The sequence below is a fragment of the Molossus molossus genome, unplaced genomic scaffold (genome assembly GCF_014108415.1).
Source record: "Molossus molossus isolate mMolMol1 unplaced genomic scaffold, mMolMol1.p scaffold_m16_p_1, whole genome shotgun sequence".
Classification (NCBI taxonomy): domain Eukaryota; kingdom Metazoa; phylum Chordata; class Mammalia; order Chiroptera; family Molossidae; genus Molossus; species Molossus molossus.
Window position 1 is genome coordinate 139,895,767 of NW_023425344.1, and position 72,089 is coordinate 139,967,855.

Below are 72,089 nucleotides of genomic sequence, written 5' to 3' on the forward strand. Positions count from 1 at the left end.
TCTTCTGTTCTTCATCTTCACTCATTCTCTTGGTGAAATAATTTAGTTTCTCCCTATATGCTAATAACGCCTAAATTCCTTTTCTAGCCTGAACATTTCTCTGCAGTCCATCCTCTGATGATCATCTGCTTATTCTAAATACCTACTTGATGAATAATTGCATCTCAGACAAACAGACCTGAATCCAGACTCTGCTGTTTCCCTTACAAACCTTTTCTACCCGAGACTTCATCTTAGCAGTGGAACATCCTGGCAGTTTTCAGGCCAAAACCCTTGAGATCATCCATTGCTTTTAAAATCTCTTATGCCTCTCAACAATCTCTGTTTTTATTTTCAGAGACTATCCAACACTTTTTTCTTCATTGCAGACACTTTGATCCAAGTCAACGGATCCAACTTTTTGCTTTATTTACTGTGACAGCCTCTTGTCTCTCCTCTTACTCTTGCCCCTCCCCCGGCCCCATTCTCTTCTTTTTCTCTACTTCTTTAGCTTGTCCCACTCTCCCTCTTCTCTTCCTCCCCTTCTCATGTTTTTCTTTTCTCTCTATCTCTACCTGCAGGTAGATTAATTGGCAAAATTTAGGTCATGTATTTCAGCCTTCTACTCAAAACCCTCCAAAGGCTTTTCATCTTAAAAAGCCAAAGCCTTAAAGTGATCTACATGCAGCTGTGTGATTTCCACCCTTCCTTGACCACATTTTTCTCATCTCTTCTAATGCTTCTGACTTTACTATTTCTCAAAAGACAGGATACACCCTATGTAGGAATCTTTTCACTTGCTTTCCTCTTGCGCAGTATTTTTTTTTTCTTTATTTATCCACATGGTTCAAATATTTCTCAATGAATGTTTCCACTTTATTTAAAATCACAATTCTATCCCAGGCATTCTATAGTTCCTCCTCTGATTTATTTTTCTCATTATTCTACAATGTATTTTAACATGTTACATATTATGCATGTCTATATTGTCATTTATTCATTTCTTATTAACTTATTTATATTTTTGTTTATGTGTCTCACAAATAAGACTATAAGAAAGAATTTTAGTTTTATTTTCAAGATATAGAATAGCACCTAGTTCATAGTAGACAATAAATGCATCACCTAAGGCAACAGAAACAAAGGAGAAAATGAACACATGGGACTACATCAAACTCAAAAGCTTCTGCACAGCAACAGATACAATCATCAAAATGGAAAGGTAACCAACTGTATGAGAGAGCATAATTGTCAATGATATAACAGATAAGGGGTTAATTTCCAAAATATACAAAGTACTCATATAACTCAACAAAAGGAAGACAAAGAACTCTATTAAAAAATGAGCAGCCCTGGCTGGTTTGGTTCAGCGGTTAGAGCGTCGGCCTGAGGTCCTGAGAGACCCAGGTTCGGTTCCCGCTAGGGGAGCATACCTCGGTTGCAGTTTGTCCCCGGCCCTGGTCGGTTGTGTGGGTGGCAGCCACTCGATGTGTTCCTTTCACATCAATGTTTCTCTCTCTCTCTCTCTGTTCCTCTCTCTTCCTCCCACTCTACCTGAACAAAAAATGGAAAAATGTCCTCGGGTGAGGATAAAAAAAAAAAAAAAAATGAACAGAGGACCTAAATAAACACCTCTCCAAAAAGGACATACAAATGGCCAAGAGACATATAAAGAAATGCTCAACATCACTAATCATCAGAGAGATGCAAATTAAAACAACAATGAGCTATCACCTGACACCTGTCAGAATGGCCGCCATCAAATCATCAAACGTGTTGGCGAGGGTGTGGAGAAAAGGAGACTCCAGTACACTGCTGGAGGGAATGCAGACTGGTATAGCCACTATGGAACACACTATGATGTTACCTCAAAAAATTAAAAATTGAATTGCTATTTGATCCAGTGATCTCACTTCTACGAATATACCCTCAGAAGCCTGAAACACTAATCAGAAAGAATATATGTACCTCCATGTTCATAGCAGCACTATTTACAATAGCTAAGATCTGGAAACAGCCCAAGTGTCCATCAGTAGACGAAGGGATAAAAAAGCAATGATATATACACAATGGAGTACTATGCAGCTGTAAGAAAGAAAGATCTCTTATCCTTTGAGATGACATAAAGGGACCTGGAAAGTATTATCATAAGCAAAACAAACCAAACAAAGAAAGACAAATATCACATGATCTCAGTTATTTGTGGAACATAATGATCATAACAGTCTGAGGAATTGGGTAGACCCAGAGACATGAAAATAGGATACAGACTGACAACCCTCAGAGGAGGGGGTGGTGAGGGGAGGGAAGAGATAAACTACAGATCTTATATGCATATACACATAACCGATGGACATGGACAACAAAGCTGGGCATGAGGTTGGGGGTGTGGGGGAGAGGGTATCAATGGGGAAAAAAAAGGAGAAACATCTGTCACAAAAATAAATTACTAAAAAGACATATTAAAAAAGTGAATATTTTTGATTAATAAAGTACTTTTTTTGATTAATAAAGTACTTTCTAATAAAGTGGTGTAGAACATATATGATAAATTTTTCATGTTTTAAAATCTAGAAATGTCTCTGTTTTACCCCAAATTGTAACAGTATTTTCTGTGTAGATAATTAAAAGTTGAGATTTAATCTCAGCATTTTGAAGATTATATTTTACTTGTTTCTGAAATTGTTTTATGTTTGAAGGTTTCTGTGAGCCTAGTTGTTGTTTAATTGTAAGAAATTTGTCTTTTTTCTATTAGTACTTTTAAGATCATCTCTATTTTATGTGCTATTATACAGTACCATGTAAATGTGTTAAAGAATGCATTTTATTTTAATTTTTTATTAATTTGTTTTTGTTATAGATGTTTTTCCTTTTCCCCCATTGACACGCTCCTCCCCCCCCAACCTGCCCCATCCCCTGCTTTGTTGTCTATGTCCATTTGTCATGCATACATGCATGTAAGTTCTGTGGTTTATCTCCCCCTCCCCAACCCACCTACTCTGAGGCTTGTCAGTCTGTGCCCCACCTCTATGCCTCTGGGTCAATTTTATTTATCATTTTGTTTAGTTCATTTTTTCCACAAATAAGTGAGATCATGTGATATTTGTCTTTCTCTGCTTGGCTTGTTTAGCTTAGCATAATACTCTACAGGCCCTTCCATGCCATCTCAAAGGATAAGAGCTCTTTCTTTCTTACAGCTGCATAGTATTCCATAGTGTACATGTACCATGGCTTTTTTATCTGTTCATCTACTAATGGGCACTTCAGTTGTTTCCAGGTCTTAGTGACTGCAAATAGTGCTACTATGAACATAGCGGTACATATATTCTTTCTAATTGGTGTTTCAGGCTTCTTAGGGTATATTCCTAGAATGGAATTTCAAATGGAAGTTCAATTTTTAAGTTTTTGAGGTAACAACATAGTGTTTTCCACAGTGGCTGCATCAGTCTGCATTCCCACCAGCAGTGTACTAGAGTCCCCTTTTCTCCACACCCTCACCAACACTTGTTGTTTTATGATTTGTTGATGGTGGCCATTCTGACAGGTGTGAGGTGATACCTCATAGTTGTTTTAATTTGCATCTCTCTGATGATTAATGATGTTGAGCATTTCTTCATATGTCTCTTGGCCATTTGTATCTCCTTTTTGGAGAGGTGTCTATTTAGGTCCTCTGCCCATTTTTAAATTGGTTTATTTGTCTACCTGTTGTTGAGTTGTATGAGCACTCTATATATTTTAGAAATTAACCCCTTATCTGATGCATCATTGAAGATTATGGTCTTCTATACAGTAAGATCCCTTTCCATTTTGATTGTTTTTTTTTTTTTTTTTTTTTTTTCTGTGCAGAAGTTTTTAGTTTGATGTAGTCCCATGTGTTCATTTTTTTCCTTTGTTTCCCTTGCCTTAGGTGTTGTATTATTGAAAATTCTGCTGTGTTTGATGTTTGAAACTTTGTTGCCTGCATTTTCTTCTAAAATTTTTATGGATTCACAAGTTATATTTAAGTCTTTTATCCAATTTGAGTTTATTCTTGTGTATGGTGTAAGTTGGCATTCTAGCTTAATTTTTTTGCCAGTAGCTGTCCAAATTTTCCAACACCATTTATTGAAGAGAATGCCTTGACTCCACTGTATGCCTTTGCCACATTTGTCAAATATTAATTGAGCATATTGTCTTGGGTCAATTTCTGGGTTCTCTATTCTGTTCTATTGATCTATCTGTCTGTTCTTGTGCCAATGCCAGGCTGTTTTGATTATAGTAGATTTGTAGTATAACCTAAAATCTGGTAATGTGATCCCTCCAACTTTGTTCCTCTTTTTCAAAATTGCTGTGGCTATTTGGTGTCTTTTTTGGTTTTATACAAATATATGTAGTGTTTGTTCTTATTCTGAGAAATATGTCATAGGTGTTTTGATGGGGATTGCATTGAATCTATAGATTGCTATGGGCAGTATGGACATTTTAATGAAGTTAATTCTTCCAATCTGTGAACAAGTTATATGCTTCAGCTTTTTTATATCTTCTACTATTTCTTTTTTCAATGACCTGTGGATTTCTATGAAGAGGTCCTTTACTTCTTTGTTAATTTTATTCCTATGTATCTTAATTTTTTTGCTGTGATTGTAAATGGTATAGTTTTTTTAGTTTCTCTTTCTGTGATTTCATCATTGGTGTATAAGAATGTTGTTGATTGCATGAAGTTAATTTTGTATCCTGCTACTTTGCCAAATATATTTTTTAAGTCTAGTAGATATTTGATGGAGTCTTTAGTTTCCTATGTATAATATCATGTCATCTGCAAATAATGACAGTTTCACTTCCTCCTTTCCAATTTGGATCCCCTGTATTTTTTTTTTTTTTTTTTCATGTCTAATTGCTGTGACTAAGACTTCCAGTACTATGTTAAATAAGAGAGGTGAAACTGGGCATCTCTGTCTTGTTTTTGTTCTTAAGGGGAATGCTTTTAGTTTTTGCCCATTAAGTATGATGTTGGCTGTAGGTTTTTCATATATGGCCTTTATTATGTTGAGATATAACCCCTCTCTTCTCACCTTGCTGAGCATTTATATCAGAAATGGATACTGGATCTTTTCAAATGCTTTTTCAGCATCTATTGATATGATCATATGGTTTAAATCTGTTCTTCTATTTATTTGGTATATCACATTTATTGATTTGCAAATATTGTACCATCCTTGGATGCCTGGGATGAAACCCACTTAGTCATAATGAATAATTCTTTTGATGTATTGCTGGTTCCAATTTGCTAATATTTTGTTAAGGATTTTGGCATCTGTGTTCATCAAGGATATTGGCCTGTACTTTTCTTTCTTTGTAGTGTCTTTATCTGGTTTTGGAATTAGGATTATGCTGGCCTCATAAAATGAGTTTGGAAGTGTTCTGTCTTCTTGGATTTTTTTGGAATAGTTAGAGGAGAATGGGTATTAGATCTTCTTTGAATGTTTGGTAAAACTCTCCTGTGAAGCCACCTGAGCCTTGGCTTTTGTCTGCTGAGAGTTTCTTAATTACATTTTCAAATTCCTTTGTTGTTATTGGTATGTTCAAGTTTTCTATCTCTTCCTGGTTCAGTTTATGGAGGCTGTGTGTTTCTAGAAATTTGTCCATTTCTCCAAGATTGTCCGATATGTTGGCATATAATTGTCCATAATATGTTTCGATAATCCTTTGTATTTCTGTGTTGTCAGTTGGTACGTCTCCTTTTTCATTTCTGATTTTGTTTATTTGGTTTCTCCTTGTTTGTTGGTGAGTCTAGCTAACGATCCATCGATCTTGTTTATCTTTTCAAAGTACCAGCTTTTAGTTTCATTTATCTTTTGAATTTTTTTTTTTTTTTTTTAGTCTCTATGTCATTTATTTTTGCTCTGACCTTTACTATTTCCTTCCTCCTACTAGCTCTGGGTTTTTATTTTTGTTTAATTTCTAGTTCTTTAAGTTGTAGGACTAGAAAGTCAATTAGGAATTTTTTTTTCTTCTTCTTCTTGAGGTCCTGTAGTACTAGGAACTTCCCTCTCAGGACTGCTTTTGCTATGTCCCAAAGATTTTGTGTTGTTGTGTGTTCATTTTCATTCTTTTCCAGGAAGTTTTTAATTTCTTCCTTGATCTTGTTAGCAACCCATTCCTTGTTTAATAACATGATAATTAGCCTCCAAGTGTGTGAATGTTTTTGTGTGTTATTATTGTAATTGAGGTCTAGTTTAATGCCACTGTGATCTCAGAAGATGCTTGATATAATTTCAATTTTCTTAAATTCATAGAGACTTGCTTTGTGTCCTAACATGTTGTCTATAATGACCCATGTGCACTGGAGAAGAATGTATATTCTGCAGCTTTGGTGTAAAATATTCTGTAAATATCAGTGAAGTCCAACTGATCTAGTTTGTCTTGTAATGACTCTATGTCCTTGTTAATTTTTGTCTAGAAGATCTATCCAGTGGTGTCAGTGGCATGTTAAAGTCACCCACTGTGATCGTGTTGCTATTGATCACTCCCTTGAAGTCCTCCAGAAGTTGTTTAATATATTTTGGTGCTCCCATATTGGCTGCGTATATGTTTAACAGGGTTATATGTTCTTGTTGGATTGATCCTTTTATTATAATGTAGTGACCTTCTCTGTCTCTTATTATGGTCCTCGTTTTGAAGTCTATCTTGTCAGATGTGAGTATTGCTACACCAGCTTTTATTCCATTTCCATTTGCTTGAAAAAATTTCTCCATCCCTTCACTTTCTTCCTGTGTGAGTCTTTTGTAGTGAGGTGGGTCTCTTGTAGACAGCATATATATGGGTATATGGGTTGTGTTTTCTTTTTCTTTTTGGTACATGCCCCTAGCAGGAACTGAACAAAGGACTCTCAGGTCTGCAGGCCAATGCTCCAACTGCTGTGCCAAACTGGCCAGGGCTGAGTTGTGTTTTCTTATCCAATCAGCTACCCTGTCTTTTGATGGGACCATTTAAGCCATTTACATTTATGGTAATTATTGATAGATAGTTATTAGTTGCTGTTTTAATTTTATGCCTGTGTCTCTCTCTCTGTCTCTCTCTCTGTCTCTCTCTCTCTCTCTCTCTCTCTCTCTCTCTCTCTCTCTCTGTGTGTGTGTGTGTGTGTGTGTTTCTTCTTCTTTTTACAACAGTCCCTTCAGCATTTCTTGCAGTACTGGTTTTGTGGTGGTAAATTCCTTTAACTTTTTTTATGTGTGAAACTCATTATTTCTCCTTCAATTTTGAATGCTAGCCTTGCTGGATAGAATATTCTTGGATTCAAACCCTTCCCTTGCATTACTTTGTACATTTTATGCCACCCCCTTCTGGCCTGCAACATTTCTATTGAGACATCAGCTGACAGTCTAATGGGAGCTCCCTTGTAGGTAACTTTCTGTCTCTCTCTTGCTTCCTTTAAGATTCTTTCTTTGTCTTTAATGTTTGCCATTTTTATTATAATGTGTCTAGCTGTGGGTCTTCTGGGGTTCATCTTGCTTGGGACTCTCTGTTTCCTGGACTTGTGTGACTTTTTCCTTCACCAGTTGAGGGAAGTTTTCTGTCATTTATTTTTTCAAACAGGTTCTCTATTCATTTCTCTGATTCTTCTCCTCCTGGTATCTCTACAATGTGAATGTTGTTACATTTTGTATTGTCCCACTGCTACCTTAAACTTTCCTCCTGCTTTTTAATTTCTGTTTTCCATTTGCTGGTCTATTTGTGTTTTTCTCTACCTTGTCTTCTTAGTCGCTGATTTGGCCTTCAGCTTCTTCTAATCTACTATTGAACCCTTCTAAGGTATTTGTTATAACTGCTATGTCATTCTTTATTTCCTCTTGATCTTTATGTGTAGCTTCTACATCTTTATGAATATGTTCTACCTCTTTTTTTAAGCGGAAGTAGTTTCCAGTGAGCTCTTTATAATTCTTATCAAGTTCCTTATAGTTCTCACCAAATTGTTTGAGCACCCTTAAAATCATTGCTTTAATTTTTTTATCTGACAAGTTGCTGTTTCCATTTCCTGTAGTTCCTTTTCTGGTGATTCCTCTTTTTTTTTCCTTTGGATGTTGTTTCTTTGTCTCCCCATTTTATCTGCCTGATAGCTCTAGATCTGGTGAGGGATGTTTGGATGTGTAGACAGCTCACTGCATATCAAATAAGGCTACTTTGCTTCCCAGACTGTTTTGTTGCATGTTGCCTCTTGCTTGTTGTGGATCCTGAAGGATTGACTACTACGGGCTGGTTTTGGTGTGTCCTGGTATTGATGTGTCCTGGTATTGATGTGTCCTGGCAGGTGCTGCTGCTGGATCATGTGGGCCCCTCTGGAGCTGTGTTTCCAGCTGGTCACTGATGCCACCTGTAGCTGTAGAGCTTAAGCCCTGTTGGAGCCGTGCTTCTTGCCCATACCATGGGCAGCTGTGCTGCAAAGGTCTCACTGGAGCCCTGGCTCCCTGCCAATCTTGTGGGCAGCAGGCCCCGTTGGAGGCCCTGCTTCCAGCTGATCCCGTGGGGAGCTGGATCACACAGACTCTTCTGGATACTTGATTCCATGCCTATCTTGTGTGTAGCTGGGTCGTATAGGCCTCTCTGGTGCCCCAGTACCTCACAGGTCCCATGGGTAGCTGGATTGCACAGTTCCTATGGAGACCTGGTTCCATGTCTGTCTTGTGCGCAGCTGGATCGTACTGAGCTCTCTAGAGCCCTGGCTTCCCACCACTGTTGTGGGCCACGGGGTTGCACAGGCCTCTTTGGAGCCAGGTTCCACCACTGGTGGCTGGGGAGTGCTGCTGACCTTTGGAGCTCAGCTCCTGCTCAGCCTTTGCTGTAGTTTTGGGGGATGATTCTCTGATGCTGGTCTGTGCTTCTGTTGCCTGGGGATGGATGTCTGCTCCCCAGCCTCTGTTGCTGGGGGTATATCTCAATTCTGATAGAGCTGCTACTGTGGGGATGGTCTTGGGCTTCCAGCTGTGTGCATCTTCCACAACCAGCACCTTGGCAGCTCTACTGCTGTACACTGGTCTGTGCTGACACAGGGTATCCACTGATCTGATGGTGCCAGGTGCACTGGTGGGATCAGGTTGCTGGGCCCCAGCCACTCCCACTGCCTCCTCCCAGGGAAGATCCGGGTCTTCCAAAATAGTGGGAGCTATCTGAGGTGCAGGAAGAAGCTCTCTGAAGAGTTGCTTACTGTGGTAGCCGGCTGCACCCCAACCACAGCACAGGAACCTTTTGCTCAGTGTTTGCACTTCAAGTGTTTGGTCCTCCACCTCATGTCCATTCACACTCTCTCACACACTAGCTCACTCTTTCAGTACTCACCCTCCTTCTGGTCCTGCCCACCACCATCTTCCTCTTTTATTTTTTAATACACTCTGCTTCTAGTTTCCTCTTACTTTTATCTTTTTTATGACCTGAAAAATGCACAGCTATGATTACTTTAAATTTTATATCTTTTCATTCTCTATTTTCTAGTCTTTCTAGGTAATTTAATTATATATACATTAGAATTTTTCAATCAATATCCCATATGCATTAAAATGACCTTAATATTTTACATCTCTATATCTACATTTATTGTGTTCTGTGATAGTCTACAAAGTTTATAAATTCTCTTTTCAGTGGCATCTAATCTGTTTTTTCATTTTCAATTTTACTTTTATTATTAAATGTTTTATTGATCACTTTCTAAAAAATACAGTTGATCATATTTGTCTTTTGTTGATTAATTATTGCTCTGATTCCAAATTTTATTTCATTGAACACTTAATTTGTGTGTGTGTGTGTGTGTGTGTGTGTGTGTGTATTACCCTCACCTGAGGACATGTTTTGCATTTATCTTCAGATAGAGCAGAAGGGAGAGAGGGGATAAGAGAGAGAGAGAAACATCAATGTGAGAGAGACACATTGTCTGGTTGTCATCCACATGACTCCAACCAGGGCAGGGGACAAACTGCAACAGAGGTACATGCCCTTAGTGGGAACTGAACCCAGGACTCTCTGGTCTGTGTGTTGACGCTCTAACTGCTGAGCCAAACCGACCAGGGCTATATTTTTTATTTATTTTGATACTTTTTATATTTAAAATTCTTGTGAGTTTATAATTGCTTTTGATTCTTGTCTTCTGACTCTCGTTTTAGGTTATTTGTTTCACTACCATTTCCAAAGATCTTTGTTTATGATTTCATATTTAGTTTATCTTGATGTGTGGAAAACCTATTGGAAAATAAACCCAACCAATTTCAGGGCCTTCTACCCAGTGAAATTCCTTGGGGTTCATGGGTATGGGGCATCTGCCCCTCTGACAGACAAAAGGGTACACAATGCCTAGTGGATCTTTGCAGATTGGAAGCAACATATTTATCACTTGGCTGTGTTATTCTGGCCCATTTATTGGATGACCAGAAAAGCTGCTAGTTTTCAGGGGGGATTTGCAATAGGTCCAGCCTGCGCTGAAAGCTGTTTGGCACTTGGCTCATATGATCCAGAAGATCCAATGGTGCGTGAAGTGTCAGTGGCAGATAGGAAGGATGGCTAATGCCTTTGGCAGTTTCCTACAGGTTAATTGCAGTACAGAACCTGAGTATTTACAACATAGCCCTGCTGCCCCCTGGATAACTACGCCTCTTCTGAGCAATAGCTCTTAGCCTGCTACTGGGTCTTAGTAGAGAATACACACTTAACCATGGGTCCTGTTACCAGGAGACTTAAGCTGCACATCATAAACTGAATGTTATCTCACCCATAAAGTTGGGCATTCACTGCCCATGCCACCATCATATTGAAGTGGACCTGATGGCACCAGTAAGTTACATGAAAAAGGGTTCCAAATGCCCATGGTCCCCTTCTTTTAAACTGCCTGCTCTCTCAGCCTGTACCCATGCCTTGTGGAGATTTACCTATGATCATTTAATAGGGAAAGAGAAGACCTCGGTTGGCTTACAGGTAGTTCTGCATATTTAGTTATCACCTGAAAATGAATAGCTCCAGCATTATAGCCCCTTTCTTAGACATGCCTGAAAGACAGCAGAGAAGGAAAACCTTCCCATTGGGCAGTTCAACTGGGTTTAATTAGTTAGTAAACATAGTTGTTTTCCTAGCTTGGAAAGAGAAATAGCCAGACATGTAATTATATATTGACTCATGGGCTGTGTTCAAGTTTTACTGGATGTCAGTGACTTGGAAAGAACATAATTGGAACATGTGGATAGACCTCTTTGAATGGGCAAAAAAACAAGAAACAAAACAAAACAAAACAAAAAACACCATCACATGAATATATTTATGTCCCATGTGAACCCTCATCAAAGAGAGCTCAGCAGAAGAGGATTTTAATGATCAAGTACGTAGAATGACCCGTTCTGTGGATATCAAGCATCATTTCTTTTTAGTCACCCCAGTCATTGCCCAATGGGCTTATGAACAAAATGGTGATGGTGACATGGATGGATGTTATGCATGAGTTAGCAGCATAGACTTCCACTCACCAAGGCTGATTTGGCTATGGCTATTGCTGATTGCAAACTCTGCCATCAACAGACACCAATACTGTGTCCACTATATGGCACCATCCCTTAGGGTGTTCAGTTAGCTCTCTGGTCACAGGTTGATGACATCAACACTTGCATCATCAAAAGGGCAGCACTTTGTCCTTACTGGAGTATAGAAATATTCTGAATGTAAATTTTCCTTCCTTACATGCAATGCTCTAATAAAACTATTATCCATGCACTTACAAAATGCCTTATTCACTTTCATGGCATTCCACACAGCATTGCTTCTGATTAAAAAAACAAACAAACAAACAAACAAACAAAAAACTTATTTCACAGCAAAAGAAGTGAAGAAATAATCCCATTCTCATAGAATTCACTTGTCATGCCATGTTCTCCATCATCTGCAGTTGGCTTGATAGAATGGTAAAATGGCTTTTCAAGACTTGTTTTTCACCCTACCTAGGAGACAATAGTTTACATGGCATTAATGAATAATATACACATAATTGGGAATGTTTTAAAGAAGCATGAAAAATATGGAGTTTTTTTGTTTGTTTGTTTGTTTGTTTTTTCTCATTTAGCCAGGATTTACAGGATTAAGACTCAAGGAGTGCCAATAGGGAGAGGCACTACACAATATTACTTGTAGTGACCCACTAGCAACATTTTTGCTTCCTCTTTCCATAGACTTATTCTAACTGGCCTAGCAGTCTTAGTACTAATGGGATGAATGCTTCCAAAAGAAGACACAGCAATGACTTTCTTGAACTGGAAGTTGACTGCTACATAATCACTTTGAAATCCTTGGGACTATGAATCAATAAACTAAGAAGAGATTTAATGTGTTGCCTTAGATAATTGTTCCTGACCACTAAGGGGAATTTGGGCTATTACTCCTCAATGGAAGTAAGGAAGAGTATGTTAAGGTTACAGGATATCCTTTAGGGAGTCTCTTGACATTTCCCTGCCCTGTGATTAAACTGAATGGAAAACTTCAATAAACCAATCCAGGTAAAACCAATAATGACCCAGACTTTGAAGGAATAAAGGTTTAGCTCACCCCACCAGTTAAAAAAAAAATCCCATTTGGCTAAGGGGCTTACTGAAGAAAAAGGAAATATAGAATGTGTAGTGGAAATGATGGTTATAAATACCAGCTACGACCATATGACAAGTTACAGAAATGAACGCTGTCATTGTCATGAGTATTTTCTCCTTATTTTGTTATGAATGTGTGTGTGTGTGTGTGTGTGTTTTCTTTCCTTTCTTATTCCCTTATCAGGTGACATAAGATGTATTGACCTTATATCATAATATTCAGTACTGTTGAATTTATATCACAATTTTCGTTATGGCATATCAAGGGGAAGAATAGACATTATTCAAGCACTTTATTCTTCTGGGGAAGGGGTTAGTGTGTTTTTGGCAGTATGCAAGACAGTATCATGTTAGTATCATGCTAGAGATGAGTTTTAATGGTTAATTTTATGTGTCAACTTGACTTAGCCAATGGGTGTCCAGACATTCTGTCAAACATTATTCTGAGTTTGTCTGTGAGGGTGTTTCTAGATGAGACTAACATTTGAATTGGTAGACAGTAAAAATTGATTGCCCTCCCTAATGTGTGTAAGTTTTATATAGTCAACTGAGTAACTGAAAAAAAACAAAAAAAAGCTAATTCTCCCACAAGAGGAAACTTCTCTATTCTAACTACCTTAAACTGGGCTTTGTACTCAAACTGAAAAATTAGCTCTTCTTGCCTTCATACTCAAACATTGATATCAGCTCTTACTGGGTATGAAGTGGAGTGAGAGCCTGTTGGCACTCAGACTGGAACTACACAGTTGGCTCTCCTGGTTCTCGGCCTTTCAGAATCAAATTGACATTATACCATAGGGACTTTGAGTTGCCAGCTTGATGACTGAAGATCTTAGTGCTTTTTGGTCTCTATGATTGTGTAAGTCAATTTCTTATAATAAATCTTTGTGTCTTAGTCTCTCTCTGTGAACATCCTGTTGATTCTGTTTCTCCAGGGAACACTGACTAATATATTAGGATACCAATTACATATATTTGGGTCATGTAAAATTCTTCTATTGGCTGATATACACAGAAACAAAAAATATTTATTTTATGTATTTTATATTTATATTTATAATATATATACATAAACACATCATGTATATACATATCGTCTATTCTTCATATTATATTACATCATTTTTATTGGTCTATCCACAAATTCCCTGATTCTTTCTTTAGTCATTACTAATTTTTTTCATCTCATCTAGTGAATCTTAGTTCACAGTATAGATTTTTGAGATTTAAAAAATTTTTCTAATGATTTGATTTTAGTCTCTATTTCTTTATTCAGAGTTATTAACTTTTATTAATTATGACCATATTTTCCTTTGTATCTTTAATCTTAGTTATAATAGTTCCCTTAATACCTTTGTTTACAAATGTCAACATCTAGATCTCACTGTGTTTGTTTTTGTTGACTGTCCATTCTTCTTTTGTGTTGATTGTTTTTCTGTTTCTTTGGGTAATGACTAATTTTAGATTTTGTCTTAGAGACCACAACTAACATTTTGTAGAAACCTCTGATTTTATAATCTTCTGAAAGCTATTTAAAAAAAATTATTTTCAAAGAAATTCAACTTAACTAAACTATGAAACTCAATTTTCTCCTTTTAGCCATACCTAGGCTGTTTGGAGTTTTCCCCATGTGCAAGTACTACATTTGGGCACAGATTGTCAAGAGAATTTAGAAATCTCCTCTCACTTTTGTATCTGGAATTTTATTTCTTTTTTTTTAAATTAATTAATTAATTTATTTTTGTTACAGATGTTTCTCCTTTTTCCCTCCAACTGATTCCCCCCTCCCACTCCCTCCCCAACCTGTCCCCAGCTTTGTTGTCCATGTCCATTGTTCATGTATACATGCATATAAGTTCTGTGGTTTATCTCTCCCCCACCACCCCCTCTTATGGGGATTCAGTCTGTACTTCACATTCACATCTCTGGGATGACCACATTCCTCAGACTGTTATGTTCATTATATTCCACAAATAAGTGAGATCATATGATACTTGTCTCCTCTGCTTGGCTTGTTTTGCTTAGGATAATACTTTCCAGGTCCCTCCATGTCGTCTCAAAGGATAAGAGATCTTTCTCTTTTTCAGCTGGATAGTACTCCATTGTGTATATGTACCACCACTTTTTTATCCATTTGTCTACTAATGGACATTTGGGCTGTTTCCACATTTCGGCTATTGTAAATAGTGCTGCTTTGAACGTGGGGGCACATATTTTCTATAAGATTAGTGTTTCAGCCTTCATAGAGTATATTCCTAAAAGTGAGATCACTGGGTCAAATGGAAATTCGATTTTTAATTTTTTGAGGTAACACCATATTGTTTTCCATAGTGGCTGCACCAGTCTGCATTTCCACCAATAGTGTACTAGAGTCCCCTTTTCTCCACACCCTCACCAACACTTGTTTGATGATTTGTTGATGGTGGCCATTCTAACAGGTGTGAGGTCATACCTCATTGTTGTTTTAATTTGCATCTCTCTGATGATTGTGATGTTGAACATTTCTTCATATGTCTCTTAGCCATTTGTATATCCTGTTTGGAGAGGTATCTATTTAGTTCCTCTGCCCATTTTTCAATTGGGTTCTTTGTCTTCCTTTTGTTGAGTTGTATGAGAACTCTACATCTATTGGAAATTAACCCCTTATTTGACATATCATTGGCAATTATGCTCTCCCATAGAGTGGGTTGCCTTTCCATTTTGATGATTGTATATTTTGCTGTGCAGAGGATTTTGAGTTTCAGGTAGTCCTACGTGTTCATTTTTTCCTTTGTTTCTGTGGCCTTAGGTGATGTATCAGTGAAAATACTGCTGTGTATGATGTCTGAAATTTTATTGCCTACATTTTCTTCTAGGATATTAATGGATTCATGAGTCTAATTTAAGTCTTTATCCATTTTGAGTTTATTCTTGTGTATGGTGTAAGTTGGTGTCCTAGCTTAATTTTTTTTGCAGGTAGTTGTCCAGTTTTCGCAACACCATTTATTAAAGAAGTTATCTTTACTCCACTGTATGCTCTTGCCACCTTTGTCAAATATTAATTGAGCATATTGCCTTGGGTCTATTTCTGGATTCTCTGTTCTGTTCCACTGGTTTACGTGCCTGTTCTTGTGCCAGTACCATGCTGTTTTGATTACAGTGGCTTTGTAGTATAACCTGGAATCTGGTAATGTGATCCCTCCAACTTTGTTCTTCTTTTTCAAGATTGCTGTGGCTAATTGAGGTCTTTTTTGGTTCCATATGAACTTTTAAACTATTTGTTCTAGTTCTGTGAAGTATGTCGTTGGTATTTTCATGGGAACTGCATTGAATTTATAGATTGCTTTGGGTAATATGGACATTTTGATGATGTTAATTCTTTCAATCCATGAACAAGGTATGTGCTTCCAATTTTTTTATATCTTCCTCTATTTCTTTTTTCAATAACCTATAGTTTTCTGCAAACAGGTCCTTTATTTCTTTGGTTAAGTTTATTCCTAGGTATCCTAATTTTTTTTGCAACAATGGTAAATGGGATTGTTTTCTTAGTTTCTTTTTCTGTGAGTTCATCATTTGTGTATAAGAATGCCAACAATTTTTTGACATTAATTTTCTATCTTGCTACTTTGCCAAATTCATTTATTAAGTCTAGTAAATTTTGATGGAGTCTTCGGGGTTTTCTATGTATAGTATCATGTCATCTGCGAATAATGACAGTTTGTCTTCCTCCTTTTCAATTGGGATCCCTTTTATTTTTTCTTCCTGTCTGATTGCTGTGGCTAAGACTTCCAGTACTATGTTAAATAAGAGTGGCGAAAGTGGGCATCCTTGCCTTGTTCCTGTTCTTAAGGGAATGCTTTTAATTTTTTCTTATTGAGTATGATGTGAGCTTTAGGTTATTTGTATGTGGCCATTATTGTCGAGATATGATGTCTCTATTCCCAGATTGCTGAGCATTTTTATCAGAAATTGGTCCTGAATTTTGTCGAATGCTTTTTCAGCGTCTATTGATATGATCATGTGGTTTTTATCTTTCATTTTGTTTAGGTAAGGTATCACATTTATTGATTTGCAAATATTGTACCAGCCTTGCATCCCTGAGATGAATCCAACTTGGTCATGGTGAATAATTTTCTTAATGTATTGCTGGATTCAATTTGCTAGTATTTGGTTCAAGATTTTGGCATCTATGTACATCAGAGATATTGGTCTGTAGTTTTCTTTCTTTGTAGTGTCTTTTTCTGGTTTTGGAATTAAAATTATGCTGGCCTCATAAAATGAGTTTGGAAGTCTTCCTTCTTCTTGAATGTTTGAAATAATTAGAGGAGAATGGGTATTAGTTCTTTATTGAATGTTGGGTAAAATTCTCCTGTGAATTCATCCAGACCTGCGCTAGTGTTTCCTGGGAGTCTTGATTACATCTTCAATTTCTTTTGTTGTTATTGGTCTGTTCAAGTTTTCTATATATTACCAGTTAAGTTTTGGTAGACTATGTGTTTCTAGAAATTTGTCCATTTTGCTTACATTGTCTAACTTATTGCCGTATAATTTTTCATAATATCTGTTAACAATCCTTCGTATTTCTGTGGTGTCTGTTATTATTTCTCCTCTTTCTTTTTTTTTTCCTTGAGATAGAGCAGGAGGGAGAGAGGAAGGGAGAGAGAAAGAAAGAGAAACATTGACGTGAAAGGGACACACCAAGTGGCTGCCTCCTACTCGACCCTAACAGGGCCAGTACAACCTGCAACCACGGTACATGCCCCTGGCGGGAACCAAACCCAGGTCTCTCTGGACCGCAGGCCGACACTCTAACCACTGAGCCAATCTGGCCAGGGCTATTTCTCCTCTTTCATTTCTGATCACTGATCTGAGAAGATGCTTGATATGATTTCAATCTTCTTGAACTTGTAGAGACTTAATTTGTACCCCAACATGTAGTCTGTCTTTGAGAATGACCCATGAGCACTTGAGAAGAATGTGAATTCTTCAGTTTTGAGGTGTATTTCTCTGTAGATATCTATTAAATTCATTTGATCTAGCACTTCATTTAAAGTCTGTGTTTCCTTGTTAATTTTTTGTCTAGAGGATCTATTGAGTGATGTCAGTGGGGTGTTGAAGTTCCCTGCTACTATTGTATTATGGTTGATTTCTCCTTTGAAGTCATCGAAAAGATTTTTAATATATTTTGGTACTCCTATACAGGGTGCATATATGGTTATATCTTCCAAGGTTACCAAGGTTATATCTTCCTGTTGGATAGATCCTTTCAATATTAGGTAGTGTCCTTCTTTGTCTCTAGTTAGGTTCTTCATTTTAAAATCTACTTTATCAGATATGAGCATTGCTATACCAGGTTTTTTGTTTGTTCGTTTGTTTGCTTTCTGCTTGTTTAAAAGATATTTTTTCATCCCTTCACTTTCAACCTATATGAGTCTTTTGTTTTGAGGTGGGTCTCTTGTAAACAACATATATGTGAGTCATGCTTTCTTTTCCAGCCAGCTACTCTGTGTCTTTTTATCGGAACATTCAAAACATTTACATTTAAGGTGGTGATTGATATGTACTTATTTATTGCCATTTATGTTTAGTGTGGTTCTATTTTTTTTTTATCCTATTTCTTCTACTAATTACAGCAGTCCTTTTTAGCACATGTTGCAGTGCTGGTTTGGTGTTAATATATTCCTTTAGCCTTTTTTGTCTCAGAAGCTCTTTATTTGACATTCTATTTTGAATTATAGCCTTGCTGGATAAAGTAGTCTTGGATTCAGATTCTTGTTTTTTCATGACCTTGATTACTTCATGCCTCTCCCTTCTGGCCTGTAGTGTTTCTGTTGAGAAGTCAGCTGAGAGCCTTATGGGCTTTCCTTTGTAGGTAACCAGATGCTTATCTCTTGCTGCCTTTAGAATTCTCTGTCTTTAATTTTTGGCATTTTAATTACTATGTGTCTTGGTTTGAGCCTGTTTTGAGTTCTTCTTACTTGGGGCTCTCTGTGCTTCTTGAACTTGAATGCCTTCTTTCTTTACCAAGTTACGAAAGTTTTCTGTCACTATTTCTTCAAATATATTCTCTAAGCCTTGCCCATTTTCTTCCTCTTTGGGGACTCATTTGATGCAAATGTTATTACGTTTCCAGTTGTCCCAGCGTTCTCTTAAGTTGTCTTCCTGTTTTTTAATTGTTTTTCCTTTTGGTTTTCTGATTGGTTGATTTTTTTCTACCCTGTCTTCTAATTCACTGATCTGGTCCTCAGCTTCCTCTACTCTGCTGGTTAGTCCTTCCAATGTGGACTAACTTTGGAAGGACAATTAAAAAATTTCTGCTATGTCATTCTTTGTTTCCACTTCGTTGGTTTTCAATGTTCTTATATCTTTACTCATGGTGCTGATGTCCTTACTCATGCTGTTGAGCTTCCTCAAGATCATGGCTCTAAACTCTACCCTTGATAATTTGCTTAGCTGCATTTCATTGATCTAATCTTCGATAGAATTCTCTTGTTCTTTCATTCGCGCTTTGTTTCTGTGTTTCACCAATTTGGCTATTTCATTAGGTTTTGGAGCCTGCCAAATTTTCCCTGTGGGTGTTGGTGTTCCGCTGTTTGTGGCTCCCTCTACTGGGTTTGATGAGCCTGGGTGGGCCCACGTTAAACACCACTGTCAAGTCTTGCTTTCCTAGGTAGATTTGTATGCCCAAGAAAGCTTCAGTTATCCTCTAGTTTTTTCCTGGTGGCTAGTAGTCTCAGTTACTCAGTACCTTGGAATGTAGCCCTGTTGTTCTGCATAAGAGGATTTAGAGGGTGGGTAGATGGTGGTTATTAATGAGCCTCAATTTGCATTTCTTTGCCTCACCTGGGACAGGCTGAATCTCTGAGGGGGCGAGTGCTACTTTACCCCACAGCTCCAGGAAGGAACACACTGGTCACTGTCCTTTGTGGCCACAACTCAAGAAAAACTCTGAGTGTGCTCCAAATCCCAGGTGTCCCCACAGAGTTCCAGCCCAGTCTGCCCTCCCTCTGCCTTAGCCTTCAGGTGAGTGGCTGTAGCTATTTTAGTGCTCTGTCCTGGCTCTTTGGGCTGTGGTGTGGGCTTGTTCTTTATTCCCCGAGGGCACTGCTCACAGCTAAGACTGCTGTTGCCCATGGGCTCCCAGCCCGTCACCCTCTCATGATTCCACAGATTCTACCAGTGTCCCTGGTTATATGGTCCTATCCTGCTGCTATTCTGTTGCGTTTTTCTGAGGATTTCTCTTTAATTTAGTTGCAATTCCCATTTGGTCCTGTGTGATCCTCTGCATAGCTTTTATTCACTTGCCTCTGTTTTTTACTTTCTCTATTCCTATCTTGTGCACAGCTGGGTCACACAGTCCTTCCTGTTGCCCCAGCACCCTGTAGGTCCTGTGGTTAACTGGATCGCACAGTCCCTTTGGGGACCAGGTTCTATGCCTATGCTATGGGCTGCTGGTTCGCACAGGCCTCTCTGGTGTTTCAGCACCCCGCACGTCCCGTGGGTAACTGGATGGCACAGTCCCTTCTGGGTGGTGCAGGCCTCTCGGGTGCTTCAGCACCTTGCAGTTCCTGGGGGTAACTAGATTGCATAGTCTCTGCTGGGTTGCACAGGCCTCTCTAGTGCTTCAGCACCCCACAGTTCCCATGGGTAACTGGACTGCACAGATCCTGCTGGATCGCCTAGACCCCTCAGGTGCCCCTGTGCCCTGCACGTGCAGCCAGCGGGCAGCTGGATAGCACCAGTCTCTCTGGGGCTCTGGCTTCCCACTGCTCTTATGAGTTACTGGACCGCACAGGCCTCTGTGGAGCCCCAGGTTCAGCAGCTGTAGGCTGGGGAGTGCTGCTTCCCAGTGGGGCTCAACTCCTGCTCAGTTTTTGTTGTACTTTTTGTGGATGGGTCTCAGAGCTGCTGGTCTGTGCTTCTGTTGCCTGGGAATGGATGTCTGCTTCCCAGCTTCTGTTACTGGGGGTATATCTCGACCCTGATTGGGCTGCTATTATGGGGGATGGTACTGGGCTCTGGGCTGTCTGTGGCTTTTGCGACCAGCACCTTAGGAGCTCTACCACTGTGCACTGGTCTGTGTTGACACAGAGTGTCCACTGGTCCGATGGTGTCAGGTGCACTGGTGGTCTCAGGTTGCTGGGCCCTAGCCGCTCCCACTACCTCCTCCCAGGCAAGACCTGGGATCTTCCTAAATGGTGGGGCTTCCCCGTGGAGCAGGGAGAAAGGTCCTGAAGGGCTGCTTACTGTGGTAGCTGACTTCTCTGTCCACAGCACAGGAACCTTCTACTCTGTGTCTCTGCCCTGGTTGGGTTTGATCATCTACCTTCGTGTCCACCCACACTCTCTCACACACTCACCCTCCCTCTAGTCCTGCCTGCCGCCATCTTCCTGGAATTTTCTCTCTTAGTTTAAGTGGCTGAAGTTATCCTAACATCTGTCCCATGGTCCCTCATGTCAGAAGGACCTGCCAGAGTGGCTACCATCAACAAATCATCAAACAAGTGCTGGCAAGGATGTGGAGAAAAGGGTACTCTGGCACACTGCTGGTGGGAATGCAGACTGGTACAGCCACTTTGGAAAACAGTATGATCTTTCATAAAAAAAATTAAAAATGGAACTGCTTTGGACCCAGTGATTCCACTTCTAGGAATATATCCTAAGAAGCCTAAAGTACCAATCAGAAAGAATATGTGCACGCCCAAGTTCATAGCAGTGCTATTTACAATATCACTAAGATGTGGAAACATCCGAAGTGTCCATCAATAGATGAGTGGATAAAAAAGCTCTAGTACATGTACACAATGGAATACTATGCAGCTGTGAGAAAGAAAGATCTCTCACTGTTTGAGATGACATGGAGGGACCTGGAGAGTATTATGCTAAGCAAAGTAAGCCAGTCAGAGAAAGGTAAGTACCACATTATCTCATTTATTTGTGGAATCTAAGGAACAAAATGAGCTAATGAACAAAACAGATCCAGAAACTTAGAAGTAGGAAACAGACAAACCTCAGAAGAACAGGGGGCTAAGGGTGCTAGAACAGATAAACCAAAGATCTTATATGCATATATGCATAATCAATAGACACAAATATCAGTGAGATGAAGGTATGGGACAGATACTGGGAGGAAGGCATCAATGGAGGAAAAATTTAGTCACATTGATAGTGAAGACTCAAGGCTTCTCTCAGAATTAGTTATAATAATTCAATCCATGTACTTCCCTTCTTTCTAGTACCAACTGCTATGGAATATCTGTTTTTATCTGTCTTTCTCCACTGTCTTAAGGAATTATGTTTTATCCAGATTTTATAATTGTTATCTGCAGAAGTGTTTGACCAATGGAAGACTACTGGCCATGCCAGAGACAGAACTCTACAGGGAAAAACAATTTACAAGAACCAAATGGTTGTTTAGACTATAAAATAACATGGATGTGATCAGATCTAGAAAATGGAATCCATCTTACTTCTGTTGTTCACATTGCATAAGTCTACATCTGAGGTAATTTTTGCAACATCTATTCTTTTCAACAGATTTTGAAATTTTACTACCGATTTATACATTTTCAAATATTATAAGAACATTTTCAGCCTCGGCTGGTTTGGCTTAGTGGTTAGAATGTCAGCCCACGGACCAGTGAGTCATGGATTCAATTCCGTTTAAGGGCACATACCTCGGTTGCTGTTTGTCCCTGGCCCTTGTCAGGTCATGCAGGAGGCAACCAATCAATGTGTTTCTCTCACATTGATGCTTCTCTCTCTCTCCCTCCCTCCTATTCTGTCTAATGATAAATGGAAAAATGTCCTCCGGGGAGGAATAAAAAAAAATAATAATATTTTCAGACAAGGTCAAAAGGGCTTTTATGAAGGAAAAAACAGTCAAGAATTGATATATTAGTGCAAGCCATAATACAAAGTACACACAACTTTGATCGTAGCTTAAAAAGAGCGTTGCTTTCATCATTACTAATAAAAGTGATTTCATTGTAAAAACTTCTCTGTTTATTGTAAATTTACTTTATTGGCACAAGTTAGGCAAGAAGGAAACATAACAATATATACACTATAGTCCTAGAAAAAATAATGTACTTAAAAAAAAATTTATCTTTATTGTTGAAAGTACCGCAGATGGCCCTCAATTTTTATTTTGTGATTAATCCCTTGAATTGCAAATTTTGAAAGGAAACATATTAAGTTCTTATTATGTACATGGCAAAGCAGTGCTGGTAGAAGGAAGGAAGGAGGTAAAGAGTTTGAAATATAGTGAATTTGATGACTCCATGAAGAGAAGAGACCCCAGGTAATTCACATATCAGCAAGACATTGTTTTTCAAATTTTATTATTTTAATATTTTGTTAACATAGAAATTAAAACACTTTACTGTTCTAAAAATAATAGGTATTTAGATAATTTATATAACTGTCTGAGTAATGGAGTAGTCCCAGAAGACGTGGAAGTGGGGTACAGACTGACAATCCCCAGAAGAGGGGGTGGTGGGGACAGATAAACCACAGAACTTATATGCATGTATGCATGAACAATGGACATGGACAACAAAGCTGGGGACAGGGTGGGGAGGGAGGGGGATGGGGGATCACTGGGGGAAAAAGGAGAAACATCTGTAACAAAAATAAATTAATTAAATTAAAAGAGAGAGAAAATATATATTTAAAAAGGAAATATAAAAGATGTCAGATTTGAATGAAAATAAAATGGTTTTTAATTGTTTAGCTTAATATTAAAAACTAATAAAAATATATTTAGTGTATTTTATTACATGAGCTCTTTATAATATTCCATCTCTTTGTTATGCATGTTTATCACCCATAATTAACATTTTATTAAACTTAATCAGTAAGAAAACTAAAGCTATTAGAAAATAATACTTGTGAATTATGTGTTATAAAAATAAACAAAAGCTGACTCATGAGGAGATCAGATAAAGAAAACTAATGCAAGTGATAGTAATAGCAGTTGTTTCATATTTCTTGTTTCCAAAACCTTAGCATTGCCTGGCTGCTTTCATGCTACCTTATTGCACACTGCAAACTAAAGTAGGTCCAAAACAATCAAACTTATAAAAAGATTAACAAAAACTGTTCAAGCAGGCAATTTTATCAAAAGTTTTCAATTTATTTTATGTTCTTAAAATGTTTGAAAAATATGAATAATATTGGTCTGACACTATTCATCATGCTACATTTTATTTAATAAGAATTTTTGTTATGAAAGCACAGATCTTCATTAAGATAAATATAAGTATACATATCAAATTGAATATATATATGTATTGTACATAAGGAATGATATAATAAAAAAAGTGAAGCAATATATTTTTATTCTCATATGGTCAATGTAGATGATTGAAGATAAATTAAATAGTAAAAACATGTTCATAATTCTGTTTGTAGGATAAAGGAGACTCCATGGAAAAATATAGAAATTCTACCAGGAAAAAGATTGTTGTAAACTTCACATCTTGAAGTCTTTTCTCATTCTAAAATAATATGTTAGTAAAGAAAAAAAAGTGATATGTGTAAAGGAACATCTGAATTGTTAAGCTAACTTGCAAAATATGTTTTTATATTTTAGTTGTTGCCTTTAAAGAAAATATCTTTGCATTGTGTGTGCACATGCATGCAGGCAAATTTGAGAAAACAACTGAAAATAAAAATAGTGCTGAGCTACCTATAAAGCAATTTTTTAGGCTGGAAGAAAATCTGCTCTTAGCATCCAACTTCTTAATTAAGAGTTTTTATTAGGCTTCTATCTCATGTTTTTGTTTGTTGAATTTCAGGAAATGTCATTTAAAAAAACATTGTCAATTATTATAAGGATATTTAGCAAGTAAGACTAAAATAGTGAAAGCAACGTATGTTAGATCATCTTAACATGTATTTTGTTAAAAGGCAGCATTCAAATAGCTTGGAGAGAATTAGCCCTTTTTATTTCCAGGTTCTACAGTAATGTCATGCATGTGATTTAGAATCTCCATACCTCCAGGTACTTCTAAAATCTTTTTTTTTTTTTAGCTATTGGCATAAAGAATAAAATACCTCATAAAAATTTTCATGGATTATTCTAAAAGAATACAAAATAGGAAACACTGGGTATTGCTTATTTTGGTTAATAGTGTTAATTCATAATGATAAAATAATTAAACATATTACAATAATTATAAAAACAACAACAAATTCCTTGAGAGGAAGCCTGTTATTGTATAAACTTGAGTCTCTAAATTCTTCTTTCAATAAAAGTTTTAAAAAGCTAAGTAGGTAGAGTTTCTCTGACATTTGCAATTTAAAGGCACAGTGACTATGTTCACACAAAAATAATGGCTTCCTTAGTCAGAGAGACTATATCCTTGGTATAAATACGTTGTTCCATTCTTCAAAATTACCAACTTTGCATGAGCATTTTTGTAACTCTGACTATAACAGGGGCTGAACCAAATTAGTCCTGTAGTGATCTAATAACTGTGTGACAATTAATTGATAAAAAAAAAAAATTATATCAGTAGGTGAGTGGATAGAGTAGCTGCAGTACATTTACACACTGGAATATTAACTCAGTCATAAAAAAGAAGAAAATTTACCTTTCACTACAGCATGGATGGACCTAGAGATTCTTATGCTAAGTGAAATAAACCAATCAGAAAAAAATAAATACCATATAATTTTGCTTATATGTGGAATCTAATGAATAAACAAACAAAATAGAAACAGACTCATAGATACAGAAAACAGACCAACAGCTGTCAGTGGGGGGTGGGAGGATCTGTGTGAAATTGGTGAAGGGATTAAGCCACACACACATACACACAGACAAATTTCGTAGACACAAACATCCGTATGATTACCAGAGGGAAAAAGGGGTGAGGGCAGGTAATGGGGTGGGGTTAAATGGTGATGGAAGGAGACGAAACTGTGGGTGGTAAACAAACAATACAATATACAGATGATGTATTGTAAAATTATACACTTGAAACCTATTTAATTAGCCATCATAACCCTAATACATTCAATAAAAATATATTCAAAAATAAGTATATAGGGGAAAATTAAATAATTTTTGACACTAAAAAATCACCATGAAATGACTCTCTATATTATATAGACTTGATCAGAGTGTTCTAATTATCCCTTTTTAATCTATCACACCACCTTTCTAGATACTGGTATAATTTATTTGGTAGTAATTAGATATTTTTTTATTAAGCAGAACAATTTGGACTCCTTATTGTTTCCTATTAAATTATGTATATGCCTGGCAATCAAACATATTTAAATCATTTCCTATGTAACGCAAAGAAAATTCAGTAAGTTCCACAGAAAAGCCATAGTGAAAACTTAAAGAGGTTAGTAATGAAATATTCATGCCAACAGCTAACTTCAATGTGTCTCAAAAACTTTGGCATGCAAATGACAATTTGAGTTCAGTACCCACATCATTGTCCATATTTTGAAGACCCTGCAATTAAAATATGGTCCCTCAGTCAAACTGTAATAATAGTGATTGGCTACTGAAAAGTGAAGGATAATTGCAGTGATTCTCTCTCTTTTCTTTTTAGGAATTCTATGTGGTTGTTGTCCTAAACCACATCTTCTTCAAGCCAATGAGATGGAGAGATTAGATCAGAATTTCAGGCACTCTGTGCAGTGTGACTGGAAGCTGCTGCTTAAATATGGTTGCCTCTATATCCCCAACACTACCTCGTTTTTACTGAAAATGCGAATGTTTCAAAATTAGTAGCATACAGTCGTCCCCCATCACTTTGTGCTTCGACTTTCGGGGCATCACTCTATGGCGGTTTTTTCAAATAGTATCCTAGTGAAGCCCCAAAAGTCGAAGTGTGAAGTGGTGAGGGACGGCTGTATAAATAAAGAATCCTACTTCACGGAAACTCATTTATCCCCATTGAGTCAGAAACAGATTAACCGGGATAGAGGAAGGCCGACTGTATTTCTGTATAACATTTCTCTTGAGACATTCAGGCCAGCACTAAGTAAGATGTGGTAGAAGCAAAATATGTTTTCTGAATCTTGTATTCAATGACTGATCTTTAATTCAATTCAGTAGGTATCAGTACCTAAACAAATAAGAATTAAAGAATAAAAGAGCCCAGCTAGTGCAGCTCGGTGGTTGAGAGTTGACCCACCAAGAGATGGCCCAGTCCTCAGTGAGGGGCATGCAGGAGGCAACAAATTGATGTTCTCCTTCATCGATATTTCTCTCTCTCCCTCTCTCTCTAAAATCAATAAAGAAAAAAAAAAGAATAAATAGAAAAAAGAATATGTTATAAAAATGAATTTGAGTTTTTATAAACTGATTTCTATTAATAACTTGAACTTGACATCACCAACATCTACATTTAAAGACTTTGAACATTATTGCACCATGCTAATAAAAGGAGTGGGCATTTAAAATAATAGCAGCAGGGAATTGGGCTCTCTCCACTCTCATTGACATTACTGTAAAAATGCTGACCATCACCTAAGACTGCAGCAAGCACTAATCTTTTCGACAATGGAGGGTCTTGTCTCGATGCTGGTGGCTGCTGACTGATCAGGGTAGTGGTGGCTTAAAGTTGGGGGGCTATGGTAATTTCTTACAATAAGACAACAGAGAAGTTTGGTATCTTGATTGGCTTTTTCTTTCACAGTAGTTTATTTGTGATGCTGTTTGACAGCATTTTACTCAGGGTAGAACTTCTTTCACAATTGAAATTGATCCTCACACATGCTGCTGCTTTGACAACTAATAAAGGATGTAACATTTTACATCTTTTTGGTCATTTCAGCAGTCTTCACAGCATCTTCAGGAGTAGATTCCATCTCAAGAAACCACTTTCCTTATTCATCCATAAGAAGCTTCTACATATCCGTTCAGGTTATATCGTGAGGTTGTGGCAGCTCAGTCACTTCTTCAGGCTCCACTTCTAACTCCAGTGCTCTTGTTGTTTCTACCATATCTGCAGTTACTTTCTCCACTGAGGTCTTGAACTCCTCAAAGTCCTCCATGAGGGGGACTATCACCATGTGGTGATAATTCGAAACTCCAGCTAATGCTGATACTTTGACCTTTTTCCATGAATCACAAATGTCCTTAGTGACCTCCAGAATGGTGATACCTTTCCTTGAGTATTTCAGTGTAGTTTGTCCATGTCTGTCAGGGCCTTTGTGATGTATGGCAGCTATGGACTTACAAAATGTACGTCTTAAATAACAAGACTTGAAAGTTGAAATTACTCCTTGATCCATGGGCTGTAGAATGGGTGCTATGATAGCAGGTGTTAAAATAATCTCATTTTATGTCTCCATGGGCAGATGAGCAGTAACACTTTAAAAGGAATCTTGTTTTCCTCAGCAGTTGGTCTCTACACTAGGCTTAAACTATGCAGTAAACCATGTTGTGAACATATGTGCTATCACCCATTCTTTGTTGTTCCAGTTATAGAGTGCATGGAGAGTAGATTTAGCATAATTACTAAGGTCCCTAAGATTTCAGAATGGTAAATGAGTGTTGGCTTTAACTTAAAGCAACCAGATACATTAGCCGCTAAGAAGAGATCCAGCTTGTTCTCTGAAGTTTTGAATCCAGGAACTGACTGTATGTCTTCAACTATAAAAATCCCAAATGGCATCTTCTTCAAATATAAGGCTGTTTGTCTACATTGAAAATCTGTTGTTTAGTGTAGCCACCTTCATTAATTATCCTAGCTGGAATTTCTGGACAACTTGCTGCAACTTCTCCATCAGTACTCTTATGTTATGCAGACCTACAGAATATTCTGTAAAATATTCTTCAGGAACACTTCAGGATATAAGATTCTTTGAGTTATTGAATATTAAAACTTTTTCTTTAGTCACAGGGAAAAGCCCAATCTTACATACATTGACAGAACTTTTTATTGTAGCCATAGGTGCAATGGGCAATTGCAAATAAGCTCAGAATCATTTTTTCCCTGACATTTGATCTCAAAGTGCAGACCAGACGTGCGTCTTTATTTTGTCCCCCAGACTTTTCCTGATATTTCAGTCAAAATAAATAACAGACCAAAAAGCAAAATAAGTAAATAACTAACACAGCCTTCAGCTAAAACTCAACCAAAGGGCAGTGGATATGTACTTCAGACTCCCCTTCTTCAGGCAGATGCTCTAGAAGGCATTCTGAACACCCCTTAAGAGTGTAGTGAATTAGATCCCTACTGCTCTTTGAAGTACCTCAATAATGCACTCAGTCTTTAACATCTTCCCGAATTTTCTCCCTATGCTCTCCCTTCAACTTTTAGAGTAACTTTCCAAATTATTTAAGCTGCACTTAAGTGCTCTCTCTGATTCTGTTTCAGAAAAACTCAAACTAAGACAGTCGGCACAATAAATTGTTCTAGAAAGCAAACACTATGGTGGGGTTCAAGAAATATATTACTCCTCAGTCATGTGAAAATAAGCACTTGGGTCTTTGTGGTGATAGTCCCTACTATATTATTAAAGGGATCTAACATCTCAGGGTGAACATGTCAGAACTTCTTTTTTCTTTGAGACCAAAAATTTCACCAACTACAGAAGGTCTCAGGGGATACTCTATTAAATCAACAATGAATTAATTAATGTGACACCATATTTGAGAAGCTCTATGATGTCTGCATCCTATAACCCAGAGTTGGCAGAATGAGATACTTTGGAACTGATCACACTAGTTCAATGTGAGCCATAGAATTCTGGAGTAGAAAAGAGAAGACACTTAAACTACTATGTCAGAAGTGAAGTGGATATTGCTGCCATAATATGAAGCAAGGTTGAAATAGAAACCAAGAATCCATGAACAGACATGATACAAGATGAGTGGATAGCAAACAGGAATTGTAGAAACAAGAATAAACAAAATCTAGTGAATAGAAGTTTCATCTTGTTACTCAAAACTGTTGGTCACTACTGAGTCTGACAGCATGAGTTGAAAGGGAGGCCGACTTCCCTTGAGAAAGAACCCTGCACTACCACAAGGAAGTATTCTCTCAATCTTTCTCTGAAGTACCTGCTGCCATTTATCAGACTCACTATATACTGGGAAGAGAGAATACCCAGATCTTTTAGGGGCCATGCATACAATGTGCAAACTGACTTCAAGGCTACATTATAAGATACACTATTAAGACCAACAAGTTAGATTGGCAAAGTATGAAACACAACTAATAAATCTACTGTTGCCAACATTTGTCTCTTGGGGAGTCTAATAAACCTGTAGCTCCAATCTGTGATTATTTACCTGCGTTTTAAGCACAGGTGGTATAGATATACCTTGCTGCTAACAGAACCCCAGCTTTGGTTCCCCAGCCCACAGAGAAAGAAGTATTAGGAGCAGTCAGATGGAAATGCCTAACCCTGCTCTCTCCCCAGCCAAGAGAAGTTATACTACCTGAGGGTGGCACTGCAGAGATTAGTCACATTCAACACCTTGGACACAGAGTGGTGATTCCCAGCTATCCCTGTTCATTTTACCTGCATGCGCTCTGCATAGACTAAATGGATTATAACAGAATAAAAGGACTACTAGCATGATGCTAATTAAGGGGTAGCTCCAAGAGTGTTGTTGTTTTCTAACTGAAACAGATAAACAGAACTGCTGGCTCTGTTAATGCAGCAATTAGTTAGAGAAATTAACCCCATCTGACCCAACTGAAGAAACATCTATCCAAGAGCCCAGATAACATTTTATGTGCTTGGAATAAAAAATGAGGCCTCATCTATTTAGAAAATTATTGGAAATAAAAAGGAAAGTTTCCACATCTGACATATTTTGGCTACATGGAACCAACTTTGGATATTTCACCAAGATCAAGAATGATTGAACATGTATATTCACAGAACCTGTTTGGTCCATTGCTAAGATTTAATAAATTGCTTGAATAACAAAAAATAAATAATATTAAAATACAAATTGAAATTATGAAACAAATGTGATATTGTAAAAACTTAAAACAAAGTAAGACTAACAAACTATTGTTATTAGACAAGAGGCTGCCTGCTTTTCAGCATCTGTTAAAATCTCGTGCTATCATGCAAGCAAGTAGAGCCCCAAGGAAGTTGTAACACTCAGTATAAATTAAGAAATATGTCTTCATGGTGAACATGGAGCCTTCTGTTCAACCAACAGCCATCATTCATTAAGCAGTGAAGTAAGGACATCACACTGCATGGGAAAGGCTGTGTTATTCTTGAAGGATTCCCAAACCCTATGAACTGTCATTTTACACATCACCTTGCTAGTAAGGAGGTCCATTTATATTATCTGCTTGGATGAATTATGACAGATGCTTGGAGAGTAAATTTGGGACATACTCAGAATCACAGATAATCTTCTGAGCCTCAAACAAAAAAAGATAGCAACTGTCTGCCAAAGAGTAACATCTGGGATGTCTCACAGCACAATCCCCATAACAGTGAAAATGGGTATGACATCCAATTTTCATCTGTTATATGTGCTAATGCTGCAAATACATGTGGTCTCATTTGGTGCTTCAAATAAAAGTACCCGAACCTTGGTTCAGGTAAATCTCACATCTAAGGAATTTAAATGTGCCCCTTGAAGCCAGATTTCATGTTATTTAAATAAATATAAGTTTTGCTTTAGAGAGCCTTTTGGACAATATTGGAAGATTTAACTTTATGAAGAAATTATTCATAAGTATGATATCCTAAAGAATCATTCAATACTGGCAAGTAAAGTCCTGTTCAAACATTTCCTAATTGCTTGTTCTTTATGTTTCTCCCTTAGGTTTTACAAACTCTCAGGTCCCTCTTTCATTATAACCATGATTATTCTTGACTTCTCTTTCCCAACAGACAATATCAGAAATTAAATCACAAGACTAACAAACATATGGAGTTTATTCAATTAAGAGGTATACATATTTTCACTTTTTTGTCATAAATCATGTCATAGTACTCTCATTATAACCATCCTTCCAATAGCTCAACCTGTCAATTACTGGACCTCCCCACTACCAGTGATCTTTTATCTCTACTTCGTCTTACATATCATTCACTAGATTGTATAACTAGATCACCTCATCTCAAATAAAGTGCTTCCTACTATTCTTCAAAAATAATTTAGATTGTAACTCATCTCATAATCTACAATTTTGTCAGACCAAGCTCCCAAATACCCTACAGATTTGGGAAGATTTATAGCCATTTTTTGAACAACAGGATCAAAAGAGCACAAATAGCAGTGACTAGTGACTGATATTGGGTCATTGATGTAGCTCAAGCTTTGTATGTTAAGTGTAAAAAAATACAATATATATATATTTTTTTTAATCCTCACCCGAGGACATTTTTCCATTTTTTGTTCAGATAGAGCGGGAGGGAGAGAGAGGAAGAGAGAGAGAGAGAAACATCGATGTGAAGGGACACATCGAGTGGCTGCCACCCGCACGACCAACCAGGGCCGGGGACAAACTGCAACCGAGGTACATGCCCTTAGCGGGAACCGAACCCGGGTCTCTCTGTACCGCAGGCCAACACTCCAACCGCTGAGCCAAACCAGCCAGGGCAAAAAATACAATATTTTTTATTTGTTTTGTTTTTTATCTTTAGCCTTGAGTATGCAGTAAAAATACATTTATCTAACGTTACTTACGTGCCTGGCTGGTGTGGCTCAGTGGTTGAGCATCAACCCATGCACAGGTTAGATTCCCAGTCAGGGCACATGCCCAGATTGTGGGCCCAATCCCCAGTGAGGGGCTTAAAAGAGACAGCCAGTGGATGTTCTCTCTCATTGATGTTTTGCTCTCTCTCTCCCTCTCCCTTTATCTTTAAAAATCAAATTAAAGTTACTTAGGTCATTTGTAACACAGATACATTTGCAAAGTTATTCCATCTTTCATCTAGTCCAAGTTTGCTTTTGTTGATGTGTTCATTTGTTATTTACATGTACTAAAAATTACTATGTGGTGTACAGTTCTGTGGGTTTTGACAAGGGAATATAATCTTATATCACCACCAGTGTCACTTCAACAACAGTTCCATAATAAATGATATGCCTTTATAATAATTCTGTCTTCTACTCCCAACCCTTTTACAGTATTATAAAGATATTTCCAAAACTATAAAGATATATATTTTTGTCAATCTTCACTCAAGGATATTTTTCTGTTGATTTTTAGATAGAGGGGAAGGGAAGGAGGGAGAGAGAGAGACATTTATGTGAGAGAGACACATTGATTGGTTGCTTCCCGCATGACACTGGCCTAATCGAAGCTGCAACCGAGGTATATGCCCTTAACTGGGAATTGAACCGGAGACCCTTTGGTCCATGGGCTGAAACTCTAACCACTGATCCATACTGGCCAGGACTTCACCACTGTTTTCTTGCTTATACTATCCCTCATAAGATATATTTCCTAGTCTGCACATTAGCTTCTCTATATACATGTCATTTGTTTTTTCTTCTGGTTGCTGTAAGATCTTCTTTTAATGCATTTTTTTTTTTTTTTTGCAATTTGATTATGACATGCACTGTTATAGTTCTTCATATTTCTTGTGCTTGGTGTTTTTTGAGAATTCTTTGATATATGGGTGTATAGTTTCCATTATGTTTGGAAATGTATTGACCATTATTTATTCACATTTTTTTTTGTCTTGTTCTCTTCCACTGAAAGTCTATGTTGACATATATAGTAGTCTGCTTGCAGTTGACCTACCAGTTACTGATGCTGTTTTAATATCTCTAAATGTTTTTTTCTCTGTATTTCATTTTAAATAATTTCTCTTGTTATGACCTTGTAATCATTAATATCTTTGATTATATTATCTGATATGGCATTTATCTTATTGAGAATTTTTTCATCTCAGATATTATAGGTTTCCTCTTCAGAAGTTCGATTTTTATGTTTTAAAAATATTTTCCAGCCCTGGCCGGTTTGGCTCAGCAGTTAGAGCATTGGACCGTGGACCAGAGCGTCCTGGCTTCAGTTCCTGCTAAGGGCACATACCTCAGTTGCGGTTCATCCCTGACCCCAGTTGGGGTCGTGTGGGTGGCAGCCAGTCGGTGTGCATCTCTCACATTGATATTTCTCTCTCTCTCCCTCCCTCTCTCTCTCTCCTGCTCTATCTGAAGATAAATGCAAAAATGTCCTCGGGTGAGGATAAAAATAATATATACACTTTTTTTTCCCCCATATCTTTACTTTGAGTTACAATTTTGATACTGTTTTAATGACTTTTTCTGAGGATTTAGGCACCTGTGTCAGGTCTAAATCCTGAGAGATTGATTTTTTTTCCTTTCATTATGTGTTATCTTGTCCTATGTCTTTGTATGAGGGGATATCTTTGAAGGATTCCTGACACAGTGAATTATACTTTGTTTCATACTGGATCCTTTCTTATTTCTAAAATTCTTGAGGTTTGTCTGAGGAGCATGTTAGGTTACATGGAAATGGTTTATTCTTGCTGCTTCAATTCATACAGTTATGTTATGGAATTGGCTTCTTTCCATAACCCTCAGGGTCCAACCTCCACTAGCTTTAAACTTTTCTTCTGCAGCATCCTCTCCTCTCTCAGCCTTCATCGAATTGAAGAGTTAGGTCCTCGCTCTGAACTACGCTTTGGTTTAATGGGATGATGTGGATGGTTTGATCTTCTACTGAGACCACTGAAACTTTCTCCATATCAGCAGTAAGGTTATTTTGCTTTCCTATCATTCTTGTGTTCACTGGAGTAACATATATAATTTAAAGACTTTTTTATAATTAGTTTTTTTATCATTAAAAAAATTGTTTGCTACAGATGTTTCTCCTTGATTCCCCATTGACACATTCCCCCCAGTCCTGTCTCCCCCCCTCCCCCGAATTGTTGTCTATGTCCATGGTTATGCATACATGCATAAATTCTGTGGCTTATCTCTCCCCCCAACCCCTCCTCTGAGGTTTTTCAGTCAGTCTGTACCCTACTTTTGTGTTTCTGGGTCTATTTTGTTCATCAGCCTATTTTGTTCATTATATTCCACAAATAAGTGAGATCACGTGATATTTGTCTTTCTCTGACTGGCTTATTTCACTTAGCATAATACTCTCTAGTTCCCTCATGTCATCTCAAAGGATAAGAAATCTTTCTTACAGTGCATAGTACTCCATTGTGTACATGTACCACAACTTTTTTATCCATTCATCTACTGATGGACACATGGGCTGTAGTAGCACTTTTCATTTTCTTCAAGAATTTGTCCTTTGCATTTATAACTTGGTTAGGTATTTGGTGCAAAAGGCCTAGATTTCCAGTTGTTTAAGGTTTAGGTCTATCTCAGCTTTTGATATGCCATCCTCACTAAATTTAATCATTTCTAGCTTTTAATTTACAGTAAGAAATGTACATTTTTTCTTTTCGCTTGGACACTTAAAGGGCATTGTGAGAGTTATTAATAGGTCTAATTTCAATATTGTTGAGGGACAGAGAGAGAGAGAGAGAATGGCTGGTCAATGCAGTTGTTAAAACTCCATTTATTATTACATTTGCTGTCTTATATGGTGTGGTTTGTGGAGCCTCAAAATAATTACAAAGATAATTGATTACAGATCACTGTAACAAGTATAATAATATTGAAAATGTTTAAAATATTGTGAGAATTACTTTAGAACACAGAGACATGTAGGAAGCAAATGTTATTGGAAAACGGCACCAATAGACTTGATTGACTCTGGATTGCCACAAACCTTCAATTTGTGAAAAATGCAGACTCTGTGTAGCACAATAAAGGAACATGAAATAAAACAAGGTAAGCCTGTAATTATCAACTAATTTCTTGTCTTGAATTTTATTACTTATTTAAACCCTGTTTGCAGATAACATATAAACACTTACAGTATGAATTGGACAAAAATGAGTCTAATTTTAATGAATAATTTCAAATTTTGATATTTATTTACTAAGAGGAAAGAAGAACTATGAGGCAATTTTCATAGTACCCAATTTTAATGGTGATTTCAGGTATGAGCAGCAGTACTGTCTGCTTCACTATCTAATTTATTGCTGTACATTTTTGTTACTGTTTCAAGGTAGGAGAAGAATCTTTATATAAATAAGCACTTATAAATAGAAGTTTTTAACTACTTGCATTATATCCTATGAATACACTTCTAATAAACTGATCTGAAGTTTAAAAAATGAATGCTAGAATAGTTTTATTTTAAGGTTGAATTAGCAATATTATTTAACAATTGCTTTCATACTTTGGGTGCTAAATTTATAGGGACACAATAATTTGGTTTAACATATAATTTAAATTTTAAGTGTTAAGTAGTAGAAAATATTAATAAATATGTCATAGTATTTTGAGAAGTGAAAACATTTCATTAAAATAATCTTAGCTATTCTTTATCGGGCATAAATTTATAATTTCCAAAAATTAAATCAAATTTTCTAAGTGATAGCTAAGTTTAAATTTTAATGCATCATTACCTTTTGTCTGCACTTTTAGAGCAGTGATATTAAAACCTTGGATTTCCAAAGTGAGTTCTGAAAGCTTTTAAAAAATATCTTTATAAAAAACAATAAGCCTGGCCAGTGTGGTTCAGTGGTTGAGCATCAACCCATGCACCAAGAGGTCACTGGTTTGATTCCTGGTCAAGGCACATGCCCAGGTTATGGACCCAATCCCCAGTGCGGGGCATGCAGGAGGCGGCCAATCAATGTTCTCTCTCATAGATGTTTCTCTCTCTCTCTCCCTCTTCCTTCGTCTCTCTCTAAAAATCAATAAAGTAAAAAAAGTTTTTTGTCTTAAAAAATATCAAGTTTCTACAACCATGACATATTAAAGATCTAATTTATAAAATATTTGTGACAGCAGCCTGAATCCAGCCAACAAACATTGGCATGAACATGAAAATTCTGGAGTTCACTAACCACATTATTGTGAGTTAATGGATCAGTCTAGAGTTTAAAATGTTTTCTAAATAACAATGACAACCTATGTGGCATTATTCAACATTTAATACTTATAGTGAAACTAGAAAGTCTTGTAACAACAACATTGATATGAACAGAAAACTCCATTGTTCTCTTCCATACCATTGAAAGTTTCTTCTGCCACCACTATTGACCTGCTCTGAGCAGCCACAACAGAGATGTGGCTATTGAATACTTGAATGGGCTAGTCTGAATTAACATCTGCCATTAGTGACAAATGTACAATTTTTAATAACTTAGTATAAAAAGAATATAAACTATCTTACTATTAAGTTTTCTAATTATTATATTTTTAAAATAAAATTGTTGGATAATTTTAGTTCAAATATGTTACATTTTATTTTGTCTGAGACATCTAGGAAAAAATGCAAGACTTGGGCAAATAATCTCAAAAAGTGTAAATAATAGTGGCAAATGATTTTCATTTAAATTATCTTAATGTGGGAAATACTTTATTGTAATTTGTCTATTGAAAATATTGTTATTTGTCACATCCTTCCAGCTTAAAGTTTTATTTCTTTCTCGCTGCTCTCAAGATATTTATTTGTCTTTAGTTTTCATAATTTTGATTCCGAAGTGTCTTGGTATGAATTTCTTTGGGTTTTTCCTGAATGGAATTTGCTCAGCTTTTTTGAGTCTATAGATTTAAGTCTTTTGCCAAAATTGAGGAATTTTTAGCCATTATTTCTCTCAGTACCTTTCCAATCCTGCCTTCCCTCTCCTCTCCCAAGTCTCAGTGATGAGAATATCAGATCTTTAGTATAGCCATTCAGGCATTCTTGTTCAGTCAGCTTCTTGGTGTTCAGATTAAGTAATATCTATTGCTCTATCTATCTATCAAATGAATAGATGTTTCACTCTGTTCTTTCCATTCTCCTGTATTATACATTTTAGTTTTGAAATTTCATTTTGATTCTTCTCTATAACTAATTCTTCTTTGCTGAGACTTGCTATTTTTTAAAAAAAATGTATTTGCTGTGTGTTTGTAATTGCTCATTGAAGCCTTGTCTGATAGCTATTCGAAAAATTTTATCAGGTAATTCTAACATCTGGATCGTTGTTTGTATTTGTTGATTGTCTTTTCTCATTCAACTGAGATGTCTGTTTTTATGGTATGCATGATTTTTAATTGAGTCTTGGACATTATGGATATTATGTTATAAGAATCCATATCTCATAGCTTTATGATAGCAGGCCTCTCTGACACTGTGCTGGCAATGGGGGAACATACCTCATTACTGCCCAATGGGGGTGGAAGTCCAGGCTTCCTATCAGGCTCTCCACTGATATCAAGTGATAGAGAGTATAGAGGGTTGGGGATAGTGGGTGGGGGGGCACTTGTTACTCTCTGGAGATGATGATTGACCCAGTTCTCCAGTTGACTTCTGATACCACCCTAGCAAAGATGGGCCTGATTACTACCACAGGTGAGGCGAGGTGTCTTTTTTTCTTTGGTGTTTGGCTAGAATAAAGCAATTATTGTCATGTGTCCTGTGTGACTTGAAAGCTCCTTTTCTGGTCCTGTGGCTAAGAAGAACAGGCTATTTTTAAGGCTTTTATTGTGTGTGTGGAGGGGGAGGAGGTGTCTGCTCCTTATAGACTTGTATGTAAGAAACAATGCACAGTGAACTTAAATGAAAAAAAAAAAAAAAGGCTGTCATTGGAGAGAGTTTACTCTCATTCACAGTCAATATCTAGTTACAAATAGTCTCCAAACCTTATCTGTGTCTCCTTTGAAATGTTTCTATTGGTATATTGTCCTTTCTTTTCCCCAGAGAACACTTAAGTTCAGTGTTTGTTTTCTATTCTTCTTCCTTATTAATGTTTGAAAAGAACATTTTGAATATATCAACTATTTGCCAATAGCAGCAGAAAGCACAAGTCAACCACTTGCACTTATAACCTCTCTCATACCTAGCAGTGCCCAATCACTGATTTTCCAAGTCCCTGGGTTTTATTCTAGTCTAAGCTTTGCTGTAATTGCCCTTTATTCAGTGGAAACTCCCAGACAAGCTCTGCGTGTGTTTTGGCCTTCATACCCCAACTGCTCGGACAATGCCTACAGTGGACTCCCCCTTCCTTTTTGAACATTCACATTCTATTTAATTCTGAAGGGTTAGTTCAAATTTTAGTAAAGTCTTTCTAGCTCACTCTAAAACCATAGTGATTCTTTTCTCTGGACACATGAGGTACTTTTTCTCTAAGGGTAATTATCAGTCATTTTAGATGACACAAAGTCTACTTTTATTTTTTAAAATGTCATATCTTTTTTACCATATATTATTTAAAGATGATATAACCAAACTGTAAACATACTTTCAAAAATTAATATAATTTCTAGTTGAAATATACAGGAGAAATAAAAAGAGTGTAAGATAATCCAGGTTGTGGACCCTATCCCCAGTGGGGGCATGCAGGAGGTAGCCAATCGATGTTCTCTCTCATCGATGTTTCTATCTCTCTCTCTCTCTCACTCTCTCTCTCTCTCTCTCTCTCTCTAAAACAATAAAAAAAGAGTATAAATTATTTAAAAATATAATCTGTGCTTAAAATGTAAATATCTTGATACTTTAATGCTAAAAAGCACTATGAAATGATCAGAGCTTTGTAAACTTACTCTGAATTAGAGAGCAAAAATTATAGATCAATACAGCTGTTTTGTATATGTGACTCAATTAAATTGAGCCACAATTGCAATTGGCTTTGTATTTAATGACAAGATTCTTTGTTAGAGTGAGCAAGACTTGATAATGTTATAACCAAAATACTATATGTTCCTTTGCTGATTTTTACACTAATATGTTTCTTGAGTATATATTAACTCACACATACATTAATTTGTCCTTTATGTAAACAAGAGTTAGATCCCATGCTCAGCTAGCTGTAAACAGAATTTCTTCCCCTCCGATCACTAAGTATGTCACTCCCAATAACTGATATTCATAGAAGGTCCTACAAGTATCTAAAACCAATAGGGGAGATGACATTATAGAGTCTATAATCACAAATGAATTAACAATTTGTAGTTTTGAATTTTTATTAACTGGCATGTAATTTTTAATTTTGTCTCAATGTATGAGATTCTATATATAAGTGTTTGGAAGGCCTTATAAAATTGTTGTATCAGCCACAGAATCAAGTACCATGCTTTTGTGAACAAAGATTTTTCAATACATTTAAAGTTGGTAATATTGACGAATTCACCTGTAGAGGAAAGGGTGTTTACTTGGAAACCCTTAATTATTAGTAAAAATTATTTAATTTTCTTGAGAATTTAGAAGATACATAATACTGTGCAACTTAGAAACTATTGAAACTTTGGTAAATAAAGTTACACGTTATGGTGGGAACCTTGAATTCAGATATTCAGTGAAATTAGGGTAGAAGCTTACTTAAATCAACTTAAAATACAGTGTCTCTTAGGTCAACTTATAATTTCAGAATATGATAAAACTAATAAAATATTCCATGAAAATACTAATTTATATGTTTCAAAATATTTTTCTGACATTGTCAAATTAGGATACTTCTAAATTCAGTATTAACCAGCAAGTTGTCAATAGCCAGAGATTTAAAAAATAAATTAAAGCTACCTACCCTGAGAAAGTGTATTATCTTTAAAAGTACTGAGATTTAGCTCAATATTTTTGGTTATAATGACTGCTTTAACAAGTGACACACAAACTAGAATTGATTTGTCTGTCAGATTGCTGTGGCTCATACATTGGGCATAATGATTGGCTCAGTCACATACTGGACATAAGGGTACCGCTATTCCTTGAAGAGAGTAGTTCTAGAATCACAACAGTGAATGTTGTAGGAAGCAGTGAAGCATATTTAAAGGGAACACAGACTTTGAAGTTAAAAAAATTTTTTTTTTTTTTTCAGACTATATGATTCCTGGATTTTGACCTTGGGTGATTTACTTAGGCACTCTTAATTTCAGTTTTGTCGATTATACAATAAAAACCAAATATATTCTTCATAGTTTTAAAGAATGAAAGTACAAAGCAACATGCACTGTATCTGAAACATTTCACAATATGTCTGAAAAAACAAAAAAGGTAGAGTGAGGTCAGTGATACAATTATCAGGAGGCTACATATTTAATACACATAAAACATCTGTGACAATAATAAACATTTATGATGTACCTATTGTGAAAATCTAATGGTATTTTGCACTTAAGCTTTGCTGATTTAGCATAATCCAGAGGGCTTTAAATCTTTCAAATCTTTTTGTAAAAGATCAGTCCGCTAATATTGGAGGCTCTATGATGATTATGGCTGTTGTAGCACAAATGCAGCCACAGACAACATGTGGAATAACGAATGTGACCATGTTACAAAAAAACGTATTTGTGGACATGGAAACATTAATCCTATATAAATTTTATGTTTCACAAAATAATATTATTCTTTTTACTTTTTCAAACATTTTAAAATGTAAAAACTATTCTTAACTCGTGGCTTGTACAAATCAGCCAAATTTGATTTATAGGAGAGTATGTAACTGGGGTAGATGAAGAGAAATGTGTATACCTAACTTTGTAAAAAATGTTCTGGAATCTTCCATTTTAAAAATTATTAATTAAAGACTAAAATAAGACTTACATCTTTCAGTTCATTTTGTCTCCAGTGAACTTTTTGTTCCCCAAATATCTTATTCTGTAGCCACACATTGAATGTAACCATTACTGAAAGCTACTCCACTTTAGAATATGAACTTGAAACACCTTACTCTATGATCATGATCAGCTCTGTCTCTCTCATTTCATTATGTTCCCTTATTGCATAGGGCACTTTGATCCCTTCATAGTCTAATTATCAGCAGATTCTTGTGTCTTTTTTGTTTTATTAACTTAAATCTCATGCTTCATTTTTTGAAAGTACCCTTCACCCTTTCGCATTTTCCTTTTTCTGCAGTTGTGTAGAAAATAAAATCCTAATCACTTATTAGCACAAGTGTCTTCCTTCATTTATCCTCCAGCCAGGATAAGAGAACTTGGAAATAATAAATTACAACTATAATAAAAATTTTAAAAAAAACTCATAATAATAAAACAACCATAAAAATTTTAAAAATATATAAAACATTTATAATACACTAACAAATATATAAAATAGAAATAAAGGACTGTAAAGATGAAAGGCTTTATCAAACATGCTCTATAATCACAAGTGACCCATCAACATTGCCCAAACATCTCCATCCATTAAAAACTACTTATTGAGCACTGAACATGCACTCTAAGCACTCTTCTAAATACAAAGTGTGTAAGAGTAAACAACTAGTTAAAATGCTTTTTGTCACAAAACAGAATACTGTGCTAATGGGAAACAAAAAGGAGAACTAACCTGATCAGGGCTGAGAACTTAACACCAATGATTTAGTTGTATGAAGAGGACGAGAGAGTTCTAAGAAAAGTAACAGTAGTTGAAAGCATGAAGAAAATTACTATTGGTCAAAAAAAAAAGAAAACTCACGGATCTGTAGTAATTAGCTCTGGGGAGAGAGGTGAAGATTTCAGTATAGGAAGAAACACAAGGTTAGAATGTGGAGGGTTCCGTAAGCCATTTAAAGGACTCTGGATATCTTTCCTAAAGATAATAAATTACTGTTAGAGTATTTATATTGTGGAGGTGACATGATTATATCTCCACTTTTGAAAGACAACTTTTAGCTTCAGAGAGAATTTGAGATGGCCAATGTGGAGGCAGTCAGGCCTGTGAGATATTGTTGCTGTTACACAGCTCAGAGATAAAGCTGTCCTAGGTTTGGGTGAGGCCACTGGAGATGGATGACACCCTGCCTTGCGCTTGAGCGACTGGATAGGTTGTGACATTAATTACTAAAATGAGAAACTCTATAAGAGCAGGTATTTTTTTAAAAAAATGAAGAGTTCAGTTTGCATATGAGGTTTATTTAAGAAAATTCAGAAGGAGGTTCTCAGTAAGCTGTTGGTGATATAGGTATGGTTCTTGGGAGAGGGGATGTGGGGCTATAGAAAAAAAATGACTTTCCTCCCAGCTTTTAGCTGGGCTAATGATTAAATTAGCATGAAACAGATTGACAAGAGAATAATGTTTAAAGTTGATTTTACAAATGCACATTCTGAGGTGCCACAATGAGAACCAAGAAAAGATTGGGCAATTGAAATGTATATGATATTCTGGAGTTAAGAAAAAAGGAGTTTGTGGTTTAGGACATTGAGGGGTAGGAAGGCAATTCACATGGAGATGGAAAAACAAATGTTTGGTAAACAAATGTTTGCTGGGACATCTTTGACAATAGGACACAAACAGGACCTTGAACAAACAGACCTTGCTAGTTCCTTCCTATCTACACACTAGTTCATATTCAACTATAGTTATCTGTGATAATATTTCTCTTAATTCAGGTCCTCTATCTGAATTCCTTTTAGTCAATTAGGGGGATGATCAAAGGTTTTTCCTAAGTCTTTTGTTCCTTAATAACAAGCTAAAAATGAATAACTCAAAATGTATATTTTTGGTGGGGGATGGAAATGCTACTTCCCTTTAGGGGCCCAACAGAGATATTTAAAATTTGTCAGAATATTCTAGGTAACTGAAACCATGGGAGTGGAAGAGACTCCCACACATCAATATGCGCAAGATTGTGTGAAAGCAAGGTCTGAGCCTGCGTTGTTTTGCTGTAATCATACATCCCAGAAGAACATCTAGCATATCTCGAGCACTTAATATGAAGTTATAATATTTATAACAGAGAGAATAAATAAGATGCAATAATGCATTGACTACATGGGAATACAAATAAAAGAAAGAAGAAAGCAATTATTAGAAAACCCCCAAAGTAAGTGTTACTTTCACCAAAAAGTATTTATAGTGATATCAAAATAACGATTCTAAAATCCGAGTTGCACCATGCCATGCTCCTACTTACGGCATCGGCATCCTCTGTTACTCCTCATTACTGACTTTTGAGATGTAGATGGACCTTGGTGACTATTTTCCTGCTCGTCTCCCTCCTACATCTATATCTCTAATGTTCAATTTTAGTTGTGTAAGATCGATCCTAGCCTCTGAGATGGATACTGCACAGGAAGACACTACTTGACCTCAACCAACCTATTCACCTCATTTGTTTTACCATGTTGTTGAATATCTATTTCAATTGGTCCAGTTGGAATGATTGCCAAGATTTTTTTAAAATAGGTCCTTTTTTGTAGATCATAATGAATAATAATAAATCTGCAGCTATCTTGTGTCCATACTAATGTTATTGGTGAAAGTGGGTGTTGGGGGTCAGCTCCTTATGATATCTCAAGAAAAGTAATTTTCTGAGACTCATACAGGAAGGAGAATGAGTGATTTTTATTTGTGTCGAATTACATTTCTGGGTTTTCAAAGTCTCATTTTTCTTATTCCAGTCCTGGAAGATGTGCAACTGGGGATTCAGTAGAGCTAGAAGCAAAGCCAGTATCCAGAGTTTTTATTCCATGATGCAACTGGGTCTGATTTACCATCAAGCTAGTGGCATTTCATTAGTCCATTATGTGTGAGGGTTCACGTGGCTGTGGGCCACGTTGGCAAATGCAGGCGTATAAGAGCCCCACAAGCTAAAAGTCAAGCATGAGCAGGCAAGAGAGTGAACCAAAGAGCAAACACCTTTGTTTAGGAGGTTAAGTATGGCAAATTTTCTCATGCTCGCAATGGCTATGCCTACTGTGGTCAATGACTTGTTCCCAGGTGTGACTGACAGGCAAGTTCCTTCCCTGTGTCACCCAGACTTTAGTGGACATGCATCTATTTTTTTCCTTTCCAGAAGGGTGACTTTGCAGCTTCTTGGAAAAGCTATACAAATGAATACACAACCCTTGCTCCTTTCCTGTTATTTTTATATTTTTTATAAATATATATATTTTAAATTATTTTTGTTACAGATGTTTCTCCTTTTCCCCCCATTGAGCCCCCTCCTCCATGCCCTGTCCCATCCCCAGCTTTGTTGTCTATCAATTATGTATACATGCATATAAGTTCTGTGATTTATCTCCCTCCCAAACACACTCTCTACTGAGGTTTGTCAATCTGTACCCTTCTTCTATGTCTCTGGATCTATTTTGATCATCAGTTTGTTTAGTTTATTATACTCCACAAATAAGTGAGATCATGTGATATTTGTCTTTCTCTGATTGGCTCGTTTTACTTAGGATTATTTTTGGTGGGGGATACTTTCCAGGTCCCTCCATGTTGTCCCAAAGGATAAGAGATATTTCTTTCTTCCAGCTGCATAGTACTCCATTGTGTATATGTATCAGAGCTTTTTTATACACTCATCTACTGATGGACACTTGGGCTGTTTCCAGATCTTAGCAATTTTAAATAGTGCTGCTATGGACATAGGGGTACATATATTCTTTCTGATTGGTGTTTCAGGATTCTTAGAGTATAATTCTAGAAGTGGGATCACTGGGTCAAATGAATGTTCAATCTTTAATTTTTTGAGGTAACGCCATAGTGTTTTCCATAGTGGCTGCACCAGTCTGCATTCCCACCAGCAGTGTACTAGAGTCCCCTTTTCACCACACCCTCATCAACACTTGTTGTTTGATGATTTGTTGATGGCGGCCATTCTGACAGTTGTGAGGTGATACCTCATTGTTGTTTTAGTTTGCATCTCTGTGATGATTGTGATGTTAAACATTTCTTCATATGTCTCTTAGCCATTTGTATGTCCTGTTTGGAGAGGTGTCTATTTAGTTCCTCTGACCATTTTTTAATTGGGTTTTTTGTTTTCCTTTTGTTAAGTTGTATGAGCACTCTCTATATATTGGAAATTAACCCCTTATCTGATATATCATTGGCAATTATGCTCTCCCATACAGTGGGTAGCCTTTCAATTTGATGATTGTATCTTTCACTGTGCAGAAGCTTTTGAGTTTGATGTAGTTCCATGTGTTCATTTTCTCCTTTATTTCTCTTACCTTAGGTGATATATGAAAATTCTGCTGCATATGATGTCTGAAATTTTGTTGCCTCCATTTTCTTCTAGGATTTTTATAGATTCACGAGTCACAATTAAGTCTTTTATACATTTTGAGTTTATCCTTGTGTATGGCATAAATTGGTGGTCTAGCTTAATTTTTTTGCAAGTAGCTGTCCAATTTTCCTAACACCATTTATTGAAGAGGTTGTCTTGACTCTTTTGTATACTCTTGCCACCTTTGTCAAATATTAATTGAGCATTTCATCTTGGGCCAATTAATGGGTTCTCTGTTCTGTTTCATTGATCTATCTTCCTGTTCTTGTGCCAGTACCAGGCTGTTTTGATTACAGTGGCTTTGTAGTATACCCTGATATCTGGTATTGTTATCCCTCCTACTTTGTTCTTTTTTTCAAGATTGCTGTAGCTATTAAGGGTCTTTTTTGGTTCCATATAAACTTTGGAACCAAAGTTTATATTCCAGTTCTGTGAAATATGTCATTGGTGTTTTGATGGGGATTGTATTGAATCTATAGATTGCTTTGTGTAGTATGGACATTTTGATGATGTTAATTCCTCCAATCCATGAAAATGGTATATGCTTCCACTTTTTTATATCTTCCTCTATTTCTTTTTTCAATGACCTATAGTTCTCTGTGAAGAGGTCCTTTATCTCTTTGGTTAAGTTTATTGCTAGGTATCTTAATTTTTTTTGCTGTGATGGTATATTCGATTGTTTTTTTTAGTTTCTCTTTTTGTGAATTTGTCATTGGTGTATAAGAATGCCATCAATTTCTTTATGTTAATTTTGTATCCTGCTACTTTGCCAAATTTTTTTATTAAGTCTAATAGATTTTTGATGGAGTCTTTAGGGTTTTCAATGTACAATACCATGTCATCTGTAAATAATGACAATTTCACTTCCTCCTTTCTATTTGGCTCCCTTTTATTTTTTCTTCATGTCTAATTGCTGTGGCTAAGACTTTCAGTACTATGTTGAATAAGAGTGGCGAAAGTGGGCATCCCTGTCTTGTTCTTGTTCTTAAGGGGAATGCTTTTAGTTTTTGCCCATTGAGTTTGATGTTGGCTGTAGGTCTTTCATATATGGCCTTTATTATATTGAAATATGACCCCTCTATTCCCACATTGCTGAGTGTTTTTATCAGAAATGGGTGCTGGATTGTATTGAATGCTTTTTCAGTATCTATAGTTATGATCATATGGTTTTTATTTATCATTTTGTTTATGTGGTATATCACATTTATTGATTTGTGAATATTGTACCATCTTTGCATCTTTGGGTTGATTCTTTCCTGTTACTTGTAACAATTCATTTACCATATCTCTAAGAGTAAGCTTTAGACAGATGCCAACTCACAGAGAAAGCTGAGAATCACCAGGAAATAAGAACTATACACTCATCAAAATTTGACTAAAGTTTGCACTCAGCAGCATCTCTAAACTTTTTTAGCTAATAGTAATGGAAACATGGGGTAAATTCTGTGGAGAGCGGCTGAGCCAAGGTCTCATGTTGATCCTGCAGCAAAGGCAAAGCCTACGCAGGAACATTCTGTGCCACAGGCAAGAATGTAAGGACAGCGTCGACCTTGAGCTCTGATGCCAGCGGAAACATCTTTTGTCTAGAGATAATGAAGCTTTTGAGCTTTTTAATGCTTTGTCATGCTATGTAATAAACATGCTGAACTAGCTCTAGGTCACTGTTCCTCCATCTGAGAAGCAGTGTCCCACCTGGCCCCAGCTTTTATCTGTATAATGTCTCTGTGTCTTTTTTAGTCTCCCATTGCCCTTCCTCAGGGCTGGTTCGACTGGCTGCACAGGCCGGGGCAAAATCCCTTAGTGTGACATTTAAGGCAGGTCCCTCATCATGTCTCCTATTTCACTTCTGGGCTTCCCCTCTCGTTTCCAGTTCTGCTTTTTTTGTGTATCACCTAAAGCATTTTTTGCCCCCCCCCCCCTTATCACTGAGAAATAAGAAAAATAAAACTAATGCACTAATTGTCATACATTTTATAATTGTAGAAACATGACAAAACAGGTTATTTTTAAAATTGTTTTTCCAAGCTTGCCTCGATATAATTAATATACAAAACAAACTAGTTCTTCCTTTGTTGAGAAAGACAGAAGTAACACACTCAGTTAAGGCTTTACTTTCAATCCCCGTTGGATGTAGGTACACAGCTGAGGGAACATTTGAGCAGAATCCTTTCAACTCACAAACAAGTTCACCTCTAAAAATGAATTATTTTAAACACACAGCTTCTATTTTCTCCACTTCAATGGCAAAAAAATACAGATTATGTATCATTGCTCACAAACCATATCCATTCTTGGCACTTTGCTGCCTGAACGATTGATAAAAATGAATGGTAGTATTGTACTGCTAATAGCTATAATCATCCCTTTTAGGTTTTTGATATAGTTGTCTCCTAAGGGAGGACATATTAATATCAATACCCCCTTATTTCTGTAAACATATCAAGAGCTATTCAATTTTATTAAATCACCTCATCTGGTTCAGGTGTTGGACCTTCACACTCCCAAGTCTTTTTGGGGTAGTTCTGAGCTTACACAGACTTTTATGTTACCATGAGAACCTTTACTCTGAGCTAAAGATGAATATCAAAGATTTAGCCTAAGGCCATCCTAAATCATTTCCAAGGGATAGTTAATATTTCTGAAGCTCTATTTCTATTTTATCTTTTAAACATACCTTGGTGAATAGAAATAAAGATGTCAGCAACCCTGTGTCTTTGTGCCATACAGGACTTGACTCTGAAATATGGTAGATTGCTAATTTGTAGAAACTTTATATTATTTTTCTTCACTTTAACTAAGGGTCCTGAGTCCGGCTAGCATGGCTCGTTGGTTGAGCATTGACCCATGGACCAAGAGGTCGCCAGTTTGATTCCCGGTCAGGACACATGCCCAGGTTGTGGGCCAAATCCCCAGTGGTGGGCATGTAGAAGGTGGCCAATCTATGTTCCCTCTCATTGATGTTTCTATCTGTCTCCCCTTCTCCCTTTCTCTCTCTCTCAAATCAATAAAGAAAAAAAATAAAATAAAAATAAGAGTCCTGAACATTTTATTTGAGCCAATTATTAAAAAAATTATACAAGTCTTTGAATAACCAAAGTTAATATTTGCATAAACAATGATTAATCTTTTTAGTGACCTAACTGTCTTTAAAATCATGAACCTATAGATTCTAAGGGGAATAATATAATTATTATGTAGAATACAGCTCAAAAGTGACATTTAAATAATACAGATTATATGAATGCTCAATTCTGTTTAATAGATTTTGAAAGAGGCCTATAAATCTTGGTCACAGGTGATATGAAGCAATAATAAAAATGCTAGCATCATATTAAGCCTGTGAAATGATTTTCATCATCATCAACTCGGTTATCAGCATCATTAGTATTCAATGCACTTGCATGCTTCATTGTGCATTAATTAAGACAATAAGGCTCAGTGGTAAAGCCCTCAGGGTCTGCAACTAGAGCGTTTACATATGGATCCCAGTTGTTTCAACTTGCTGGCTGTGTAATCTTGGATAAATTAAAAAGCCTTCTAGGGTCTCATTTTCTCCACCAGAAAATTGGGAGTAATAAATAGTAGCTACTAATAAGATTTTTATGGCAAAAAACAGTTAATGTAGGTGAATTATGTAGTATAGTAACTGGCATATAATTGTCTACAAATTTTTATTACTGTTATTATTGTCATTGTTGTTATTTAACTTGTTCTTATTATTTGTTGTATACACAGGACTTATTAACTTCAAGTCTTATCAGAAAATGCCAGGGTCTGAGATTTGACCCTACTTATATGCTAAGTTATTAGTCTGATACTTTTTCACGGATCTTGACAAAGTACATAAGATTCCTATGTCAGAGACAAACGATTTTATTACTGACAGGAAAAATAATATCCAACATTTATGTTAATTTGCTTTGGTTCTCCATCACCCCCAAGTCCCACTGGTGGGCAACACAATGGGCTCCTGATAGATGTCTGTGCCTCGGTGGTTGCATTACAGAAGTGGAATCATGAACTCGAGGCTCCACAACTTGTATGGTGAGTGAAAACAAGCCCGTTCTTGATTCGAGGTAAAATGTTATCTCGTCTCTCAAAGTTGCTCAAACATCGCCACGAGAAATAGCTTGTATGAAGTGTGCCTGGGCGCTAAATTCTTCTCATACTCAGTGACCTTCAGGATGGATACTCAGGATCCATGCTGGCTTTCCTCAGCTGGTAGAAAAAAAATATTCTGTTATGTAATTAGCATCTTTGGGATTATGATGTCCACTGAGCTCTCTTCTACAGATAAAGATATAATGCTTATTTTATATTTCCTTGGATGGTGTGTCCATATTCCAGCTCTATGACAATGGTTTAATCTTCTTGCAATTATTTTGATTTTTTTTTAAATTTAAGTGTAGTTGACATACAATATTATGTTATTCTCAGGTTTACAATATAGTGATTTTACATGTATATACCTTGCAATATGATCATCACTATAAGTCTAGTGACCATCTGCCGCTGTACAAAGTTATTATATTATTGATAGTATTCCCTGTGCTGTATATTAATCCCTGGGACTTATTTTATAACTAGAAGTTATAACTAGAAGTATGTATCTCTTATTCATCTTCTTCTTATTCACTCATTCCCCCAAACCCTGTTCCTCTCTGGCAACCATTAATTTGTTTTCATTTTTATTATTAATTGTTAACCCTATTTTTTAAAAATATTTTTTCTTCATTGATTTTTAAAGAGGAAGGGAGAGAGAGATAGAAATATTGATGAGAGAGAACAATGACTGGCTGCCTCCTGCGTGCCCCACACTGGCGATTTGGCCCACAACCTGATCATGTGCCCTGACCAGGAATCAAACGGTGACCTTTTGGATCATGGATAGATGCTCAACTAGTGAGCCACACCAGCCGGGTGACCCTATTTTCTTTTAAAATTATGCCTTCTCATCCTTCAAGAGTGCACAGGAACTTTTTTTATTCTTGGTTTCTTTTTTATTAATATTTTTATTTGTTTCTTCTATTTGTAGATAAGCATGCTAAATCATAGTGTTGTAAATAAAGTGCCCTTAAGTTCATTCCTCTATTATCATGAATTATCTTAATTGTATTTATTAATATTTAGGGGTGAATTAAGCCATTTTTACACCTGTAGTTAGATACTTACATCATCTTAGGTTACATGTGAATGGGTGAAATTACAACTTTCTTAAACTGCTTTAAGCTCTTTCCCTAAGTCTATCTTATCTATTTTTAAAGATATATCTAAAGTCTGTCATTATCCATGTGGCTTTTCTGAGCTGATCACTCTGGGTTACATTAATCTCTCCTATATTTCACCTTCCCAACTTTCTATCATTTAAAACTTTATTTGTTCTTAACTATGCTTAATTGTGCTTTATATTACCCTTTATAGTTTCCAGAAGTATAAGCTTTTCTTCCTATTTGGATTGTAAGCAACTTGAAGTTGAGGATGGTATTATGTGTTTTGTATCATTCATAGTTGCCACTGGGCTATCATCCAAAAGACCCTAATGTTTCTTAATACCTGTATTGTCACAAAGTATGCTTTCTTACAGGAACAGAAAAGGGTTACCAACCACAAAGACCAAGGAGCCCAGTGCAAAACCAAAGATGGTGATGGGGAATTTTGTGCAACAGAGAACCCAGTAAAACAAAAGAATAACTATGCAATCTTACATGCCATAGCCTATAAATACGGAAGGCTCCTCCTCAGTTGGGGAGATTGTGCCATTAGAGCATGAGCTCTCCCTCTCCATTCCTTGATTAGAGAATAGAGAATAATGTTTCTGTCCTGCTTTACTGAACTCAGCCTTATTTGATTGGCACAAATGACACTGGACAGAAGGGCCTTGGTTAGGGTTCCTGGCCTGGGAGGGTCAGTAACATAGTGTCTAATATGGTTTAAATACAAATATTATTCTGAATTAAACCATTTTATGTTAATGAAGTACTATAATAAATAACATGCTCTGGCCTGTTTGGCTCAGTGTTTAGAGCGTTGGCCTATGGTCCAGAGAGACCCGGATTCGGTTCCCGCCAAGGGCATATACCTCAGTTTCAGCTTGTCCCCAGCCCTGGTTGGGTTGTGCGGGAGGCAGCCATTCAATGTGTCCCTTTCACATCGATGATTCTCTCTCTCTCCTTCCCACTCTATCTGAACAAAAAAATGGAAAAATGTCCTCGGGTGAGGATTAAAATAATAATAATAATAATAATAATAATAATATGATAAAATGCCAGTGTTCACTAAAGTCTCAGTTCATCAACTCAACATTTTTTGTCTATAGAGATTTATCTTTAATGTAAATACATCTCTTCTTAAAGAAATAAACATATACATTCAAATTTGCCTCAGTAATATGGCACATCTACAAATACAACCCTGATTATTTTTTTTCTCTGCTCTGGTACTTATTTTATTATCCAAAATTTTCTTGGACATTTGATTATTTTTAAGACAGGGTGACATGATCATTTATAGGTTAAGTACATTATTCATTTAAGCAAAATTATTTTTAAAATTTAGAAAGCTGCCTTTTACATATTTTTGGTCAGATCTGTTAGAGTAAACTTTTGATAACATTTTACTTTTCAAGCAAACCTATTCTTGATTTTTTTTTAAAAAAAAAAATATGATATACACAAGGTGATAATTATTTATGAATTCTATCTCCCTGATATTTTGTTTTCAATTCTCTTTCACATTTCATACGTTTGAAATTATTCTAGATATGTTGCATATTTGTTAAACAATGTCATTAGGAAACTATAACAGTAAAGAAAACCATGATGAAACAGTAGAAATGCATTTCTAATTTATTTTTGGATGTTTACATGAAATAGTAAAAATCTTCATACTAAAGAGTTCATTACTCGCCAATAGCTTGTAATGGTCACAGGGTACTTACTCTTTGCACAGCAAATTTTGTAATGATTTCAGCCAAAATTCAATATAGTCTTACTTGACCAGAGGAGACAAAACAATCACCCTTTATTTATAATAGTCAAATTTATTTTCATATCTAATTAAATAATCCTAGGGCTTATTTCATGTATTGCTTGACAAATATTTTATTCTGACATACATAAATAGTAAGAGCTCAATAGTTTATTTATATCATTAGAATATAAATGTCTTTTTGATTACTCCAGAACTTGAGTCTCTGTTTTCATGTAAAATCATTGAAATAGTGATATCTGCAAAATTTGTATTTATACTAGTGTCTCAGATTAAACAACAGGGATTTAGGTGTACATTCTAGAAGTAAACATGGCCACACATTATCATATTATTTATATGAAAACATGTGCACTGGTTGTAATTCTGGGGATATTATCTTGTGCAGAGGTAATTTGTATGTATTTATAGAAGCTGATTTCTTACTAAAATAGTAGATATACTAGTAAAAGCAATTTGAGCAACCAAAATAAATTAAACAGTAAAATGAACCTGCCAAATTATTACTTGAAGCCTTTATATTTTATTTTTCTATTTTGTGTAGCTGACAAAAAAATTTTGTGAATAATATATACTTTCAATTAAAATTGAAATGACTGTTTCTGGAAATGATTTAAATATCTTGAGAGCCCTGGCTGCTTTGGCTCAGAGGTTAGAGTGTCACCCGTGCACCAGAGAGTCCTGGGTTCAATTCCCAATAAGGGCACTTACCTTTGTTGCGCTTTGTCACCAGCCCAGGTTGGGGTCGTGTGGGTGGTGATCACTCTATGTGTCTCTCCCACATCGATGTTTCTCTCTCTCTCTTCCACTCTCTCTCCCTTTTGCTCTATCTGAAGATAAATGCAAAAATGTCCTCGGGTAGGATAAAAATAAATAAATAATAAATAATTAAATATCTCGATAAAAGAAATAGTATATAGAACCAGCAGAAACAACTGTGTTTCTCTCTGTTGATTATAATTACATGGATATTTTAGAAACTAAATCTAAAACTAAAACAACTGTTTTTTGTTCTCGTATTTTAACTTAAGTTTTAGAATCTAGATATCATAGCATCTGATCATGGATGAGGATAAATTCTCTCACCTTGGCTACATCTATAGCTCAAAGTAGAGTGAAAATGGTATTAATTGCTTTATAAGTGAGATTTCTAGTTTTTGCTCTTGGTATTCCCAGAGCCTGGCTGGTGCTCTGTTCCCATCTAGACAGCAGCAGTCTGGTGAAGCTGGCTCACAGGGCGCCACCCAGATGACCCTCCAGTCTCATCGAAAGTGTCTTGTGAGCACCTTTCCAGGCTCCTTCCATCACTTAAACATCAACAGAAAAATTGGCTCACTAAAGATTTATTTTAATCTGAAATGATCTGTATCGTTTGTCTAATTTTTCATTTACATTTCAAATGTAGATTTAATCACTGTAGTATGATCGTTTTTGCTTTTTGTCTAAAGAACATATCCACCTCCATTAATTACCCAAACCTTGAGTGCACAAATCACTTGAGTCCAACTATCCACATTGTTTAAGGGTCTGGTAAACTGACCACTCCCTCACAAAGCTTTCCTCACTCAGGAATTTCATTTACATTTCTCGTCCCTAAAAATTATTATTTAATTATATGTCAGGTTGTCTTATATTACATTCTATTTCAAATTATTACATGTGGTGGACTTTGCTTTTAGTAAAACTGTAGCTTAATAGGGTAGACAGAGTTTCCTACTTCAAAAAACATGGTAGCAAACAAATATCAGAACAATAATTGATATATATATACATATTTGTTTTTTTCATATTTATAAGCTAATGAATTTATTTATTTTTGTTACAGATGTTTCTCCTTTTTCCCCCCACTGATTCCCCCCTCCCACTCCCTCCCCATCCTGTCCCCAGCTTTGTTGTCCATGTCCATTGTTCAGGCATACATACATATAAGTTCTGTGGTTTATCTCTCCCCTCCAACCCCTCTTCTGGGGATTGTCAGTCTGTACCCCACTTCCACATCTCTGGGACTACCCCATTCCTCAGACTGTTATGTTCATTCTATTCCACAAGTAAGATCATATGATACTTGTCTTTCTCTGTTTTGCTTGTTTTGCTTAGGATAATACTTTCCAGGTCCCTCCATGTAGTCTCAAAGATAAGAGATCTTTCTTTCTTACAGCTGCATAGTACTCCATTGTGTATATGTACCACCACTTTTTTATCCATTCTTCTACTGATGGACACTTGGGCTGTTTCCAGATCTTAGCTATTGTAAATAGTGCTGCTATGAACATGGGGGTACATATATTCTTCCTGATTGGTGTTTCAGGCTTCTTAGGGTATATTCCTAAAAGTGGGATCACTGGGTCAAATGCCAGTTCAATTTTAAATTTTTTGAGGTAACGCCATATTGTTTTCCATAGTGGCTGCACCAGTCTACATTCCCACCAGCAGTGTACTAGAGTCCCCTTTTCTCCACACCCTCGCCAATTCTTGTTGTTTGATGATTTGTTGATGGCAGCCATTCTGACAGGTGTGAGGTGATACCTCATTGTTGTTTTAATTTGCATCTCTCTGATGATTAGTGATGTTGAACATTTCTTCATATGTCTCTTAGCCATTTGTATGTCCTTTTTGAAGAAGTGTCTATTTAGTTCCTCTGTTTATTTTTTAATTGTTTTTTTTGTCTTCCTTTTGTTGAGCTATATGAGCACTCTATATATTTTGGAAATTAACCCCTTATCTGATGTATCATTGGCAATGATGCTGTTCCATAGAGTAGGTTGCCTTTCTATTTTGATGGTTATTTATTTTGCTGTGCAGAAGCTTTTGAGTTTGATGTAGCCCCATGCGTTCATTTTCTCTTTTGTTTCTGTAATTGATATTTTCTTTATGGAGAGATTTGACTTGAATTTTTAGCAAAATGCAATTAAAATATATATATTTTTACTGTTGCTTTAAGAGCTAAGATATAGAACTATTGTAATTGAGATGTTATAATTGGAGAAGAGAAAGAAAATTTGTACAATTTACTCTCTATTGGTGGAAAGCCTTTTTAGGATGTTAAGAAATTTAAAAACTAGTACATGGGATCATTCTAATTATCTAATATATATACTTTTTTAGAATCATGAGTATAAAAATGCTAAATAAAAACATTGTTAGGATACTTGAAAACTGAGCAGAGAGCATGTACAATGTCCCTGACATTACCTCACTTTTCTCAAAGGTAGGAGAGACAACTAGAGTTTACTTATATCACTCCTATTTCTTGGGCATTTTGGAAGACTAAATATTTTAGCCTCCCTTGAAAATAAAAGGGTGTCATACTAATTTGTGTAAAGCACAAGACACTAAAGATTCTTGGTGCTGACTGACTGCTCTCTCCTTCCCTGACACTGCACACCTGGGGACCAAGTGTTGAGGTGGCCAGAACAGAAGATGGAGGAAGCCTGGGTCTCAGATTGAGAGAACCTGCCCTTTTTCTCCTGCCTGCTGATATTACATTGAGCATAAATGCATACTGGACTTCTGTGTAAAGCCCCTGGGCATTTAAGATTTACTTTAATTCAACCAGTAATCACTCACTTGGCAAGTTCTTAGCATTAATCTACATACCTTTTGACTTTAGCCTTGGGAAATAAAAATCCCATGGTGATTCCAGACAAATAAAATCTCTCAACATTTAAGATTGTTACATGAAAAAACTTCAACATTCATGTTATATTTTTACTAGTTAATGCACTTTTTGTGAATAGTTACTTAAATATTTAGAATTTAAGAAATACTTTACTAAAGTTCATTAACCCAAAGCTAAATTACATGAACTATTAAGAGGGCAGTTTTCCATTTTACTAATCATATCATTATTTATTAAACCAAATATTTAATTGAAAAGATGAAAACAAAATGAAAGTTTCTGATGCTTTAAATTTTTTTTTCTTTATGACTTTAGAGAGAGAGGAAGGTAAAGGGAGAGAGATAGAAACATCGATAAGAGAGAACATCGATTGGCCACCTCCTGCATGCCCCCCACTAGGGATCAGGCCCACAACCTGGGCATGTGCCCTGATCAGGAACCAAACCGGAGACCTCTTGGTGCATGGGTGGATGCTCAATCACTGAGACACACCGGCCAGGCCTGATGTCTTCTTTTTAATTCTGTGTTTCTACAATGCTTTTTAATGGTGACTTGTAATAAATACAAACTTCAAGTAAAAGCTTAGTAGTTCTGCCAGCAAAGAACTAATCTAAAACAACTAATATAAAGTCTAGTCATCAACTATATAGAATTTTACACAGAAATCTGTATCATATATAGGGTGGGTTTACAGTTGTATGTGAAACATAGTTTATTCTTGTATTATTATCTTTCTTCTACATTTCAATTGATAAAGATGTTACACAAGCCAGCACATACTATATCCTTCTACCTTTGTCACATGCCAGTTTATTATCAATGGAAGTTTTAAAACATTGCACTGATGTGTCATGCCAGGGTTATTTATACTCTGCTTTCTAAGAATGTTGAGTTCCTCATTGACAGACTAGCAAGTGATCAATCTCCAAAGTGCCATCTAAGAATCTGCTTTAAAACTTCACTTCTGGTACTAATGCTCTTAGATTTGGTTACATGATTACAGATTCTAAACAAAAGAGTTGGGTGCAGAACTTTTACTTATAAACACTCTTACGATATGTGATATCCTATAATAAAGTAAGGAAGGCGAGATTAATCAGAGAGGGAAGCTGACTTTTGATGTCTAATCTATTCACAAAAATGAAATCAAGTATGAATAATCAGAAGGGCAGCCACTTCAACAAAAATCTGTGTTTCTTTGTTCAGTTTTTGGACCTGGTTCCTCCTTAAGTCTTCAGCATCCATCCTGTAGCACTGATTCCATTAGATTCAGAGGGATCACAGTATCACCATTCACTAGGAATTGTTCCATCTACAGGGAATTGGCTCACCCAAATGGCTACCTCTTTGGCTAAGGATGGGGTGAAAGGGGGAGGAAGCTCAAGATTAATAAGTTACTAATTAAAGAATATAAAGCCACATACTCTTTGCCTCAACTTGGGGCAACTTTGTCATCTCAGCTCCAAAGCTCTGTATATGATTGTGTGAAGCCTCAGTTACTACTACATTGCAAGGCAGTTTTCCTGCTGCTTAACTTGCCCCTTCATTTTAGTTTACAGTTGTATCTCCAAAGAGCACTCCACAATAAACTGTCTACAGTTCTCCACCTCAGAATCTATACCAAGTGCACATGACATAAAATAAGTGCGTACTCCAATATAACTCAGGGTGAGTCATCCTGAGCAACGTAAAGGCAAAAAAAGAAACAACAGCTCTCATTCTTTGCTTCTGGGAAATCTCTAGTATTGATTTTTTTTTTTTTTTTTTTTTTTTAGTGCACTTGATACCCCAACCCACCTCATGAGTTTTGTTTACACTCATTTAACTTTCTTACATTGGCATGCTTAATTTCCTTCTTGCCTCAAGGGTCATTTTTAGTTTTATTTTGCTGCCTTAAAACTAAAATCTCATTTTAAAATTAGTGTATAGCAATAAAATCAAGGGAAGGAACCTCCAATTTTGTACCATTTTTTATGGTTGCATTTTATATATCGGGGTAATTCACTTAAATGTTTTAGAACCTGGTTATTAAGCAGACAATTACAGCTGTAATTGAGATCTTTGTCTAAAAGATTGTTACAACAGTAAATCTTCTTGAGAACTAGTTATCGGATAGTGTTTATGATAATGTGCACTTAGAAGCTGTAATGAAGATGGTATGAGCAAGGGCGGATACTGTAGAGAAACACTGAATGTTCCTCTGTTAATGATGATTCCATTTATTAATTATTTTAAATCCTTTGGTGGCAAGACAGAGGTTAATGAGAAAGGGATTAGAAAATACATCATAATGTTATTATGGAAGTAACATCCACAAATTTCTGGCAATGTTCAAATCTCTGAGCTTGGCTTGACATTTGGCAGCAGGCTTACAGAGTGCGGGTGGGTATCTCAAAGTCAGTCAAGTCTTAATTTTCTATACCAAATTGATCTTGGTCTCCTGTAAGTTATCTGAGGACGTGAAGGAGGTTGCAGTGAGATGACAGGTATTAAGGTATGTGGTACAAGGGAGAATGGAAGGGGCGTCTTACAACCCAAACATATATAAAACACCTAAAAAAAACTGAGTTCACTAGGCCCTTATTTTTTAATTTTACAGTAATCAAAAATTTTTCTAGGCCACAGGTGTTTGTTGTTGATGATTTCGGTGTTTTGTTTTTACAAAAAAAAAAAAAAAAAAAGAACATGCCAGTAAACTTAAATAGTGAAACAAGTTAAATCAATATCATTTTCTCCTTGCTTGCAGAAATTCTCACTAACCTGAAGAAAGTTAACTATTTAGAAGGTTAATGTAAGGTCTTGTTCTATTTTAGAAAGCCATCACAGTGGAGTGGAAAAGGTTGATTGGGAATCAGGAGTCCTGTAGCTTAGTTTTTACTTTGTCACTAACTAGCTGTGTGACCTTGGGCAAATCACTTAACCTCTAAGATCTCTGTTTTCTCATGTGTAAAATGAGGAGGTTGAACTACATGATCTCTAACAGTGTTCAACTAAATCTGCAACTAAGTCAAAATATAGGGAACTTGCTAGAAATGACTCCTGCAGAACTGCAGCACATTGAGATAGAGTGACAGTGGATGCTCCATGTTTGTAAATCTCTCCCAAGCCTTAAAGTTCACGGCACACCATTCCTAACGAGTTTTCAGAAGGGGGAGGTTCTATAAAGGTAAATACAGCACTATTCATTTTATATATTTTTAGAATTGGAGAATACAATATGCTACAAATATTTCTTCATTGACATCTGACAAACTTAGAGAGCAGTCCCTCCATGTTGGTATTTTATTTTATTTATTTCAGACATCTCATTGATAAAGTGTGTATTCTAGTGAGAAAAAATTAAAAATACAATATTTTGCCATCAATACTTGGCAGCAGGTAACCAAAGGGCAATGTCTGTGTTTGTTAGAACCAAGTGGTAAAATGTTTACATTTAATCTACCTCTGGGGCTATTCTTCTTACCCCAACTGTGAAAGCAAATGGGTACACTCTAAGATAGCTTTTCTACTCAAGTAAGTGCTGAAAGTGGTCAAAGCATCTTACATGTGTGATTGAAATTACGTAGGATTTCTTTTTTGTGTGCCACAGAAGTGTCTCCTCCTAAGGGTGAAGGAATGTTGCAAGAACATACTGGGATTCCAGGACTATCACATTTGCTTCTGTATTGATAGCTTAATTGAGACGCATGGATCCTCATTGTTGGACAGCTGTTAACAAGTTTGCTTGTAAACAATTTTCTTCTATGAGTAACTTAATAGAGGCTCATATGTCTCATGTTAAGTACCATTACAGTTTATATTCTAACTATATACTTTTTGTCTATTCCACTCTATGGAATGGTGTCTATCATACATTTAAATGTTTCCTCCATCAGAAAACTGTGTTTCTTAGAATAGATTCTTCTTCATTACACTGTAAAATGGATTTTTCTCAGTTCTGTCAGGGTTTTATTTTTTTCCCCCACAGCTCGACTTTACCAAGTAAGTGGCAAAAGAATTGAATGACAAAATGCTACCCTTGAGCAAAACTGTCAACCTATACTTAGAATAAAGACACAGAAAAATGAAATGGGAAATGACATATATTACCTGAAACTGTAGTGCAATGACTTGTAGAAGAGTTGAAAAAGTAAAATAAAAACATTCTTTTATTGGAACACTTTTTATTAGGTTTATAATAGGCTTATGATTAAAGTAAATAAGTATCAATTAAGAAAATGTTTTTACAAATAAAAAAAACACAGTAGATAATTTTAAAGGGACATGCATGAGCAATACCTAAAAAAATTAAATAGCGAGGACTTCCGCTCAAGATGGCAGCGTAGGTAAACGCAGTATCGCGTCCTCCCACAACCACATCAAAGTTACAACTAAAGTAAAAAACAACCATCATTCAAAACCGCCTGAAATCAAGCTGAATGGAAGTCCTACAACTACGGAATTAAATCAGCAGCCACATCCAGACTGGTAGGAAGGGCGGCGGCACGAGGGGCTGGTCCCACACCCAAGTGTGGCAGATAAAAATCAGGAGGCTCCCGCGGCTGGGAAGGTCCTTCCTGAGGACTGAGAGGCCCCCGTCCCACACCAGGTGCCCCGCTCAGGGTTCCAGTGCCAGGAAGAGAAGTCCCCATAACTTCTGGCTGGAAAAAACAGCAGAAACTGAGGCTCAGGGAAGCTGACACAGCTGAAGCCCCAGGCAGCTCCCTAAAGGGCCCATGCACGGACTTATCGGACTCTCTCTCTCTAAGCTTGGAGGGGAGGCTGCTCGAGGGGCACCAAAGACATACAGGGAAGAACTGAGCTGTTTGGCACTGGAGCGAGGGCTGGAGAGGGGGCTTTATCCAGGACAAAGGTGCTGTAAGAGGCCTTTATTCCTTTGATGAGCCCTTCCCTGGGGCAGCAGACAGCCGCTATATCTGGAACTCCAGCAACCTGGCTCACACTGGTAGCCCCGCCCTGCTGACTCCCTGAGGCCCCGCCCCACCCCACACAACTTTCAAGCCCACCCAAGCTGTTGCCAGTTGCTTAACCATAGGATTGGCTGGTCTTGAATCCTGCTTCAGATTTTTCCTAAATTCTTTTAAATGAGCAGCATCGGGTCTCAGCGAGCCCCATACCTCTCATTAAGTAATACACTGAAACAAACACAGGGAGGCAGCCAAAATGAGGATACAAAGAAACAGGTCCCAAATGAAAGAACAGAACAAAACCCCAATAAAAGAACTAAGCGAAATGGAGATAAGCAACCTAACAGATACTGAGTTCAAAATACTGCTTATAAGGATGCTCAATGAACTTAGTGAGAACCTCAGTGAACTTAGGGAGGGCCTCAAGAGCATAAAAAAGGATCAGTTAGAAATCATGGATACACAGTTAGAATTAAAGGAGGCATTAACTGAAATAAAGAATAATTTACACAGCTTCAATAACAGAGTACATAAATCCAAGAAGCAAACCATCGATTTGGAATCTCAGGAAGCAAAAAATGCCCAATCAGAATAGCAAAAAGAAAAAAGAATCCAAAAAAATGAGGATAGTGTAAGGAGCCTCTGGGACAACTTCAAGCGTCCCAACATTCGCATCTTGGGGGTGCCGGAAGGAGAAGAGAGAGAACAAGAAATCGAAAACCTGTTTGAAACAATAATGACAGAAAACTTTCCTAACTTGGTGAAGGAAAAAGAAAAACAAGTCCAGGAAGCACAGAGAGTCCCAAACAAGATGAACCCCAAGAGGCCCACACCAAGACACATCATCATCAAAATGCAAAAGGTTCAAGACAAAGAGAGAATCTTAAAAGCAGCAAGACAAAGGCAGCTAGTTACCTACAAGGGAGTTTCCATTAGGCTGTCAGCTGATTTCTCAAAAGAAACTTTGCAGGCAGAAGGGAGTGGCAAGAAATATTCAGAGTGATGAAAACCAAGAACCTACAACCAAAATTACTCTATCCTGCAAAGCTGTCATTTAGAATCAATGGACATATAAAAACTTTCCCAGACAAGAAAAAGTTAAAGGAGTTCATCACTACCAAACCATTATTATATGAAATGATGGAGGGTCTTTTTGAAGAAAAAGATAAAATGCATGAACAAACAAAATGGCAATGAATACATATCTATCAACAATGGAATCTACAAACAAAATGAACAGGTAGAACAGAAATATTCTCATAGATACAGAGAACATTTTGTTGATTGCCAGTGGGAGGGGGGTTGGGGGAATGGGTGAAAAAGGTGAAGGGATTAAGAAGCACAAATTCATTGCTAGACTGACAAACCTCAAAGGGAAAGGGGTTGGGGGGGGTGGGAAGAAATAAACCAAAGAACTTATATGCATAACCAATGGACACAGACAATAGTGTGGGAAAAGGTGGGAGGGGGGCGGGAGTGGTGAGGAGGGGGTCAGTGGGGGAAAAATGTGGAACATCTGTAATACATTTTACATCCAACAATAAAGATTTGAAAAAAAAAAATTAAATAGCTAAAAAATATATGAAGACATTGTGAAGCTCGCTAATAAACCAAAAAATAAATATAAAAATGTTCATAAGCCACCACTCTTAAATGATTAAATTATCAAGAATTTTATAAGTGATAACACCCCAAATTGGCAATGATAAAAGAAAGTGAGAATCTCATATATTGGTCATTAGAGAATAAAGTAATATAAGCTTTCAATAATAGTTTGACAATAAACACCAAAAGCTTTAAAATGGCTCATACATCAGTTCTCCTTCTGGAAATTAACCTAGTGGATTACTGCTGAAGTAAGTGAAGATTTAATTTAAAGGGTGTTTATTAAAAATAAAAAACAATATAGGAAACAAATCTTATGTACCAAAAAGACGGTGACTGCTTTATATGTACATATATCTATATTTCATATATTAATATTTTACATACATTATTTCACATATATATTCATGTTTCACATAAATCTGTTAAAAAAAAAACATGGTGTACTTATAAACATGGGAAAGTGTTAATGATGTATTCAGTGAAACAAGATTATAAGATTACAGAGTAGTATTTATTTTTGTATATTCTAGTATCTAGCAGAGTGCTTTCCAAATAGTATGCAATATATGTTTATTGAATGAATAGACAAATGTCACTCTTGTCATTTTAAATTGGATTACTGACCATTTGTGCAGTGTGATACTCATATAGGAGTGAATGTCATGATATACAAATTCTTTCACTAATTTTATTTTTGTTAACTTTTGGGTTATGTCTGGAATCTGTATACAGAGTTATTTTTTAAGTCACTTCCAAATTTATTTATTCACATTCTATACTGTATTCATGAAATATCTTTGTTTTATTTTAATATATTCTTTATACTTTTTAATGTATTCTATGTGCAAGTGAAATATTATTGTGGTAATCAGTAAAAAAAAATTAATTATTAAAATTTAAAAGGACATTGTTTTAATATTGCTCTGGAATTCACCCTTAGCCACCATAAAATAAGATTTAAAGTGCTCTAGAAAACTGCAAAAGTTCTCTTTTTCTAAAGAAAATTATTAAATACCTTTTATTTTTCCTCATTAACAGCTTCTCTGCTTGGCTACTGTGGGAAAATCAAAAGAAACATAGGTGACCATTCCCTAGGCCAGTGTGGCTATCCCAGATCACTGAAGCATCACCCGCTCACTGACTTCTGGAGCTGTGTACACCGCTGCTCCGGCTGTTTTATACAGCTGTTCGTGTGTGTAATGGTCCTGAATAGGATCTGGTTGATTTAGGGGGAACTATATCTGTCTGAATCTTTAATGAAGTTGTTCTATTAGTTTCTCAACTAAACAGAAAGGTGAGAGGGACAGAAATCAAATCCATAGTGAGTAAATCAAGAGGTCATGGTTTCTATGTTGTAGGAATGCGGACTTGGAATTTTCCTCCATTCAGTGGGATGTCGTCCTCTGTGCGGCTTGCTCCTGCTGGTGCTGGTGCTAGAGCAGGAGGGTGGAGAAGGGATCACACCTGTGGGGCAGAGTCACTGTGCCTGGGAAGTTAGGCTATGAGTAAGGAAAAGTGTACTTTGAACTCTCAAAGAAAATGCATAGAGCTATAGAAGAATGTCAGGGAATCATCACAGTCTAATTTAGGATTATGTACTTATCTTCCTTTCAAAGTTTCCCAACTGCTTAACCCCATTTATTTTTTCTTTTTCTTTTTTTGGTTTTCTGTGCCTTCCTGTCTGTCTGTGATTTATGGTCAGCCTGACCATCTAGTTGGTCTATCCAGTTCCTAGAAACCTTTCACCCCTTTGTTGGACTGGCTGATGTTGAACATTGCTGGTGGAGATCACAGCGGAGTGGCATGTCATGTAGGCTCCCGATTCTCCAAGCAAATAACATCCACAGAAAAGCAGGTGTAGCCATACTTATATGTGACATAATAGATTTCAAGATAACAAACGTCGCAAGAAATAAAGATGGACATTTTATAATGATAAAGGGGACACTAGATCAAGAAGACAACACTTCTTTTTTTTTTTTTTTTTTTATCCTCACTAGAGGACATTCTTCCATTATTTGTTCAGATAGAGCAGGAGGGAGAGAGAGGAAGAGAGAGAGAGAAACATCGTCGTGAAAGGTACACATCAAGTGGCTGCCACCTGCACAACCCAACCAGGGTCGGGGACAAACTGCAACCGAGGTACATACCCTTAGAGAGAACCAAACCCGGTTCTCTCTGGACCGCAGGCCGACGCTAACCACTGAGCAAAACCGGCCAGGGCACACTTCTTAATATATATGCACCCAATCAGGGAGCACCAAAATATATAAAGCAACTACTCACAGAAGTAAAGGGAGAAACAGAGTAAAATACAGCCATAGTTGGAGACCTTAACACTCCACTGGCAGTTCTAGTTAGAGCACCAAAGAGAAAATCAATAAAGAAATATCAGCCTTAAATGATGCAGTAGACCAAATAGTCATAATTTACATTTACAGAATCTTTCATCCAGAACATCAAATTACACATTCTTCTCTAGTGCACATGGAATATTCTCAAAGATATGTTGGGTCACAAAACTAACCCCAAGAAATTCAAGAAGATTCAAATTATACCAACTATATTCTTAGACACTTATGCCTTCAAATTAGAAATCAAGTTCAAAAAGGAAGTAAAGAAACCCACAAATAACAACATAGATTAAATAATATAACACTAAAAAATGACTAGGTCAAAGAAGAAATAAAAGATATGATCAAAAAATATGTAGTGACAAATGAGAATGCCAATATAACATATCAAAACTTCTGGGATGCAGAAAAAGCAGTAATGAGAGGGAAGTTTATATCATTATGGGTCTATTTCAAGAAACAAAAGAAATCTCAAGTAAACAACCTAACATTACATCTTGAAGTATTAGAAAAAGAAGAACAAGAGCAACCCAAAGTCAGCAGAAGAAAGGAAATAATAAAACTTATGGCAGAATTGAATAAAATGAAGAATTAAAAAAAAAAAAAAACTATACAAAAATTAATACAACAAAGACCTGGTTCTTTGAAAATATTAATAAAATTGACAACACGCCCTGGCCAGTTTGGCTCAGCGGTTAGAGTGTCGGCCTGCGGTCCGGAGAGACCCAGGTTTGGTTCCCGCTAAGGGCATGTACTTCGGTTGCAGTTTGTCCCCGGCCCTGGTTGGTCGTGCAGGTGGCAGCCACTCGATGTTTCTCACTCTCTCTCCCTTCCTCTCTCTCCCTCCCATTCTATCTGTACAAAAAATGGAAAAATATCCTCGAGTGAGGATAAAAAAAAAACAAAAAATAAATAAATAAATAAAATTGACAACACCCCAGCTACACACCCTGAAAAAAAGAGAAAAGCTTCATGTAAACAAAATTAGAAATGAAAGAAAAGTCACCACAGACATCACAGATATACCAAAGATCATACTTGAATACTATGAAAAACTATATGCCACCAAATTTAATAACCTAGAATAAATGGATAAGTTCTTAGAAATATATAACCTTCCTAGATTAAATCATAAAAAATTGAAATTAGACCAATCATCAGTGAGGAAATAGAAACAACCATCAAAAACCTACCCCAGCCCTGGCCGGTTTGGCTCAGCGGTTAGAGCATCAGCCTGCTGTCCTGAGAGACCTGGGTTCGGTTCCCGCTAAGGGCACGTACCTTGGTTGCAGTTTGTCCCCGGCCCTGGTCGGTTGTACAGGTGGCAGCCACTCGATGTGTTCCTTTCACATCGATGTTTCTCTCTCTCTCTCTTCCTCTCTCTCCCTCCCACTCTACCTGAACAAAAAATGGAAAAATGTCCTCGGGTGAAGATAAAAAGTAAAAATAAAAAACTACCCCAAAATATGCCCTGGCCGGTGTGTCTCAGTTGGTTGGGTGTTGTTCCATGCACCAGGATGTTGCTGGTTCGATTTCCAGCTGAAGGCACACGCCTGGCAGTGAGGGGAGGAGGGGGATATGCAGAAGGCAGCCGATTGATGTTGTGCTATCACATTGATTTTTTTTCTCTCCTCTCTCTTCATCTCTCTCTAAGAAAAAAAAAATCAATAAAATATTTTTTAAAAAGAAAAACCTACCAAAAAGTAAAATTCCAGGACCAAATGGCTTCACCAGTGAATTCTACCAATCATTCAAAGATTTAAAACCTAAACTTTTTAAACTCTTCCAAAAAATTGAAGAAGAGGCAATACTTCCTAACACATATTATGAAGCCAACATAACCCTTATACAAAAACCTGGTAAGGAAAACACTAAAAAAGAAAATTACAGGCCAATATCTCTGATGAGCATAGATGCAAAAATTCTAAACAAAATATTAGCAAATCCAATACAACAATACATCAAAAAAATAATACATCACATCAAATGGTGTTCATTCCAGGGGCACAAGGATGGCTCAACATACACAGATTAATTAATGCAATACACCACATTAACAAAAGAAAAGAGTAAAATTATATGATCTTATCTATAGATGCAGAAAAAAAATTTGATGCTACAACATTCATTTTTTATTAAAACAATCAATAAAACAGAAATAGAATGAAAGTAACTCAAAATAACAAAGGCCATATATGACAAATCCTCAGCCAATATTATACTCAATGGCAAAAAACTGAAATCTTTTCCTCTAAAATTAGAAACAAGACAAGGATGCCCACTCTCACCACTCTTACTCAACATAGTTCTAGAAATCCTAACAAGAGCAATCAGGCAAGAGAAAGAAATAAAAGGCATCCAAATCGGGGAGGAAGAAGTAAAAGTGTCACTTTTGCAGACAATATAATTCTGTAAATATAAACCCCTAAACTGTTGAATCCAGAGTGTCCGAATCAGCCCTAGTGGACAGGCAACAGACCATAGATGTGAGACAGCAACTCTGCCTTCTTCTCCCATGGGTCCCGCTAACTGATAACAGGAAGGCGTTTTTTTTCTGCCATGTGAGGGAAGATGCTTCTTTCTAATTTGTTTCATCACCAGAACTCTTCCAATCTAGGAAAGGCTTACAAAGCAATGGAGGGTGGCGACTTTGGGATTTGCTCATAGAACCATCTCCCTTGGGCACTGGTTTGCATGCAGGATGGCTAGGGGGAGGCAGATGCAGAAATGGCATCAATGCTCCTCTGAAACCTTATTCCAGGGTCCAGTCCTGGCCCCATTTCCTACCACCCTCATCATAAATTACTTTTTAGGAGCCCAATTGCCCTTTCAGAAATCTGCTCTTGGCTGGGTTCCCTCAGTCCCTTTCTATGGTTATGATTTTTGTCCAAATTGTCTCTTCCTGGCTTTACTATAGAACCGCACAGCTGGCATTCGAGCCTGCCATAATAAGATTCTATTTCTTAAGTTACTGAATATTTGGTCCCTAAATATTCTCTGCATTCTTTGAACCCAAATATAACTTCAGTTAGCACTCATAAGTAGAAAAGAGAAAAAAAAAATGAAGTTATCACCTTTTCTTGTTAAGTTCTGGGAAAGGGAGTTGGCCAGAAGCTGGGAATATGGACTTCTCTGCATTTAACTCTCTCTGCATCTTCTACCATTAACCCAACCAACTCTTTAATCAAATGGCCAGAAGTAATCATGGATTATTCTGCCTTCTAAAGCTATATAAATCTAGGTCTGCTTCTTTTCAAATTCACATAAATGACAGAATTTTCATTGCAAAAGAAACTTTTGAGACCAATTGGTAGAGTTAAGTTAGTTTAAAATGAGAAAAAAAGATACAGGGTACAGGGCCAATAAAGAATTACTGAAGGTTATATTAGCTTTGAAGTCGGGTTTATGTATTCTATGGCAAATATTTCTCTTATTTTACTAACTTTAAATATACTTAAGGATATTTTAATAATTCCACTTAATATATATCATATTGTCATGTGAACTATTTCTGATATGGCCAAGAATCATGTTGAGTTTTAGGTAAAATTTACCATCAGTTTGCTGCATATGAAACTCAGAAAATTTTTGCTGTAATACTGGACATGAAAGTTTTATTTTTAAAGGGAAGAATATTATTTCCAAATTTTAATGGACTCACTAAAATTTTATATATATAAAAATTAGTGGAGAAGAGCTTATAAGTACTTTTAGAATTAAAAAAAAAAAAACCAGCAAATATTGGAGTGGGCATATAGGAGGCTGCTTACATGTTATAATTTAAGCAGAATGTAAAGGCCTATGGCCTGAATACAAATATCTCCTATACTGACTAGCCATGTATCATTATTCACAACTAAAGGCAGTGCCCCCAGAAAGCCCTTGTTAAATACAATCTTTCTACCCCAAAAGTACACATCTTATTATCCAAGTCTTATTAACATCCTACATTGTATTAACCACAACATTTCACCGAGAGGACCACCAAAGATCTCGGCTGTTACAGGAGCACGGGACGGGGAGTATCAGGGTGGAATAGCTGCACTGAGGGAGACCTGGCAGAATGCTGCCCGAGGGAGAAGCTGAGGTTGACAGGAGGGATACCCAAAGGGACACTAAGACCAAACTGCTACACAGACTGCTAAAAGCAAGCCCTTAAAACAACAGCACAATAAATTCAAAATAGTGAGTACAAAGGCTTCTATTTAAGAATTACAAAATTATGCAAAACATTCTTAAAAGAAATGTGAGTGACAATAATCATTAACATGTGTCTCTCATGTCAGAATGAAGCTTTATCAAAATCCAAAGCTATACAATGATTATTAACAAAACACAGAGACAGATGTTTCAAGAAGTCCCTCTGATTCTTAAGTGCTAATAATTAAGTGTTAATCAGACGTCTTAGTTGAATGCCAAATCTCAGTCAAATGTGGCCTAGCAGGGAAGTGAACAGTACAAATGGCTGTGGGACACTTTGAGGAGCACCACATTGTAATATTTATGTTCTACAAGTCCTATTACAATTGTCCCATTATTTCTCAATAAACATATAAATAACATGGTTATTCAAGAAATTTTCAAAAAGGTACCTAGTATTATAAATATATTTCAAAACTGGTGACTTCACTGCTGATCAAAATATGTCATATAGTTCATTTTTGGGTAAAAATGATATTTATGCAACTCCAAAAATGTTACGATGAAAACTATGGTTAATCAGTTATTGTTTAACAATACTACACAACTTCACCACTTTCTAAAAGGCAAATATATTATTGTGGGGCTTTATTTCTTGAAGACTATATAGCAGAATGCTATTTTTGTCCTCGTTGATTAGAAAAATATCCAGTACTTTGTATTAGGATGCCAGTTTATATGTAACGCATTAATAAATGCATTTTAAAACATCAAAGGGAATGGAAGTGAAAGTGTAGCTAGTCTCCTCTTGACATGAAGCATTATGCTTTTTCTGTGTTTAGCTTGGTTCTTAGCTCACCTTCAGTTGGTAGCTCCAGAGGAGAGCGTGTCCTTGAACAGAGCAGAAATGCTCCAGAAGCAAGCTTGCAACCTGGCAAGTCTAGTAGCTATTTTTGCTTATTTCTAAAAAAGGTCAAAATGCAACACACAAAAGTAAAAGTTCCTTTAAACAATAAACAGTATCCCAAAATGGAAACTCTCTTTTTATTGCTCCTTGCCTTTTTTCTTCCATTTCATAAAGGAAAAGACTGAAAACAGAGAACACCTCCCCTAAGAGTGGGTTCATTCTTGGTTTCCCCTTAGAATGAGAGTTCTTCATTTCACTGCAACCTCTAAGAAATGTTAAGCAAACTAACTTTGCTATTTTCCAAAGTATTTTGTTTTTATATATTGTAAATTATTAATGTATTTTAGTATAAACTCATTTTTAAAAAGATTTAATACATTTTACATTGCAAATCCTCTTTTTATTTTTTCACTGAAGAGGTCAGTTATTTATTGAGATATTCCAATCTTCTCTTACTTTCTGAAGAATTAGCAGAATTGTGCAGAGTGATGCATTGTGGCATTATCAAAACGAAATGATCTGAACCAAAGAAAGGAGGAAAAATTCTATGTAGGATGCAATTTGCAGTCTGGACCATAGAGTCAAATAGCAGTCTCATCAGGATGGGCTTCCTGGAGTCATTGTGCTGATCAGTCACAATAAAAACTCCTATCTGAGCATTATTCAAAGGATTAGCATATTCTAACATTAGCACACTTCTACTCTTCCTCAGCTCATCACCCCAGTTGAAGGGCATGGGCACTTTTCTATATTCACATGTTTTTTTCCTAAACTCTCTCTTCAATCAGGTTAATAGCAAAGTTTCAGCTTTCACTGGTCATTGTAGTCAGAAATATGGCTGTGCAGACTTACTAGGAAAATGCCAAGAGTATTAAGCGATAAAAGGAAATTGCCTGGCATCAGTCAATTACTTGAATATATTTAATATTCATTTTTTTTTACTTTAAGATTATTTTACACGTTTCTTTGACTGCCATAAAGATTATTATAGTCATAAGATTTATGTATGTCTTATATATTATCACAAATGTGTAGGAACAAGGTTAAACTCACCTGTATGCCTAATTTCAGGGATGTAAATATAATGTTTTCAGTATGAATGAGAGTATATCATCTCATGATGACACATTTGTTTTCTGTATTTTTTTTTTAACATACATAATATTTTTAATTGTGAAAAGTCAGGAAAATTTATTTTAAAATAAGAAAATTGCTACATGTTGATTGAAGATAATTGGAAAATCATTATCATTATACAAACCCCTAAGAAGAAAATGATAAATAACTCAATTAACACATCCCAATAAACAGCAATAACTGAATCACCAGGTGTAACTAAGGAAGAAAGAAAAGAAAGAAAGAGCCCTGGCTGATTTGGCTCAGCAGTTAAGAGCGTCAGCCCACAGACCAGAGAGGCCAGGGATCGGTTCCTGCTAAGAGCACATACTTTGGTTGCAGTTTGTGCCCGGCCCGGTTGGGGTTGTGTGGATGGCAACCAGTCGATGTGTCTCTCTCTCTCTTCCTCCCACTCTCTCTGAAGATAAATGCAAAAATGTCCTCCGGTGAGGATAAAAAAAAAAAAAAAAAAAGAAAGAAAGAAAAGGAGGAAAGAAGGGGAAGGAAAAAAAAGAAAGAAAAGAGGATGGAAGAAGGGAAAACTAACAGGTGTTAATAAACTAATTGAGGGGCAAATACCCAAACTTGAAAAAGAGTCTACCAAGATACTTACCTGAGCTAGAAACTAAGAAGAAAAATATATAGGTGCAAGGAGTGGTTAATTCTTAACTGACTTCAATTTTAAATTTCTGGAGATCAAGTTCAGTGCTCACTTTATCTTTAAATTCTTAGGATCTGGATTAGATGATCAACAAATGTTAGAATTGAGATATTACAAAATAATATGAAATCCATCTTAGAAAAAAATTAAATGTATGTATATGGTGAAGGTATAAAATTAATAGCTATGAACTTGAAAAACTGCTTTTAGCTTAATCTACCTTGGGAATAGTAAGTTTCTTATCCTAAATTGAGCAATAG

The 72,089-nt window shown here is 36.4% G+C and overlaps 1 pseudogene; it reads right to left on the reverse strand.

Annotated features, from left to right (window-relative positions):
• Positions 1-26,618: 26,618 nt before the first annotated feature.
• Positions 26,619-34,951, reverse strand: LOC118642164 (annotated as a pseudogene).
• Positions 34,952-72,089: the final 37,138 nt, after the last annotated feature.